Source organism: Rhyacophila brunnea, unplaced genomic scaffold (genome assembly GCF_057557595.1).
Source record: "Rhyacophila brunnea isolate RB1 unplaced genomic scaffold, BYU_Rbru_1.0 scaffold_3, whole genome shotgun sequence".
NCBI lineage: Eukaryota > Metazoa > Arthropoda > Insecta > Trichoptera > Rhyacophilidae > Rhyacophila > Rhyacophila brunnea.
In genome coordinates, this window is record NW_028232965.1 from 8,712,302 (window position 1) to 8,784,390 (window position 72,089).

General features: G+C 30.1%; 5 protein-coding genes across 5 annotated transcripts; 1 reads left to right on the forward strand and 4 right to left on the reverse strand.

Moving 5' to 3' along the window:
* Nucleotides 1-10,793: 10,793 nt before the first annotated feature.
* Nucleotides 10,794-11,890, reverse strand: LOC147067836 (uncharacterized). Its single transcript, XM_085952468.1, has 3 exons — nt 11,630-11,890; nt 11,334-11,500; nt 10,794-10,854 (listed from the first exon to the last, which is right to left on the reverse strand). The coding sequence occupies exons 1-3, from the start codon at nt 11,888-11,890 to the stop codon at nt 10,794-10,796; spliced, it is 489 nt and encodes a 162-aa protein (XP_085808594.1).
* Nucleotides 11,891-32,431: 20,541 nt separating this feature from the next.
* LOC147067837 (uncharacterized) lies at nt 32,432-35,170 on the reverse strand. The gene is made up of 4 exons (XM_085952469.1): nt 35,159-35,170; nt 34,019-34,423; nt 33,069-33,235; nt 32,432-32,486 (listed from the first exon to the last, which is right to left on the reverse strand). The coding sequence occupies exons 1-4, from the start codon at nt 35,168-35,170 to the stop codon at nt 32,432-32,434; spliced, it is 639 nt and encodes a 212-aa protein (XP_085808595.1).
* A 5,531-nt stretch (nt 35,171-40,701) lies between these two features.
* LOC147067838 (uncharacterized) lies at nt 40,702-45,172 on the reverse strand. Its single transcript, XM_085952470.1, has 4 exons — nt 45,104-45,172; nt 42,801-43,124; nt 41,580-41,746; nt 40,702-40,762 (listed from the first exon to the last, which is right to left on the reverse strand). The coding sequence occupies exons 1-4, from the start codon at nt 45,170-45,172 to the stop codon at nt 40,702-40,704; spliced, it is 621 nt and encodes a 206-aa protein (XP_085808596.1).
* A 7,186-nt stretch (nt 45,173-52,358) lies between these two features.
* LOC147067839 (uncharacterized) lies at nt 52,359-63,110 on the forward strand. Its single transcript, XM_085952471.1, has 6 exons — nt 52,359-52,370; nt 52,762-53,094; nt 54,043-54,209; nt 55,345-55,380; nt 62,484-62,712; nt 62,940-63,110. The coding sequence occupies exons 1-6, from the start codon at nt 52,359-52,361 to the stop codon at nt 63,108-63,110; spliced, it is 948 nt and encodes a 315-aa protein (XP_085808597.1).
* A 908-nt stretch (nt 63,111-64,018) lies between these two features.
* Nucleotides 64,019-70,174, reverse strand: LOC147067840 (uncharacterized). The gene is made up of 4 exons (XM_085952861.1): nt 70,118-70,174; nt 68,597-68,761; nt 66,333-66,499; nt 64,019-64,732 (listed from the first exon to the last, which is right to left on the reverse strand). Exons 1-4 carry the CDS (start codon nt 70,127-70,129, stop codon nt 64,672-64,674), a joined length of 405 nt encoding a protein of 134 aa, XP_085808987.1. The 5' UTR covers nt 70,130-70,174; the 3' UTR covers nt 64,019-64,671.
* Nucleotides 70,175-72,089: the final 1,915 nt, after the last annotated feature.

Consider the following 72,089-nt stretch of genomic DNA (forward strand, 5'->3'; position numbering starts at 1 on the left):
ATTTCTATCAAAAATAGTACCCCCAAACTAATTCTGGTATATTTTTCCATACATATTTTATCTCAATACGATTGGTTGATTGAAAAGTATTTTACTACCTATAATAACTACGTCTATTTTGGACAATACACTACTATACTATGAGATTACACACTGAACCAAACTGACATGGAAAGAATTATAGCACTGAAAATATATATTTGAATGTAACCTCCTATTATGACTAAAGCATTAAGTAGTCAAACCAATTAATATGTGCTATCAGTACTGATGTAAAATTTAAGATTACTACATCTGAAGTAGAGCATGCTATAACAGGCATGTAAAGTGGGAAAGCTCCAGGTGTAGATGGGCTAATTCTAAAGAGAGCTGCTAAAACCGCGAATCAAGTGCTTACACGACTGTTCACAGTCTGTCTGCATAAAGAGAATGTCCCAGAGGCCTAAAAATTCCACGATTATTATTATCCATAAAAAGGAGACCCTGAAGACCTGAAATATTATGGGACGATCAGTCTGTTGCCAATTCTATACAAAGCTTTAGCAAAAGTACTCTCCAACCGCCCAGAAACTGTGCTAGACGATAACCAACCAAGAGAACAAGCCGGATTTAGAATAAACTACAGCACAATGGATCATAATATACAGACTGTCAGGGAAGTTATAGAATGACATCAAGAATATAGACTACATAGAAAAGGCATTTTATTCTATCAAAAAATCCTGAATTATAGACGCATTGTACAACCAAGGAATCTCTAGGAGCTATCTGAACACCATGATTAACATATACCTACAGTGGTACAACAGCCAATGTTAAACTTCATAAGTCGTCTTGCAAGTTTTCTATTAGCAGGAGTGTCCGACAAGGCGACACGATCTCGCCCAAATTATTAACCATTACTTTAGAAGATTTATGTAGACGACTTGACTGAGAGAACAGTGGAATCGCCATTAACGGCAAACACCTCAGTCACTTGCGTTTTGAAGACGATACCGGTGTCTTTACAAATAACCCAGAATACCTTCAGAATAGGATACAGGAGCTTGAAAATGAAAGCCGCATGTAGAAAATACATTTCACAAAGACAAAAGTAAAGATAAGCTGCATTGACGAACTACAAGTAATCCTCATCAATGGCACTCAAATCGAGCGAGTCAACAACTACGTCTATCTTGGACGACAACTGTCAAATGACAGTGGCATGTATGATGAGTTTGCTCGCAGAATCAAACTGACATGGAGTGCATTTGGGTGCCTGAAAAGTTCTTCAAAAGTGACCTTCCATTGTGTTTTAAGCATAAAGCGTTCAATCAATGTCTACCAACGCTCACGTATGCATGTGAAACATGAACACTTCTCTAAAATCTAAAAATTACGATTCGGTAAGGTGCACGTTGGGCATAACGCGTAAAGATCACAAAAGAAACCAACGGATAAGAAAGCAGGTAAGAGTACGCGATGTGATAGAGGTCGCTAATCAGATAGCATGGCAATGAGCTGGACATGTCGCTCGGCAAATATACCGCTAGACAAATTCCACTATACAGTGGTACCCAAGGCGCACTAAACGCATACAGGGTTGCCCTAAAACCCGCTGGATAGACGCGCTCATAAAGTTTGGTGGATGTACGTGGTAGCAAAGAACTGGGGACCGATAGTGGATAGAGCTAAGGGAGGCCATCATCCAGCAGTGGTTTGACCACGGCTTATTAATTTTTATACCCAAATAAGATCTTTTCGGTGTTGTTTTTATTTTCCAAGATCACTGATGACGTATTGAACATTCAAATTGGCAGTTGTTGATGATATTGTATTATTTGCATTCAAAATTAAAATAATTAAATACATACACTAAAAAACTACGTTTGAATTTAAAACTTTTAATAAATACATGACTTGTTTTTTTCAATACAAAGAATGCCGCTTTTACTAATAATGCATAGTTAGAGACACGATAATAATTAATCAATATGTATATAGGATATAGTCTATAGAAAAAAAATGTTATGGTTGATTATTGTGACTATTACAATACTTCCAACATTCACATCTACTGTACGGTATGTACTATATATATTTTGTATTAACCAGTTATTAAAATTAAGAAAATTTAAATCTCTAATTATACTATTGCAATCGTAAGTACACACATTCGTCAATAGGTTGTGTACCTTTGTGTATTTAGTAATCAAAATTTTGTTTTAATTATGTGTCAATGGAAAAATTCTTTATCAAATAGATATTATGCAAAAGCTTAAAGCTGTCAAGGCACATGTGGTATAAAAGTTGATCGGATTTGATGTATAATCACAGTTTGTCACAAGACGTACGATAAGCATTATCTAACTATCAAAAAAACTTATAGAAGCTATCAAAATGATCTGCAAGGTAAGAATAAAATTCATTTCTTTAAAATAATTACGAATAGTAAATAAATAATTTGTCTTCCTCCATACATGATACAAATGATACAAATCTATCTACTGTTTCATTCTGTTTATATATCGTCACCTCAATACTACAACTAGGTATCCACGATTTGGTCATTTTTGGGAAAATGAAATTTAAACTTTACTTGATCAACATAAATCTAGGCCATAATTGTTATTTAAAATAAAATCGGAAAATTGTGTAACAATTAAATAATGTTCAAGTGTATGAAAAATATAGTATATATATTATTTTATTTATTTAATTATTACTTACTTATTTATTTATTCCTGACGGGTGTCTTACTTTTTTCAAACATATTTTTTCTATTGGTTATAATATATTTTCTCAGAAGTGTCTTTCAAAATTATGTGTGTTTAATACATTTATTGATTTAAAGTTATCTAATATTTTCAAACACAAAATTAAGACAGTTCCCATTAACTTCTAACTTACATAGTTTTATCATTTTGTAGAGAAGAAAAAATGTAGAATCATATTCAATAGCTATCTCAAAAACAGTGAACATTAAGTTATCTAGTTGTAGTATTGAGGTGACAATATTATAATGTCTATCTCTTCATAGTGTTTTTATCGTATCAACATTCATTTGACGAAAACAACATTTGTTTTTACAGATTTTCCTATTAAGCGCTTTGGCCGTATTCGTGAATGGTGCCGCTATTTCATCCGGGCATGCCGTGACTATCCATCATGAGCACTCCGCTCCATCCCACTCAGGCCATGGATATTCATCAGGATCGTCTCAGCAAGGTTACTCATCCGGTCAATCTTCTCATGGCCATGGTCATGCTGTTTCTTCCCAGAGTATTGTTCTCCACCAGGAGCCTCATCATCAGTCTGGATATCAATCCCAAGGATCACAAGGAGGACACTATGCACCTGCTCAGTATTCTCACCATAAGCAAGAAGAAGAATATGTAAGATATTTTTTATATAAAGTATTATTTCTTTAATATCACTTAAAAATAGTATTCTACAAGAAACATGTATATGAAATTGCTATGCATTTTTCATTTCATTTTGCAATCATCGCCTATTATCAAAAAAAAAAAATAATTGAAAAACTGACCTTTGTTTTCACATAACGTCTAAATGAGGATTTGACCTACTTCAGAACATAAACAACAAAAATCATAAAATAAAAGTTGAATATAAATATGAATTCTTAATTTTTTATGTTATACAAATTGTATCTAGAGATTGATAAATGCTTTTCGGTAAAGAAATTATTGGTAAATTTGTACCCAATGGCATTCAAATTACATTAAATGGTCTTTATCACGTAATATTGATTATTTTTCTCAAATTTTAATACATGTTATTTGTAAAAAAGCAGTGATATAATATATTATAAATATATACTCACATAAAACATGAACTTTCCAAAATACGAAAAATAAGTCAAAGTTTTAATTAATTCCAATTAAAATTATTTTTTCATGACGTGCATATTACCATACCATGGTGTATTTCAATTCCAGTGTTAGATTTATTATGATAATTCTCAATTTATTTTAAAATATTGCAATACGTAGTGAAAATTTATATTTATAACTATCTTCAGTGCTATTTTTCATATTATACTAAATGAGTATGTGGCTCCCACATCCCAGTATTTATGTATCTTCCCGATTAACAGGGTCATCCTGCCTACAAATTCGAGTACCACGTATCTGATAAGCACACCGGAGATGAGAAGAGTCAGTCAGAGACCAGAGACGGAGATGTAGTCAAGGGACAGTACTCTCTCCTTCAACCAGATGGCCATGTCAGGACTGTCGTATATTCTGCTGACAAACATAGCGGGTAAATATATGATTATAATCAAATACTACGAAGATATAAAATATATAGCTTGGCTTAAAAAGGCTGCATAGATTAATAAGTTACACCAAATCCAAAATATTTACATTATAACAAGAATATATTATAATTACACGTAGAAAGCCAAAAACCGTTAATAATAATTGTATAGATATAATAATATCAAAACGTCAAAATGAGTATATCCACTCTGTTTCAGTGCGCCAACATACATAATACCAACTTTTCTATATTATACATAATTTTGATTACTTCGGAAACTTACTCCAGGAAGATTCGACCCTGTACGCACCGCATTAATCACGCGAAACTTCACTATCCACTATGCGTCCGAGTATTATGTCAAATTCTGTTTTTATATATTTTTGATTGGCGGCATCAGTGTCTCTCTAAATTGTAATTTAAACGAATTTACTTGCATTTTAAATTTAAGTAAATTAAATAAAAAATATATAAGATTTAAGAAAGTGGTTTTTCATAATGATTATTTATACATAATTTAGAACAACTCGGAAATATAATATATCCAGTATATTTTTTAAATATGGGTACCATCTGGGACTTAACCCCACCTTCATAATAATTTAATTTACTATAGTTAATACTTTGGACGCGGAAGACGCACACGGCGCGTAATGACCAGGCGGCCGATCGATGTAATTAACGTGCATTTTAAAAGGGGCAATTAAAATCTCATTATCTATTCAGCAGCGAATGCGTTAATAAAGATTATAACGTGTGTCCCTAAATATATGGGTCACTGGCATGAACCCCATGATTGTATCACATATTTAAAGGTCAATTTGTTTGTTTAGATTCAGCGCGTAGAGTGTTCCTCTTAAAAATATAATAAATAATATGTGAAACATTTCCACACTCTAATACCAATACTCGTACAAACCATCTTTGAGAGGAAATGACTTTTACAGTATACAATATTTTTAATACATTTTATTTTACGGGTGTACTTAACAGAATATTTGGCACATTTTTTATTTAATTAAATTGCAATTACAAGTGGAAAAAAATTAAGAAAAAAAAATTATAAGCACATTTAGAATCAATAAAAAAGTTAAACATAATTCAATCATTTCACTGTTTTGTATAGGGGTTATAAACATTTTATTCCAAGTATTCGATTATTTTCTTTTAGCTTACCTTTTTTTCAAACATTATTAATGTTAATAAACCTGATTTTTTTTTAAATATTAATAATTATGTATTTGTTAACAATATTGCATTTACAGAATGCTAGAAAGAAATAGTCACATTCACAATCGCATATTATGTAAATTTACATCAATTAACTCATTTTGGTCACTTGTGTTTATTAACCCTTAGTTTCTCAACAATTTAAAATTAAATAACCACATTACAAACTAGTGATAGGTAATTAAGTGAAATATAATAATATAGTGTACCTGCTTGAATTTTGAAGTATAAAAGTTTTATATAGACTGCTAGTTTAATTAACTTACAATAAGTAAACTAACGTCATAACTATTTGTCTACAGATTCAACGCTCATGTCTCCTATTCTCATGGTGGTCACCAACAACAGCAAGGATATTACCAGTGAAGAATAAATATTGGATTGTGATACCTCCTGAAAACCCGCCAACTTCATTCATTATATCATTTACGTAAAACGATTTCATTTCATTTTGTTTAATAAAAATCTTGTTAGTTATTTGTATTGTTTCATTTTATTGAATTTGTTATATGCATTCTTTCTTCACGAGGTATTCATATACCATATTATACATTATTTGGGATAAAACTTTCAGAAAGTAAACCAGAGTACGTGAAAACAACCAGTTGTATATAAAAAATCTCGGGCGTTGTTACTAAGTAAATACGAATTAATAATTAGAACACCATTAAAAGATTATTAAATGTATAGTTCAACATGATGTTAACCTTATATACAGTATTTGAGTACAGTAAATAATCGTGTCAAATATAAAATAAGCGAAATAGGAAATAAATAAAATACACCTAGATCTAATAATATATTAGGTATATTATACCTGGGGTTGCCAACTATGTTTAAGACAAGATCAATGATTTGAGTTACCCCATCTCTACCCCCCATTTATATACGGCCACGATTTGTATACGACCGCCTTCCGTGCCGATGAAAATGTGTCAGAATGAAAATAATTTATTGCCATACTTCCTTGTCCCGAATGGAAGACGCATGGGACTAATGTAGCAACCATGCTACCTAAAGAAAGAGCTTAGAAAATAAAAAAAATGAATCTTTACTTGCTCTGCCGTCATTTATCTTTAGTGACATACCCGTGTACTGAAACTCTGCTAAAAAAGAGGAGTCATAAGTTGAAAGTGCATCCTCCAAAAGACGCAGCAAACTTTTCAAATGCCTCAAAGTTGGCCTTGGTTGATATCAAGTCGACGTGGCCAATTGGGTCCACGTGTTGACGAACCTTGGCAAACAGCTCCGCTCGGATTTATCCCATCAACGTTTTGATAGTGGTGCCGACATGTGCAATTTGGCCCATGTTCTGTCAGACTAAAACCATGTAGCTTGGCTGCAAAGCTACCATAGCCGGCCAGGAACTGGCTCACTCGGTGTGGTTGTCTTAATTGTATCATCTGAAACCTGCAGGACATATCTGAAAAAAAAAACAGATATATATGTCGCCTTTTGATGGATGGCGATCATATTAAAATACATTTGCTATTTTTTTATACGATATTCTTGGTACATGAAAATCTGTAAAATCAAATACTTAGAGATTTATTGCTTTAGCTCACTTTTTCATAATATGACAACTTTTCCTCTCCTTAACAATTACTAATTTAACTTACAAAAACACATTTCAGAGTTTTTTATATCTTGTTCCGAGAACTATTCACTGGGGAAATTCTTGGATCCAGGAACCAGGATAATAGCCAGCCTTAATTATTATAGCCATTTGGTTTTTAGTAAAAAGAAGTTTTAAAATATTTAGAATATTAATTTACACATATTTTTATTATCTAAATAAAATAAATAATTAATACTATAAAATATAAAAAAAAATCAAAACTTACTAACCTAATTATAATGATAGGCGGCTCTCGTGGTGTAATGAGTAAGGCGCTAGCCTGCCATCCGAGAACTCTAGGTTCGATACCCAGTGAGGACGTACCTATTTGATTTTCTCAAAGCCTCGGTGCTTGTGATTGTTCAAAATTACTAACAACCACCTGTAAAAAAAAACAAGGACCTTAATTATTATAGCTGTATTGGTTATTAGAGAAAAGAGCCTTTACAATATTTAGAATTTTAATTTCTACATATTTTTTTATTTTCTAGATAATTAAAGTTTTTCAAATAAAATAAATACCTATGTAATTACAACTTGAAAATATTAAAACTTACTAACCTAATTATTATAATGATACAAATAATTAATTAATACTGTACCCAACAGTAAACGCATAACATTTTATAGCATTTTTTTAAATGTAAATTTATCATTGTGTTTTTTATATTCGACTTTTTACTATATATTTTTAGATTGGTACGTATCAATTATTTATTAAAATTCTTTGATCGATGAAAATGATCAAAAAAATATATTAAATGACATCTTTCATACTCAATCATTAAATAATGTATCCGTTAAGATTATACTTCCCTTTACTTAATTGACATAAACAAATTATATTGCCAGTTAATTTTTTAAACTCACATTTCTCTGCTTAGCATCACCTATTTACTATAGAGTTTTTTTTATTATTTCTCATTTAATTTAGCATAAACTATCCACATGGTTTGGTACCAAACATAAATTGATATTATTCAATATCTAAATATTCTATGAATATCTATAAAATATATAAAAAATATATAAAATATATTTAGATAATATATGAATATATTATAATACTATGTTAGATAATAATTGAATTAAAGATAATACACTGTACGTAAAAACAAAATAATAATTAAAATTTTGATATAACCACGAAGATATCATCTACCAAAATATGGCTTTCTTCTCAAACAACGATAATAATATAGTAATACTATTTTATGGTATGAATAACTATATTTTAATTTTTAGGATAAAACATGATATTATAATGACATATTTCCTACAAAGTCTAACTTCCAAAAATACCACAAATACCTTGGTATTTTTGATGCGATGATTTGACTTGTATTAATGTGTTCTCACTGTAAATTTTGAGCGTAGTTCATAGATATTGGACCAATCATATTTAAAAAATTGTCAATATTTTTCTAATGTAGAATTAAGTTTTACAAAATTTTGCAACATATTGTCACAAGACATGTACTGTCTCAGAATGTTATAATATTACCATAATAGTCAAAATATCTGAATATTTTTTTATGCATTACAGACAAATATATACATAGATATTTTTTAGATTTGCTAACCGATTCACTGTATTTTAAAATGACAAACTAAACGAATAAAATTAAAACCACCGATTTAATACATAACATGATTATACTAAAATCACTAAAACTGTTATGAAATAAATGAATGTATGCTGTATTTGATTCTTAACTGATTGATGGAGAAATCGAAAAGTAGTGTACTTTTTATTATGTACGTGATTAGGAATATGATTGATCTAAATTATTATTCCTCGTGTCAATCCTATCAGGAACCATTAGCGAGGGGTACAAGATTAGTAAATGCGCTCCCTAAAGACATAGACATTTTCAATTGCATTTTGTTTTTGAAAAACTGTATTTTTCTGTATAAAATTGTATGTTTTTTGTTTTCAAAAATTATATTTTTCTGTATTTCTGTTCGAATTAGATGTCCACAATGTTTTGTATTATTAAATAAATAAATAAATTGTTTTTGTGGTATCATTCGTTCTCCAAAAAAATATAATATTATAATAATGGTTAAAATATCACAAAATTCTTTCAACTCAATAAATTCAAATAAAACAAAATTTTATTGATATTTTTTTTAATAATTAACGAAATGATGAAAACATAATATTCACATGATTAACAGTATCATATTTATGTACATATATATAAACGCAATGAAATGAGCGAAGGGTCGATATTATAGAGATACGAGAATTTCGAAATATCACAAACTATTAAGGGGGGACATGCTCGTCGAAGGTCAAAATTGAGTTTTTATTGTATTTTCAAACCATGATCCTGGACACTCCTTAAACGTTGTAGATAATCTATTTATATAATTTTGAAGCCTTATTATCCTTTATAGTTATTTTACACATTTGATGACTGCATGAAGTATTTTTGTTACATAAAATAGTATTCTTTTAAACCTCTCGCTCTAATGTTTTAGAATATAGTCATATTTCGGTACAGAACTGTGCAGTGGTGTTAAGATTTTTTACATTTATTAATTTTTAAACGCATTTATAAAACCATTAGTATAATTTATTACGAGATAATTTTTGTAAAATATTCACGATAAAAAATTATTTTGATAATCTCTGTGATCCCAAATTTGACAAGAATTAGGCATTTTATTATTCAAAAAATCGGCAAGATTAACACATTTGAAGATAATTCTAAAGATATTTATTATAAGCTATGTCTTTGAACATTCAAGTGTGATAAAAATCTTATGAATAATGATTGCTTTATAATAATTATTGACCTAAGAATAAGGTAGTGTTTTTTTGAAATACGCCATTTCTTTTGTCATTCCCTAGTGGTTAAGCTACAACATACGGCCGTAGCCATAAATTGACAAACTATAATTAAAGTAGGGAGTAAAATTATGTTAACGCGCGTGTTTGAACATGTACCTAACCGAATTTTTTTTTATTTTTTTTTTAAACGGTACATGTTCAAACACGCGCGTCGATATCATTTTACTCCCTACTTCAATTATAGTTTGTCAATTTATGGCTACGGCCGTATGTTGTAGCTTAACCACTGGGGAATGACAAAAGAAATGGCGTATTTCAAAAAAACACTACCTTATTCTTAGGTCAATAATTATTATAAAGCAATCATTATTCATAAGATGTTTATCACACTTGAATGGTCAAAGACATAGCTTATAATAAATATCTTTAGAATCATCTTGAAATGTGTTAATCTTGCCGATTTTTTGAATAATAAAATGCCTAATTCTTGTCAAATTTGGGATCACAGAGATTATCAATATAATTTTTTATCGTGAATATTTTACAAAAATTATCTCGTAATAAATTATGCTAATGGTTTTATAAATGCGTTTAAAAATTAATAAATGTAAAAAATCTTAACACCACTGCGCAGTTATGTACCGAAATATGACTATATTCTAAAACATTAGAGCGAGAGGTTTAAAAGAATACTATTTTATGTAACAAAAATACTTTATGCAGTCATCAAATGTTTAATATAACTATAAAGGATAATAAGGCTTCAAAATTATATAAATAGATTATCTACAACGTTTAAGGAGTGTCCAGGATCATGGTTTGAAAATACAATAAAAACTCAATTTTGACCTTCGACGAGCATGTCCCCCCAGATAATTTAGCCTAATAATGATGTCCTTGCTGGGCATGATGCACTGGAGAGTATGCTACATGAGCGTTGAAACTGTAAAGAAAGAAAATCATTTTATACCCAGTGTTTACCAATAATATTATTTTCATCTATTGAATTGAATATAAAAAAACTAATTAAGATAATTTAATTTGTTTACCAAGTATTGACGCTAGAATAATATTTAATCACTTCAAAATGTAAAAGAACTTTGACAGATATTTTTTAAAGAAAATGATTATTAGTTTTTATAATTTGTAATACAAATTGTTGATTAAGGCCTATCTGAAAAAATGTAACCCTTTCGGTATCTCAAATGTACATACGTTATATGGCTTATGCATATCACAAAATATATCATGGCTTATCTGATATTTTTAATGGTACATAAAAAACCAAGGTTGTAAATATAAAATATCAAATAATAAATATAAAATTTTCAAATTTTAACTAGATAAATATAAATTTAATTAACGACTCTTGTAATTTCTTTTTGGTCTTTGATTTGATTTAAAGACTTTGATGGTTTTTACCCGCTATGTTTATCAGAAGTGTAGTGGACAGTCCTGATGTGACCATCGGGTTGAAGAAGGGAGTATTCTCCTTTCACGACATCTCCATCTCTGCTCTCTGACTGATGCTTCTCATCTCCGGTGTGCTTGTCGGACACGTGGTATTCGAATTTGTAAGCTGGGTGGCTCTATATTTAAAAAAAATGTAAATTATTTTGCATTTATAACATCTGTAAGGAACAATAAAATCTTTTAAAATGTTTACTTAAATTTCAATAAACGATATTTTAATTGGTTCAATAAGTTTAAATTCTTACATGTTCTTCATGCTCATGGTGAGAGTGGTGACCATGGGCTTGGTGTCCGGACTGATGGTGAGATGGAGCTTGATGATGAGATTGAGATTGGTGCAAGACGAAGCTCTGCGAAGATACGGCATGTCCATGACCCTTGGATACGACGGGAGTGTGGCTAGAGTGGCCATGGCTGGAGTGAGATGGAGCCGCAACATGCTCGTGGTGGATGGTCACGCCATGTCCTGATGATGGAAGGACTGCGCAGCTTACGAAAGCAGCCATGGCGCATAACAGGAATATCTGAAAAAAAAAATTAAATAAATTCAATCGCTGATTGGCAATTTGTTACATATTTTGCAACTTGCTATCAAATATATAAACAATGGAATTTAATATTGATTGCCAACTGAATCAAATATTTTTGTAGTCAATTTTGTTGAGCAAAAAATCATAATAATGGTAATCATTTTAGGATTAGTTAGCATTTGTTTTTATTTGAATAATTTTCAATATAAATTAGTGTGACATACAAATTATAAAAAAATAGGGGATGTATATACAACATTTTATTTTTCACTGAAAAAACTTAGAAATATTATTTTCTAAAAAGACACTCGTACTGAATGTCAAGTAATTGCAACAATAAATTATTAAACATACAAAATTTTGAAAAATACTTTCTGCGAAAATATATTATATAACCAATTGAAAAAATATTTTTGAAAAAAGTAAGCCACCCGGCAGGGAATCGAACCCTGCACCTCCCGGGTTTACGCCCCATATGTGCATTACCTCTATGCTACGCAGTGACATACTAATTGCGACAAATTTTAACTATTGGCCACTTTTAATACCCACTCATCAGCGCTCTTCTAAATCAAGCTACTTTGGCAATCTTCTATTATATTCTATTAAAAGTAGTCAATAGTTAAAATTTGCCGCAATTAGTATGTTACTGCATAGCATAGAGGTAATGCTCGGATGGGGCGTAAACCCGGGAGATGCAGGGTTCAATTCCCTGCCGGGTTGGCTTACTTTTTTCAAAAAGATTTTTTCTATTGGTTATAATATATTTTCTCAGAAAATGTTTTTCAAAATAATGTATGTTCAATAATTAGAATGGTACATTCTTAAATCTTGTGAATTATGCGTTGAATAAAAGAAATAGTTAATTATAAATAAATTATTATTTTAATAACTACAAGTATTTTCGACAGGTTTTAGCTTCATAATACATAGCTAATCTATGAGCAAGAAAGAATTTTTCACTTGCAATAAAAAATAATTTATTTTTATAGTATAAAACTATTGTCCCTTAAGTAGAGTTATACATTTTTTAAATGGAGAAAATATTATTGGTCTTACCTTGCTAATCATTTTGTTTGATTTAGTATGTACTGCTTGTAGTGATACTTGTAATGAACTGTGACTATTAGTCTAATTTTGCCAACTTTTATACCATAAGATCTCGATATGTGACATTATTATTCTGTTTGCATAACATTTTCTTCACAAGTAAGTTTCATAGATTAGATTTTTTTATGATAATATTTGAAACAAATTTAAGATGTGTAAATAAACATAACTATTATATAAAAAGTGGTTGAAGTTATTTACCCCCATTTTTTTCAAATGTGTTTGTATACCATATTAACAAGATAGTTTCACGGATTAGATTTTTTATGAAAATAAATAATATAAAACAAATTTAAGATATGTAGATCAACATAACTATTATACATATAAAAAGTTGTTGAAGTTATTTACCCCCATTTTTAAAATAATACAAAATTATTTATGCATCGTGTGTTTTATGGTTATTTTCAATACGTGTTTTAATGTATATAGGTTTATATTGTAATTAATATACGTACCTATAAATACACTGAAAAATTATATTTTTCTAATACAATATTATCTGTTTTTTTGACTCAGTAAATAAACCCAATGTGCTGATAAAACGATTATTAACAGTTCCAAATATATTTCTTCTTTAAGCGGAAATGATAAAGGTTATTTTTACAGTATATAATATTTGTATACATTTTATTTTATGGGTGTACTTAATGGAAACGGCAGATTTTTCATTTAACGATGGCAAACAGCTCCGTTTGGTCAAATTCTATCAGTTGCTGGTCCCAGAAGACGTGTTCGGTATCATGATGGTCATGTCGACGTGTACATTCCGGCCCATGTTCTATCATACTAAAACCGTGTAGCTGAGAAGTCACCATGGCCTGTCAGGAACTGGCTCGATTAGTGTGTTGGTCTTAATACTCTTAATTGTCTCATCTGAAGCCTGCAAGACACATCTGTAAAATCCAGTGCTCGAAATGGAAAATTTCACGAACAGGAACGCTCTATAATTTTCCGAAAAAACGGTATGCTTATTTTTTTCTTTACATACGTGGATGTATAAATGCAACAATAAACTTTGAACTTCTTACGTGGATGTATATTGAGCAAGTGGGCAAGGATTGTCAGCGCCGCAGGCGAAAGAACCTAGTCTCAACAAAGTATACCGTCAAGAATTGTATTATTCTTTACTCTTACTTTATCTACCACCCACAATCAGCAGGCATGTTACTTCTACCACCACTCGTCACTGCTTATAACTTATATTACTGTCTCATTTGGGATAGTTCAGTTTGTTAATTAATTAAACTTAAAAAACAACATATCCACATACCTACCATAAAGATTCAAATTAAAAATTAGTTTACATATGACAAATTTTACAGATTATAGATTCAAGACGAGCACAGAATATTTTTAAAAAAATCAAAGAAATAGTATTAAAATAGTGTTTAAAAATAAAGAAATAGATGCAGCAACTATTAGAAAAAATAGTAAGTACCTATACAGAGACGAGTAAATACAAAATTTATACAGTACATATCTGTACACCGATAGAGCTAACTACGCCATTTAATTATTTAAGAAGTTATAAAACAAAGAATTATAATTATTATAATTATAATAAATCGTTCACATAAACTCGTTCTCACGCAAGAGGAATATACCAATATCCGAAGCAATTTGGTTGAACACCGTGTGTAAGCGTTCTTAAGATAAATCAATCGGATAAAGCCATGGATGGCATCCACACAGCTTCAAACAAAGGATCCTCAAAGATTTCTTTTGAACCTTCTCCACCATAAGGGCCATTAGGCCATACCTACTTCTAAGAAAAGGTTCAAGCCATCATCACCAAACTACGTAATTATAGCATTTTAAATTACCAATGGTGTATCATTAATTATCGGCTTTTGAGCTTTGAGAATCGATGTCTCCGCCGAATCTTAGGGATACATTGGTACGACCGCGTTACAAATACCCGAGTTCGTGAGCACAGCAGCCTTCGGTGATTAAAGTTATCACGAAGAGACGATTTACGTGGCTGGGACACGTATTCCGGATGCCGCCAAAGAGTGCGGCACTTCGTACCCTTGTGGCACAGCCTCAAGGGTTCCATCGCCGTGGCCGCCTCTCCCTCACCCTGCAGCGGTGCTACAAAAGCGACCTATTTGCTGCAGGTCTGACATGGCGGGAGGCGCATGGCGATGGACCGAGGGAAGTGGCGCCAATGCTTGCTTTATGCCCCAATATTAGGACATGACAGGGTATAAGAAGAAGTAGCATTAATTATATAAGATAAAACATGACGGAAGGTGCAACTCGAGTTGCTAAACACAATTCCTATAGAATAATATAAAATTGTCATTAATCAGTAGGTACCTACCTATATTCAACATTATAAGGACTAATATTGTAGTGTATGTATATACCTATACCATAGGCCCCCTTCTTATCGCTAAGAATAAAGGCAGTATGTACGGGGTAACAATAATCTGTATATTTAGTGTTTTATTGTATATTTTAAAACATTCATACGAATTATGGAGATGTCCAGTATTGATAAACAATTAAGAATTGTTTCGTATAACCACATAACTATAAATAATAGTATTGTAAGAAAATTCTTTTTTTTACTATTAAAGCAAATTTGTGATGTGTGTTTATCTCACTTATCTGGTCGATTCGCCTCGCCGGGCTCCTCCTGAGCACGGACTCCCAGGCTAGAGCCCTCTCAGCCCCTCGTTGTGGAGACCATGACCTATATGTTACAATGATGATGCTTTGGTTACCATTATTGTAATATACGTACACTTACCACCTCAGATTAAAGAACTTACCACCGTATTTATTTAATCTATGACTACCATCTAAAATTATTTGTTGTCCGCACTGAACACGTACCTACCTAATTTGTGAGTGTATTTTAAACTAAACGATTCAATTTGTGATGTTTGTCCTTACCTAGTCTCATTATAGTCATTATTATTGCCACGGTGATGAATAATGATAATACAGAACAATAATTTATTATTATGATAGTAATAAAATTTTATTGGCGGATATTCCTTTTTTTTTAAAACAAATTTACAACAAAAATTAACTAAAAGTTCTCTACATAGTAGGTATCTATTATTTCTATTATTTTTAAAGTAGCAAGTTACAACGTATGTAATTATAACACAATAGAAACGTCCCTTAAAAATAAACTAATTACGGTAGGCTATTCAATAGTTTCATACCAAAAACATTTTTGTAGGAAAATGACATAATGGTGCATTTATTTATTATTCACTGTAAAAATAAGGGTTTACGACACGTCATAAATATTTTTTAACACGTCGAGTCAATTGTCGAAATGACATTGAATCAGAAAACCCTGTTTCAACTGTATTGTCGATCTTAAATGCTTATCGGAGTGAATTCTTAATGTTTTAGCAGATTTACACGAAGTACCTACTACTTAATTAAACCTTCAAAAAATTTATAAATATCCACTCATATTTATCATTTTCAAAACGAAAAAATTCTGCTTGTGGCCACTGGTCAATAGCATTATATGTTAAATCAGTTTGGATACCAACGACAAAAAATATACTTATATGTAACATATAGAAAGGTATCGCCTGCTGAGATGTTTAACCAAATTTTAAGAGAACAAAATTAAACAATACAAAATGTTTTAAAAAACAAGCGATTATCACTAATAAGTAGATTTTAGCGGAATTGTACGATTTAAATCACCAAACTTTATCATATTAATTTTACCACCGAAAATTTTGCCCGCAAAAATAGACGTGGGTATAAAATTAACACGGCGATTAGATGGCGATGAAAATAAATAAGTTTTATCACTCACAATAAAATATAAGTAATAAATTAGTAGGTAAGTAAATTCGCAATGCATACCAGTCAAAGGTAAAAGCGAGACTGTACTGAGATGTTTCATACTTTAGAAATTATTATACAAATATGTAGGTGCCAACTTTATTTTTTATTGAATTTAAGTTATTTAAGTACAAAAGGTTTTCAAACAATGTCAGTAAAGGCACAATTCTTTTGTAACTTGCAGTTGTAGTTACTTTTTTTATGTAAGTATGCAATTATTTGGAGTGCTTAGACAATGCATTTAGACACGGATGTATCGACACAAAAAAGAAAATTGAAAGAAATTTAGGGATGTCATAAATTTTATTTTTAACCCTTGCACGCCCGGCATGACATAACTTCGTTAATTTTTAATTTTGAGAAAAACTTTAAAAGATACATTCACACATAAATATCTCAATCTAACGAACCGCAACGCAATTTTAAATGAATCCACGAGCCGGAACGGTATATTTTGGAATTCCACGAACCACAACGGCGCTCCGGTGCGTTCCTGTCCATTTCGAGCGCTGGTAAAATCAGATGCGTACGTCGTCCTCAGGTGGATGTCGGCTATACAATAAAAAAAAATTGGTAAATTTACAAACAAAATATTTGTACTACCTACATATCACATCGACCAATCAATAAAAATTACCATCTTTTGTATGTGTTATATTGGTCAGTGGTAGGGATTGCAATACCGAATGAAAATGTCAATATCGGTTTTTCGGTATTTTTATTGAATACCGGTATTTCTTAAACATTATAAAAACAGAAGTAGGTGCTTATCAATAAATATAGCTATTATTTTTTTTTTTAAATATTATTTTATAGCAAAAACCTTATAAAAGACATTTAAAAATATGTATTGATCATAATTGTATAACTACTAGTGATTATTTTACAAATAATTTGAATATATTGATAATTTTAACTAAAGCCCTCAAAAGTTCATCAAGTGCAAATAAATCCCGGCTGCAGGAAGAGCTTCTTAAATTCAACGCTTGTACAGTCATCAATAATTATAGAATAATTTAACATTTTTGTCACGGATGTTTTCTATTTCGAAATAATATTATGATAATTCATTAGACTTATGGTAAAATTTTCATTTCGAGAATTATTTATTCGGGAAATTCCTACCAAGCCAGGATAATTGTCGACCTTGATTATTATGGCTGTTTTTGTTTTTTAGTGAAAAGATCCTTTAAAATATTTAGAATTTTAATTTCTACATATGTTTATTCTCTAGAAAATTACTATTTTTCAAATAATGTAAACTATAAAATTTAAAAAAAATCGAAACTTAGGTAGGTACTAACCTAATTATTATAATGATACACATAACTTTTATGGTTAAACCAAACAGCAAACGCATATTTTATAGCAATTTTTTAATTTTTTAGTACCCATCAATTATTTATAAAAAAAAAAATTTTAATTATTGATAAATTGTATTAAATCACATCTTTCGTATTCTATCATTTATTAGATGTATCAGGTAGCATTATTCTTCCCTTTACTTATATTTCACATAAGAATATATTGCCAGTTATAACATATTAGCACGATCTATTAACAATGGAGTTTTCTTTAATGTTTTTCATTTAATTTAGTATAAACCATACACATCGTTCGCTACCAAATAGAAAATTATATTCTTTAATATCTATAGATTTAATTAAACCAACCACAACGGGAAGATTTAATGTAAATAGCCGTAAAACCATCAAAAATCACCGATCGTATGGTAATAAGTAAAGTCTACTGATATTACTCTAATGCTAATGCATATTATATATAACAAAATAGTTTACTAAATATTTTTAGGTAAAAATTTACTTAATTAAATTTAATATATTTTACTGTACGTGGAAACAACATAATAAATTTAAAAAATGGTATAACCACGGAGATATCATTCATCAAAATATGACTTTATTCTCAAACGTCGACATTTATAATAAATTTCTTTTATGGTATAAATACTTAAATATTTTATAAAATCATGATAATTGTTAATTTTTAGGATAACAGTGGGCATTATAATGACATATAAATTTTTCCTACAAAGTTTAGCTTCCAAAAATATTATACAGCACGTGTGACGGTAACAAAAATCAATAATTACGTCATTAATCGTCGGGAATCACTATCACGACGCCGTCAATTTGGCAACGGAACAACCGAATGACAGATATCTGGGCACAGTTGCAAGTGAATGGTCATAAAATCTAATATATCTTTAAACATTTAATAAAATCGCTTGGTATATAATATATACATATGTAGATTTCGAATTAAACAATTATTATGCCTAATGCAGTTAATAAAATTATTAAATTGAAAATATCATTTCTATTACTAATATTTATTTATATAATATGTATATAGCTTGACAATATACAGTACTTAATATTAAGTTAATTGATGACTTTTTTTAACAATACAATAAAATATAATAGTCACGTGCCTTAATAATTTTTAACACTATCTTGTTACTCTACTGTACTGTCACTGTAAATTTTGAACTTAGCTAAATAAATATTGCGTATAAATATTTTAAAGAAATTATTTCAATAATGTATAAATCCTGCAATTAATGTTAACAAATTTTTGATTGGCAGAATATATTGTCAAATGACGTATACTTTTTTCAGAATCTTATAATATTATGTTAGTGGTCGAAAAATCTGAATATTTTTTGAATGCACTACATACGAATCTATGTGTATTTTTTTAGATTTACTAACCTATTCACTGTATTTTAAAATGACGTATCAAGGGAATACAATTAAAACCACTAATTTAATGCATAATAATATGATCCAATTGAAATTATCAAAGCTGATAACTCTTTATTGCATAGTGTTGTCTTTTAGTAACAAACTGTATTATTCTTTATATTTTTTCGTGTAAATGAAATTTTATTAGAAAATTTGCAGTTTTATATAGTTTAAGAAGTGTGCTAATAAAGTAGTTATAGTGTTTATTCACGGGTTCCATTGTTAATTTATAATAATATTAATCATTAAATATGATCGATTAGAGAAATAATAATGTAAATAAAAGGATTGCCATCATGTATTATTTAAGGGTCAAGATATTTTGAATGTATGATGTTTTTGATTTTTGACCATTTTATGGACAAAAAACTATGTGGTAGGTACTATTCATTATGTACGCGATTAGGAATATCGAAAATGTGAATTATAATTATTTTCGTGGTATCATTAGTTCCCAGTCATATTTTGTCAAGCAAATTATAATAGGTAGTATATAATAATGGTTAGAATATCACATTATTTTTAAGTGGAATAAATTCAAATAAAACAAAACAATAATTTTATTGTAACTTTTTTTAATAATAAACGAAATGATAAACATATGTTCATACGATCAACAGTATCATATTTATGTACATATAGATAAACAAAATGGAATGAGCGAAGGGTCGATATAGAGACATGAGAGTTTCGATATATCACAAACTATGAAATAATATAAGATAATTTAGCCTAATAATGATGTCCTTGCTGGGCATGATGCACTGGAGAGTATGCCACATGAGCGTTGAAGCTGTAAAGAAAAAAAAGCATTTTATTTCTAGTGTTTAGCAATACTATTATTTTCATCTGTAGATTTGAATAAAAAACTAATTAAGATAATTTAATTGGTTTACTAAGTATTTACGCTGCAGTAATATTTTTTGCAATATCAAATTGAGATCAATATCACTCAAAATGTAGAAGAATCTTGAAAGATATCTTTTTTAAAGAAAATGATTATTAGTTTATAATTTGAAATAATACAAATTATTGATTAGAGCCTATCTAGAAAAAAATGAAACCCTTTAGAAGCTCAGATATGTACATATGTTATTAAGCCTATGGATATTACAACGTTTATTATGGTTTATTTGATATTTTTAATGACACTATCAAATTATAAAATAATAATTTTCAAATTTTTAGCTAGGTAAATATAAATTTATTATTGACTCTTTTACTTGGTTTTTGGTTTTTGATTTGATTTAGAGAATGTGATAATTTTTACCCGCTATGTTTATCAGAAGTGTAGTGGACAGTCCTGATGTGACCATCGGGTTGAAGAAGGGAGTATTCTCCTTTCACGACGTCTCCGTCTCTGCTCTCTGACTGATGTTTCTCATCTCCGGTGTGCTTGTCGGATACGTGGTATTCGAATTTGTAAGCTGGGTGGCTCTGTATTTAAAAAAAAATATTAAATTATTTAGCATTTAGAACGCTTGTAAGAAACGATAAAATATATTAAAAGGTTTTCTTAAATTATCTTTTATTTGGTTCAATAAGTTTAAATTCTTACATGTTCTTCATGCTGTTCATGGTGAGAATGGTGACCATGGGCCTGATGTCCGGACTGGTGGTGAGATGGAGCTTGATGATGCGATTGAGACTGGTGCAAGACGAAGCTCTGCGAAGATACGGCGTGTCCATGACCCTTGGATACGACGGGAGTGTGGCTAGAGTGGCCATGGCTGGAGTGCGAAGGAGCCGCGACATGCTCGTGATGGATGGTTACGCCATGTCCAGATGATGGAAGAACTGCGCAGCTTGCGAAAGCAGCCATGGCGCATAAGAGGAAAATCTGTAAATAATTAGATTAATATAATCGCTGATGGGTAATTTATTACCTGTTTTCCAGCTTGCTATAAAAAAAAGAATTTGACGACTGATTGACTACATACCTAGAATTTTGTAGAATTTTTTTTTGACCATGTCCGATCCCATAGGGTCATATGGGCCTCCACAGAGTAGAGGTTTGTATTAACAGATTTTGTTTTTTACGAGAAATGGATGTCAGCCATTTGCTCAACCTATTAGGTCCATACCCTGACACAAATTGATCATAATAATATATATACATAAAAATAACAAAATCATAACAATAATAACGATTTTACAATTATTTTGAGAATGAAAATTTTTCAATAATAACGTAAAAGTTCGAAAGTGTGGCTTAAAAATTATGAAATAATTTTGATTTAAGTGGACGGGTGAACAAAACATCCCTTTTGACTTTATACATATTTTTTTTCTAAAAAGATAATTATACTAAAAGTGAAGTAATCGTAATATTAAATTATTATTTTAATAATTACAAATATGTTCGACAGATTTTAGTTTTGATAATTTATAACTAGTAATCTATGAACAAGTAATAATTTGTCACTTAATATTTTTCTTAAGCAATAAAAAATAATTTATTTTTATAGTATAAAACTATTGTCCCTAAAGTGGAGTTATTAATTTTTTAAACGGAGAAAGTATTATTGGTCTTGCCTTGCAAATCATTTTGTTTGATTTAGTAGGTACTGCTTGTAGTAATACTTGTAATGAACTGTGACTATTAGTCTAATTTTGCCAACTTTTATACCATAAGATCTCGATATGTGACATTATTATTCGGTTTGCATAACAATTTCTTCAAATGTATTTGTATACTATATAAAGAAGTAAGTTTTATGGATTTGATTTTTTTATGAAAATATATAAAACAAACATTATATAAAAAGTGGTTGAAGTTACATTTTTAATATATGAAATAATTATTGATCACGTATTTTATAGTTGTTTTAAGTATTTTGATGTAATTTTATATGAAATTAATTTACCTACCCATAAATATCCACATCGAAAAATATTATATAAATTATTTTTTCTTATTCAATACAATTTATTTTTTAACTCAGTAAATAAACCCAGTGGTCTCATAAAATGATTGTCAACCTATAATCATAAAAAGTCTGTTATAATAAATACTCCACATGACGAAATTATATACTTCCCTTTTAAAATGAATATATATATATACTTAATACATAGTTGATTGTAAGATAAATAGGTATATTTTTAACATACTTTTTTCAAAAATCCTCATATATACTACTTATACGATAATAATTCAAGATTTTTTTTATGAAATAAGACATTTTAGATATAAATTATACATTCTTTAAATAGTAATGATAATACAATACTTCATTCATTTAATACAGCTTTCTTCTGCTTTAGCTTAAAATAACTTTTATTACTTTTATCACAAATTTATATTTATAATATACTTACATAGGTACTTAATTTTTTTTTATCATAGCTATAATTCTATCGTCACAAAATATCAAGTTATTTCGTTTAAAAGGACAGTATTTATGCGTACAGTAATTTATTTTGGAACAAAAATATTGATTTAGGTATATAAAAATTTCCATTTCATTATAAATTCTAGGTTTTAACAGAACTTAAATAATACCTTGAATATTGCTTCTAGTTAGTGATTAAAGATTGGATCGATTGCTTATTTTGTAAGTCTCAGCACCCGGATTACAATGGTTTTAGTTACATTTACCATTCGATAAAAATATTTTTCTGATTTTACTTACTTACTTACTTACTTAGGGTAATGTGCTTATATATTTGGGCCACCTAGACGGTTTTTAGCGTCTATCCCCTTTATATGTAGTGCCTATCGGGAGTGAAGCATGATTGAGAGTGAAAGGACCCGGCTTCGGCGGCTTCGCGACCGACCGAGGCCAGGTTTGAGGTCTGGGTGAAGGGATCTCTAGTAAGTATATTTAAAAAGTGTTTCTAATGAACAAACATAACAATAAGGACCATCGCCGTCACAGGCCTCCGTCGTCTTCCCACCACACATCTCGCTTCAGTCCGGTTCTGCGGAGTCCAGCGTTCAGTCCGTGGAGTCTAGCGTTGGTCCGTTTCGAATCCAGTGCTGGGGTCATCTTCTTCCATTCCAGACGAGTGCTCCCAGGAAGACCGAGAAAAAGGCCAAAAAACAAAAATCGGCATCCAATCGCATCTTTATCGTCTGATACTTTCGGGTCTTAGCCCGATTGCTCATCAAAATTTGAGCCGCAGAGGGAGGAAAAAATCCGGAGGTGAGCAAGCCCACCTCCGGCCAAAAACCCCTCCGCTGTGGTTTTAATCTGTAGGGATAAAAGTTATTGGTTATCTGGTCGTCTTGGATGATCGGTCTTGACAGCGTAGTAGAGGATCTGTAATGAGAAGAAAAGATACAAGAAAGAAAAATAATGTGTTATGTAGGGGGGTATCAGTAGGAGTAACCTCCTTGGCCGGTCAAATTGATAGTGAGCGTGTATGTCATATTGTAGTAGGTCATTGATTGTCGTGTTGGGATGGTTGTTGATGGAGCTGTAGAATTGCTTCGTGAGCTTGAGAATGTGGGTTTGGAGGGATTCCAAGTTAAGATCGCTGTGGAGTGTGGAGTTCCTGACGAACCAGGGAGCATTTGTGATTGCTATGAGAGTTTTGTTCTATACGATTTGTAGTCTGTTGATATACTTTAGGCCTGCAAATGCCCAGACGGGGCACGCGTAGGTCATAATGGGGCGAACTATAGCTGTGTATAATAGCAGCTTGCTGCGATAGGCAAGCTTGCTCCTGTGCCCTATCATGGGTTTGAGCTTTGCTAAGACTATATCGGCTTGGCGTCTCTTATCGATAATGTTTTGATTTTGATTTCTAATGTTTATTTTATATGATTTCTGATGCAGCGCTTCCAATGGACGATAAAACGTCCAATATATTGAACAAATTGTATTTATTCTTTATTGCGGACACAGCAGCCTTCGTTGATTGAGAGAATAACGAAGATATTATGCTTTACGTGGCTGGGACATGTGTTCCGGATGCCGCCAAAGAATGCAACACTTCTTACCCTTGTGGCACAGCCTCAAGGATTCCGTCGCCGTGGCCGGCCCGCCTTCACCCTGCAGCGGTGCTACAAAAGGACCTACGCGCTGCAGGCCTGATATGGCGGGAGGCGCAAGAGTTGACGATGGACCGAGGGAAGTGGCGTGAACTTGTGCTTGCCCTATGCCCCAATACAGGTCATGACAAGGTGAAAGAAGAATACTTATTTATTGGATAAATATAGTTTAATTAAAGATATTTTTATTGATATTGTGACATTTTTCAATATTTTTTAGAAGACACTTATTGATTGCCAAATAATTTTATAATTTATTGAAACTGTTAATCTATCATATTTTGTGACAGTAATACATATGAATTGATTTCATGAATTTATAGTAATGCAATACGTAAGTAATTTTGATGAAATAAATAAATGATTAACATATTAATAAACCACTTTAATTCGAATGATATTTAGGAACAAAAAATCATGACCAAATATCGACGCCCGAGTTATGTTTTATCTGTTGAATGAGTGGTGTAATCTAATCTTTTTAAGTAAGCTTTCTTTATGCTTAATACTAGCATGAACTTATTTTTTTAAGCAAAAGTTATGCAAACAGAATATGTCACATATCGAGGTCTTATGGTATAAAAGTTGGCAAAATTGGACCAATAGTCACAGTTCATTACAACTATCATAAACAAGCAGTACCTACAAACCCAAACAACATGTTCTGCAAGGTACGACTAAAAATACTTTCCCTATTATAAAGTTATAATTCAACCTAGCAAAAGGAATAGTATTTTAATAATCATAAAAAATACAGATTTGTTTTTAGTCGATCGATTTAACGGATTTTAATCCACAATCAATACTATTAAAATAAACGATTTGCCATTACTTTACTAGAAAATTAATAGTAGATAATAAAAATATTGTTTATCATTAATATTAAAACATAAAATCTCGTACTGGTAATTAGGTAAGTACTAAAATATATTTTTTAAATTGAGTTTGAAAATGAAAGACACGATTAATATTAAATGTAATATTTTTTTGTCTAACGAATAATTCAAAATATTTTATATTTTAAAATAGGTATAACATTATTTTTATAATATTGAACATACAAAATTTGAAAATAATTCAGATAAATAATATATTCCTACTAAAAAAAATCTTTGAATACAATGCCTGACGGGACTTGAACCTATTTCCACTGAATTTACCAATTGAGCACGGGTATTTTATCTAACTTTGATAAAATTAACTTCGAGTGTTTATATCTTGAACTGCGTTAATTTAATTAATTAATTTTTGGAAATTGACTTTTATGTTTTATATCAATGTATAAATTACTTAATTAATAATAACTGACGTCAGAATCCCTTCAAATTTTGTTATATTGTTCTTGCACTTACTAATGGTTGAATAAAACTATTTTGTTTTATTCAAGGAATAAATCATAAGAATTTAGAATGTAATATTATTTATATTGAATGATAGATACGGAGGTGTTTTCAAATTATGTTTGTTAAATAGTATCAATATACGCATATCTATAAACAATTCATTTATAAAAGGCTTTTTGTATAGCAAATTTGCAAATAAAGTGACTTTCGTTAACTTGCGATTGTTTTTATCTATATTTTTCCAGATATTCCTATTGTGCGCTATGGCTGCTATCGCAAGCTGCGCAGTCCTTCCATCATCAGGACATGGCGTAACCATCCACCATGAGCATGTCGCGGCTCCTTCTCACTCCAGCCATGGTCACTCCAGCCACACTCCCGTCGTATCCAAGGGCCATGGACATGCCGTGTCTTCGCAGAGCTTCGTCTTGCACCAATCTCATCATCAAGCTCCATCTCACCACCAGTCCGGACAACAATCCCATGGTCACCACTATCACCATGAAGAGCATGAAGAGCATGTAAGAATATAGAGTTTTTGAACAAAAAAATGTTATTCACTTACATTAATATTACATGACGAAAATAATTTTTATTCCGTGGTTGATTATTTAGATTTAATTTTAGCATTCTAAAATTTCCATTTGAAAAGGGTTATTCTTTGACGGACTTACAACTATTTGGATAAAGTATTAGTGAAAAATATTTCGACTATATCAATAAAATTATAATGCCATTTTGGCAAGTTCTTTTTTTTTTTTAATTCAAAAAAATTACTAAAATGAACCTATTACCGTATAGTGATTTAATAAAACAATAAAATAAAGCCTATAAATACAAAGCTTGGGTCATTAACTAATATAAAATTAAATATCAGAAAAACTAAACATATTACTTGCATTTACTAAATTATTATTCGAATTGAAATTATATATAATATAGTTTATTAAAAGATTTAAAACATGAAATGATTTCCTTTTTATGAATAATTTAATATTTTTTTAAAATACAGGGACACCCAGCTTACAAATTCGAATACCACGTATCCGACAAGCACACCGGAGATGAGAAACACCAGTCAGAGAGCAGAGACGGAGATGTCGTGAAAGGAGAATACTCCCTTCTTCAACCCGATGGTCACATCAGGACTGTCCACTACACTTCTGATAAACATAGCGGGTAAAAATCATTGAAAATATTTATATACTGAAACAAATGTTTTATTTCGTGTATTAAGACTGCGAACAGTGCAAATTTACACGTAAAAATTTTTTCATATAAGTCAAGAATCAACTTTAAATATTTCTCAGACATGAAAGGAATGTTTAATTATTTATGATTTTAATTCAGCTCAGATTAACTAATATAATCTAATTTATTTAGGCCATAACATTAACAATCTTGAATATAAAAAATGTCTCTAACATTTATTTATATCGTGAAAAGAAATGCTCCGCCTAGACTAGTGTGGAACGTCACATTAAAAATATTTTTTTTATAAATAATGATATTGTTTTTTTCTCTCCACAGATTCAACGCCCATGTTGCATACTCTCCAGTGCATCATGCCCAGCAAGGACATCATTATTAGATTAAAATAATATATTTCCTAGTTTGTGATATTTTAAATTTCTCGTGTTTCTCTATCGACCCTTCGCTCATTTCATTATGTTTATAATATATATGTACATAAATAATATGACATTGTCAATCATGTGAATATGTTTCATCATTTCGTTTATTATTAAAAAAAAATAACATGTATTGTTTCGTTTTATTTGTCATTTAAAAAACAATGAATGGGTAGATAAATCTAATAAATGTGCAATTTTATTTTTATTTATTGCATTAATAAAGTAAAGTGATATAATAAGAGTATAATTTTGAAAACCTCAGAAACATACATATTAGAAAAAAATCTGTATAACACAATTCTAGCAAATTATTTCTAATAAGTACGATTTAACTGAGGTAATTCAAATTACATCAATTAGAAGGAATGCTGCTTTCATTAATAATATTTTATGATTTAATCAAATATATAAATATAACTGAAAACTTAACACACCACAACAGAAATATATAAATAATATATAAAATATATTTACGATTTTCCCAATCGAGTTATAGGTTTTACCAATCTTTTACCGTTGAAAATTATTTATTGTCAATATATTTTAATTATGAGAATTATTGTCATCATCGACTTATTCACTGCTAGATAAAGGCATTTTAAAATTATTATTATGGAGTCATTGTTCTTCACTGCCACGGAATTCCACCAAACCTTAATATTCATTCGATCCAACGTACCATCAGGCCACTTTTCGATATACTTATATCGGTCATGTCATCATCATCACCAAGGGCGCGACAACCTGGTGTGAGTCCTGGCCTCCTCCAACAGCTCCTTCCAATTGTCCCTATCCAGTGTGGCCGCTTTCCAATTCGGTACCCCCAGAATACGGCAGTCACTGGCAGCTCCATCCAACCAGCGAATCTTTGGCCTGCCTCTTCTTCTACGCCCTATTGGATTGCTGGACATCACTTTCTTTGTCATTCATATATATATCGTATATCGGTCATGTGCTACTAAATAATTATCGTATGTATTCAGCGGCCATTCCATCTGCATGCTATATTTGTTAGAAATTTTATCTGGCATACATTTTTGAATCAAGTACCTATTAATAAATAATTTTAAAAAGTTTTTAATATCAATGGTCAGAACTTTAATCAGATGATAAGTATTAATTTTAAAGTATCGGTATAAGACTGCTAGTTTTAATGTTTAACGTAAATTATTGTTTCAGCAAGTAATAATATAATAAAATCAGTCGTAAAAATAAATAATCATTTTTTAAATAACATGTGCCAATGATAAAATATATATCCATTATTATTTTAGTAGTATGAGAAGTAAAAAACATTCAAAAGGCCACACAGCATTTTAGGGTTACCATTGTCGTAAATAAAGTATATTACTCTATGCTCGTATGCAACATTCATGAATATTCGGTTCGAACAAACTATTTGTGTTTAGATACTTTTATTAAAAGAAGACCAACTAATTGGTCGGAAAAGGTGCGGGAAAAAGAGATAGACGAATATTTCGTTCAGAAAAGGCGAATAACCTCAATAGTATAGTCTTTGAACTTAAAGATTAAAATAATAATTGACCAAAATGTATCTTGACTTTTTAAATATATTATCACTTTAGGAGCAACGAAGAGATACTAGAGCGCACCAAGTAGCCTCTCATCACGCTGAGAGTGAAGAGGCGACGTTGGACCTGGCTCGGCCACGTGCTGTGGATGCCAGAAGAGAATATCAACCTGGCTTGCCTAATCTTCAAGCCAACCGGTTTCCAGCGCCATGGAAGACCGCTAAATACTATCTATATAGTGTATATGGCGGAGTTATGGGATGCTGGTTTGACATGAAACGATGCAAGAAGACTGGCGAGCATGGTGTCCATATGCTCTAACTAAGGGTCGGATATGGCCGAAGAAAAAGAAGTATCCTTCCACAAATATTACGAAAATCGTATGAAAAAAAATCATTTTAACCACGTACCTACTGTCTACTATTCAAAAAAAAAAATCTATTAAAGTTTCTTAAATGAATCTTAGCGTACTGTGCCATCTATCTCAATTGAAACATTTTTTTTACATCTTTTAAAAAATATTGTAATCCATCGGAATCACGATCATTTCAAAATAAATGGTATTTAATAAAAATCTCTAAGGAATTTATCATTTCAATTTGTTATAATAATATAATATGTATAACTATTTTCATAAAATATAAATATTTTTTAGTTGTATGAAAGTACTAATATTATAAGGATTAAATTATTAATAGTAGGATTAGATTTAAATGGTATTATTGAACCATGATTGAACAAACCAATTTAATAATTTTACAAAGATTTCATTACAAATATATATAATTTATGTGAAACGATTATATTATTATAATATTCACGTAATTCCACGGAAACCTCAACCAAATTGAGTATTTAAATAATTCCTTATGGTCATGTAAATATTTTCATATTGATTATTATAATACTACCGATAATCTTTTTTTACTTGCTGTTAACAATAAATAATTGCCAGAAATCACTACTATTAATACTATTATTAATAAAATACTTGCAGTACTTACATATAGTTACTTCATAATTTGAAGCCATTTTATTCGATATGAAATATTCTAATAAAATAATATTCATCATAAAGTTCAATTAGTAGTAATTAAACTTTTCATGAAAACTATTTACAGTTTTTTTTATCACGCCTTATAATACCTATTAATGGAATAAGAAAACTTATTATTCTTCATGCAGTTTATGAAATATTGAAATCAAACTGTGTAAATACAGATATCCTCATTTAGTAGCTTTGAAAAAAAACAATAAGTATTGTATTGATTTTTATGTATAATTACTATTATTAATGTGTAGGAAAAAGAATTTTTAAATAAAATTTTAAATATTAATATTATGTATTTTTTTTTGTTTTCAGGTAAAATATATATTATGGAGTATTTTTAAACTCAAGAAGTACACGATTGAATGGATATTTAATTTTGAATTTAATAGATCATTATTTTTATTGGTTTGCAATTCACCATATTTGGGCAACGACTGGTAAGTGGGTAGAAAACGTAGTATCGGAGTAATTAAACTCGTCGAAAGAGAAATGCAAAGAATGTAGTTTTTTCCACATGTTGTCTTTATTAATAAATATCTAGTTAATATAACTTTTGAAAACCAGTATCCATGTGAAGTGTAAAAATAATGACATAGATATATAAAATCGATGAAAAGCTTCAACACTATTGGATAGTGAGGGAATAAAAATTATGATTCCCAAGTATTTCGAACTAAATGATTTTTTTTCTGATGTTAATGATTAGAGCACAGATTCCCAACATTCAAGCAGAAAGTTGACAATAAGCACATTACTATTTTAGTCTTAAAAGTGATCTAAAATTATTATCTCCTGGAATTTTTGTATTAATATCTTAAACAGATATAATATATATTATCTACATAGAATTAAAAAAATATTATGATTAACACCTCTAAAAAAATTCACCGGAGTTTATCTCCGCTGGCGTAAATTATGTATTATTTCCGTAATCTAAGTTATATTATTCGTCTTCCTTACTCAATCTGCCACCATATTGGAATGTATTACTCCAATTAACGCACGACATGTCTACGGGTATGGCATGTCACTACTGCTAGGGTTAGTAAATAATAATTAGTATATATATATGTATTAAAAATATATATTATAACAGACAACTGAATTCCTCACGCCCACGATGGCCGAGCGGCTGAAGCGTCGGCCTATAATGTTGTGGGTGCCAAGTTGAAATCTTGGGTCTGGAAAATAAACTTATTGTTTTTCAATTTATGTTTAGAGTCAGAGTATGGACCTAATAGGTTGAGCAAGTGGTTAACATCTATTTCTCATAAAAACAAAAATTTGTTAATTCAAACCTCCGCCATGTAGATGCCCATATGATCCTATTAGGGTCGAGAATGATCAAAAGATAATTTTTATCTGCTTCGTATAAGATTAGCTCTAGTTTAATAAACTCTATGATGCGATATCTATACTAAACTTTTAAATACTCAATTTTCAATATTGATTATTTTTTCTATATTAGCAGAAAGGTTTCAAGACGTACATACTATTTTGGTGAACTTTTTTGAATTCTCCCAGACATACTTTGGGGAGCCCTGGCGTTCCGCGGAATCCGTTTGGAATCAGTGTATTAAGAGTGACAATCCATTCGATTTTTAGTTAAAAAATACTAACATTGAAAATGTTGAAAATCCACGATTTTGAAATTGGTCATATTATTTTTGTATCAATAATTCCAGAGTTATTTGAAAGATGTGGTTAAAAATAATATCTTTCAAAAATTTTTTTTTTTGAATTATCAGATCAGCAATAAATTTTTGACTATTAGAGTACTGACATACTAAATCAACATCAAAACAGTGCCCAAGTATAGAACGGCCGTCTTTGAAGCCACATATTGCAAACTCGAGCAATCGGCTAGCTTTTGGATGTTGTCTTTTTCAATATCTGCTTAATACAGTACACTAATCTATAATGATATATGACTTGACAATTATTGTGTTTATTAACTCATTTTGAAATCGTATTCTCAGCATAGACACAACAATTGTAGTTTACTTATTGTATATTAAATATATATATATATATATATATATATATATATTAACTTAATTTTACATATATCCCATAATTTAATTCACTATTTATGCACTATAAAGATAGAAAACACTGTTTTTGAAATAATCAAATTTATTTTAATCAATTATTACATAATAAAAGGTACAAGGATAGAAAAGATATTGAGATACACATAGGGGATGAACAATGAAAATTATGATGGCATTATTAAAATTAAACTAAAACATTTAATGATGATAATGTCCGTGAGATGGTGCTGAGTAGCTTACATGGGCGTTGAATCTGAAAGAAGAAAATACGTTATTATTAAAAAAATATATATTACATTATGGTAACTTTTATTTTTATGATTGATATTATGAGTAAAAAATAAGCGATTTGGAATAAATGCTGTTTTTAAAAGCTTCTTTAATTTTGGTTGAGTTTGCATACTTCCAAATTTGATTAAAAGTATTAGACTAAAAAGACATATTAGAATTAATAACAATAGTTTTATAAAAAAAATATTTAAAGATTATGATGACTCTGTAAATACCCCAATTTACTAGTTATATTATATTAAGTTTTCTTCATAAACTTTTGCATTTAAAAATAATTGTGAAAGTATATTACATCCTCACGATACATAGTACAATAGAATGGCCTAACATTTTCATATAATATTTATTAAAAAACTATATTTTGCAACAATTAAATAATATATCAATCCTGATGAATTTTACTGACTATCAATTCTATTCGAATTTTACTAACAGAAATAACTTGGTTTGATAATTATTATAAACTTTTATATTTAAACATAGGTATTATAGAAATATGTTAAGAGGCAATTAACTTTGAAAATAATATTTTAAAATTAATTACCCGCTATGTTTATCAGAAGTGTAGTCGACGGTTCTGATGTGACCATCAGGTTGAAGAAGAGAGTATTGTCCCTTGACGACATCTCCGTCTCTGCTCTCTGACTGGTGCTTCTCATCTCCGGTGTGCTTATCAGATACGTGGTATTCGAATTTGTAAGCGGGGTGACCCTATTTCAAAACAAGAAATGGTAAGTAACTAAATATTTTTTACTCATTTTTTTTAATGAATTTATAAAAAAGTACGTGCTGATTTTTTATCCGCATCAGTTAAATATAAAAAAAAATCTCGGATACCATACGGATTATAATATAATATGGACATTATGTGAACATAATAATATAATGCTATCAAATATTGTACCGAATATTGTATTTTAAATGGATATGGCTTTTATGATAAACTTTAAGTTTAATTATATTTTTTATTCTATAAATCTGATAGACGCCCTTTTAGAAGACATTAGCATAATGTACTTATCAATATTGATGTACAGTCCACGTATATATGTATTTTAAATATAGGTACTCGACGAAGCATACTACATGATCCAGTGCAAAATGCAATAATGGTTCGATTCCCGGCAAGGTCACAATATAGTTAATTATGTGGTTTTCTCAAAGTCTGACTATTTATGTAATCGTTACTAGATTGCACTGTTTCACTACACTACTGTCATTGGGCCTTATGGCGTATTGTAGTATTAAAAATAATATGAATGTTTATATTTAAACACGTGCCGTAAAATATTTTGATGTACGATGATGTTGAATAGGTAATACAAAAACAATGATTAAAATATTCGTCGACATTCCATAATAGATATAGTGCAGAAAAAAGAAGAAGAGGTGAAAACCATATGATATTATATTATAGGTACACTGAATAACACTTTTCACTATAATTAAATACCACGAATAAAATTAATATTGTAGGTAACTATTGATCCTTACGTATTCCTCATGTTCCTTGTGATAAGCTACTGGGTGAACTGCGGCCACATGGTGAACTGGGGCAACATGATGAACTGCAGCAACATGGTGAACTGGGGCAACATGGTGAACTGCGGCAACGTGGTGAACTGGGGCGATATGGTGAACTGCGGCAACATGGTGTACAGGGGCAGCGTGGTGAACTGGGACTACATGGTGAACTGGAGCTTGGTGTTGCACAATGGATTGAGATGATACGGCATGACCGTGGCCATGACTGTAGCCACCATAACCACCTGATGAAGATCCGTGGTGAGAGTTATGGCTTGGAGAAGATCCTAGTACAAAACTTTGGGATGAAACGGCGTGGCCTTTATGCTGAGGAGCGGCTTGGCATATAGCCACCACCAGGAAGACAGAAACGAACTGGAAAGAAATAAAACAATTTATTATTATATCTATTTCAATAAATATATTTTAATTAGCACTCGTATTATCCAGTGGGAGAATGTAAAGCCATTTTGACACTTCGGAACTAGTGGCTAATTAGTTAGAATTATAAGTTAGACGTTGATTTTTCCATATGTTATTGAAACATGGACTATGGAATATTTTGAGAGGATGACTACCAAGCATTAATTGTAAAAATTGTTTAAAAAAATGGGGTAGGAACGGATCAAATCCATACTGGATTATAGAACCAAATAAGAATCTCCGCAATAAAAATTATGAGGGATGAAAATATATTTTGATGTACTTACTTGTAAAATGTTATTATTTATGTATTATTTATGTAGAAATGATAAATGAAACACCATGTGTATTTTACAAAAAAGATTGGTCAAACTCAAAGTTGTTTTTCACGTGTTATAAATTTACAATTTTGAGGGAAAATAAATAATTTGTATAATAATATTGTCAAATTTTTTTGAATGGTTAGGTTTTATTATTTAAATCATTACTTTTTATTTAATATTGAAAAAATATTTTTAAATTATGTATTTTTATTGACTAGCTTTAAGGGTTGTAGTCGAAATTTATAATACTTTAATTGATTGAAATTGGGGTAAATGTGACTTAATATTAAATCCAAATATATATTTATTAGTTAATTTTTATAACGTGATATTATTAGAAAAATATTTGTAATGAAATATTTACCTTTGAAATCATTTTGGGTTGTGTATATGTTTGTAGTTTTCAGAACTAAAAGGCACTGTGCTTTCTCAGGTTTTACCCACCACTTATATACCTCAATTTTTAGCTTCGATATAGTTTTGCGTAACTCATTAGGCTGTATCGATTCGCAAAAATGTCACTTTGTTCTAATTGACATACTTATTATCTAATTCAAAATCGCACTTGTATTATTCAATACCTGACATATTGAGAATAACTAGTTTTTGTCAATCAATATTGACAAATAATTTGAGCGAATGACATTTTTTAGGTCCAATACAACACCACCGCTAAATGCAAGCTTATTTTTTATGTTCAGATACACCGACTACCATAAAAATACTTAGCAAAAAATAATAAAATTGATTGGATAGATTAAATTAAATAATGGCTTCACTCATTAACGATATCATATTTTTTTAATGGTTTGCTATAAAACATATAACACTGACAAAAAGATAGTTACTGAGCTTATTTTTAAAGAGAAGATACACAAAAAAATAACTTGAGTAGTTTTGTATTCAAAAATGAAACCAAGACTCTCAAAAATAACACTTTTGTGAAGACATCATTTAAGAATTTTAATGTCCTTAGTGTTAACGTACTTATGGTTTTATTATTTTAAGAATTTTCAATTTTGATGGGTATGATTGAATCATGAATTGCTCTCCCCAGCTAATGTAATACGTATTAATTAAGTATAAAATATGTATTTAATTCGTCAAAATTTGAATTAAAATATTCTGGCTCTATTGTTATAATAATCTATTATATAATGATAACAATATTATTTGTTTTTTGTACGATCGCGGGGGTTGTAGAATATATTGACACCTTATCACGGGTCACAAGCCCACATAGCCCATAAGCACTTATCATATAACGATTTACTACCAAACTGAAAGACATACCACAATGACTTAAATCAGCCATCGATATTACCAATTGAAAACCGTATGGGTAGCACACATATATTTCTAAAAATTACAATGAGGTCGAAGTAAATAAATGTACGTAAATTTGATTGGAACAATAGTTTGTGGGATATTGTATTTCTCTGAAATATCAAAGATGCTCTAGGTCATGAGAAATATTCAAAAAATCAGTAGTAGGTATATCACAAAATAAAATCTTGTAAATATTTATCGGGTATTCTTTACCTAATATTATTATCATTGTCACTGGCATAATAACCCAGGGCTACTTTCAGTCTCCTCCAAGAATTTCCTTTATATCCTTTTATCTTTCGCCAGTATATAAGTTCTATCTCATACGTATCTGTATTGGCCATATTAAAACAATGTTTTGACACTGTCTAACCACCGAAGTGTGCGACTGCTAGTCGATCTACAACCACTCAGCTTGCTATTCATAATGCCCCATGGTGGTCGTCTATTCTTATCATGTGTTCGTTGAAGTCAATGGTCCCACTAAACCACACTACCCCACACTAAGCCTGGTATCAATTGATTTAATATGAAGCATCAGTATTTTTAATGAGTGTGGGAACGTCTCAGCGGTAGTTACCCAATATTTAGGTCATCACGCAATTAAGTAAACTTAAAACGCATTTTTATTCTTTTTCAATCCATTGAATAAACACACATTGAAAAAAAATGGATTTAAACTAGCACCCAAAGCTTGCAAGAAGGATACTCATGCACTACACAACGATGAGGGAAAACAGTACTTCTTCTTCGGCCATATCCGCCTCTTAGTTGAAGAATATGTATACCACGCGGTGTCTCCAAGAATCTCTGTCGCTTGATAGTCTTCTTGCTTCGGTTCAGGCCACATCCCATAGATCCGCCGTATACACTTTATAGATAATATTTAGTGGCCTTCCGGCACGCCGGAATCTGGTTGGATTAAAGAACAGGCAAGCCATAATATCTATAAGTGCTATTATTATAATAAAGTATAATATATATGAACGATGAACATAAGTATTGTATATTTTTTAAGTGATATTTTATGGCAGATATTATAAATTGCAACAGGTGGTAGAGTCAATAAAAACTTCGTAATCATAGCGATCTTTGCAACTGTAATAGGTCCATACTACGGCAGGTAGTAACAATGAGTTACTAAGTACATAGTAAAAAAAAAATGATTATAGACTTAACTTGTATTTATCTATTGCAAAAAAATCAATGAAATATTAACTATCATTTATATTAAGTAAGATTTAGACCAATAGTATATTTTTTGAACTTTTACATTGTTATGCATTTATGTGATACCAAATAATAACGGCAGGAGACAGACATAATAATGACTATTTTTAAGTAGGTAGTAAATTCAAATAATCACAAAATACGTGAAATGATTTTGTTATAATCACGCACTTTTGTTGGGTGTCAGACACATAAATATTATGATGGGAAAATCTATGACATATCGCAATATTATTTTTAATTCATATTGACAGTAAAAAAACATTTTATTTGTTGATAATTTCCATTTATTTGTAAAGTTAAAATTATATTGTTAATGTTGTTTTTCTAAGCCCTATATAACTTGAAATTGTAAAAAATAACACAGTAAATTAACTTCTACTATTTTTTTTTATTTGAAAGATCAACACTTGGCATTAATATAATTTCGGGTATATGGTCACTGCGGCTATTCTTGATGAAACTCAATCTGGAGATCCAATTCTGGGCTACTTTTTTAAGCACTGCTGGCCATATATTATGAATAACAACCATGGAGGTCAATTGACAGGTTCATTTCTCGAAATCAACTTAGCGCCTTATTCTTAAAACCACATCTTATCCAGAGCAATGTCATCTATATTTAAAAAAAATGATCTAAGTCTGTTAGCGATCTCCATTGACTGTAACCCGGTAACTCGAGTTCCGGCTTCATTTTCAAGAAATAAGGTCCGATGATGTAATTGTGTCCTCACTGTATAAACTTCACCAGACCGTGCATTTTAGTACACTTACTGGAGTCTGTAGGTTGGTTTCCTTTCATATGTAGCAATTTTGCTTATTAACAAACCCGTTAAGCCAAAAATGATGCTCACCGCTGAACGCAATTTTGCGATAAAACAACGCATTAGTTTCCAACTATTCTAGAACCCAATCGGCGAAAAAACAAAGTATATATTATTTTCGTGGCATCAATTCTTATACAAATGGATCTTATACGGGGGGGTGCCGGACGAAATCCCGAATGGCAAAATCCCGAATGGCAAAATCCCGAATGCTGAAATCCCGAATGGCCGGAATCCCGAAAAATACAAACAGTAATAATTGCGCAATCTTGAATTGCGCAATTTTTACAAGAGATAGAAACCCATTTTCCACAAAAAATGGTTTTTGTCTCTCTTGTAAAATTGTTGCAATTCAAGATAAGTGTTAAGATTGCGCAATTATTTATGTTTGTATTTTTTTATTTTTCGGGATTTTGGCCTTCAGGATTCCGGCCATTCGGGGTTTCGGCCATTTGAGATTTCAGCGATCGGAATTTCGGTATTCGGGATTTCGGCTTTCGGGATTTAGGCTTTCGGGATTTCGGGCATTCGTGATTTCAGCATTCGGGATTTCGGCCTTCGGAATTTCGACCCAAACCCCTTATACTGGTGTAGGCTAAGATCTTTTTGCAAAAATTTCCACATAATAGAGAGACAGAGCCCCAATTGCTGCGACCGAGGAATCGATAAATTTGGCGACACACTTTCCATCGTACGCACATTCCTTCGAAGTGTTGGTGTTATTGAATCATTTAGAGATTATGTGGTATAAACTACATTTACACATTTATGGACGGCTTGCTCAGATAAACGATTATATGTGCCATACAAATCACGAAGTCGTCTATAAGTTGCGCGAAGCGATGACTGATTTTCTATGTTAATTTGGGTAATTTAGTAGCATTTTTCTGGCATTCAGTCGTTTCGTGAAAATTTGCCAGACTACATTTATCATAAATATTTAAAAGTGAGCGCCGTTTCATAACTCGGTTTGACAGTTAACCCTTTCGTAAGTGTCGATGCACCAAAAAACACCTATCAGAATAAATAACGAAAATAATTTTTGATTATGGTATCTTCCTACAATCTACAATCTACATATGTTTAAAAAATATAGTTATATTATAGTTATATACCGTCATATATATAAATATATATATTTCTATAACAGAAGCTTTTGTTATGAGAATATTAACTTTTAGTTGTTGTTAGTTGTTTTTAGTAGGTAATTATAAAATAAGCTATTAGATGTAGGTATTTGTAATACGAAGACCGTTTATATAGTGATCCATTAAGCGCCCGAAATTTAAAAAAATATGAACCGGAGCGCTCGATAATTTTTCAAAAATATTGACAAATTTATCTAATTATTTGATGTAACATAAAAATAAGTGTAATAGTTTTTTTTTGTTAGATACCTGAAAAGCTCAGAAAGTCAAATAGAATAACAATTATTAAAATTGTGGTACATATGCAAGATTAGGGCACAAAATTGTCGGTGCCACAGAAGAAAATTGAGGCTTATTATGATTCCTATAGATTTAAAAAAAGTATATAAAATAAAATAATTTTATTACTTTTTAATAATTCACGAACCGGAAAGCTATTCAACTATTCCACGAGAAGAAGCGATCATCTCTGAGATTTAATGAACAGAAACTGTGCTCTGGTGCGTTCCAGTCCATTTCGAGCGCTGGATCCATGTAGGTTTTAGTAAAAGTAAAGATATTTGAAAAGTCATTTTCCCGACGATTCCGGAATGCTTAAGGTGAATAGTCCTACCACCAGAGATACCAAGCGAAAAAAAAATATAAATCTCGCAATTTAAGATATTTTCTTGATAATTTACATTTACAGGTGTTTAAATTAATACATAGGTACCTACATAAATTCTACAACGATAACCTTCTGATTTAAAAAAAACGTTATAAAATTTGAATTTGTTATAAGATCCCATATTATTATTAAAAATGGTTTATTATCATTTTTATTTACTATTATTGTTAATTATTAACTGATTTAGTTATGTCTATTATATTGAAAATATTTTTGACTACCTAAATGTTCTAATTTATAGTTTTAATGTTTTTTATGTTTATTTTAAAAAATCATTCACTTTTATAAAAAAAAAATGAAATGTGTATAACTTGAACTTTTTAATTATAATAAATATAGCTTATTATTCTGAAAATATTGACTGTTAGTCACGAATTAACAATAATAGAAAATTGAAATGATCAATATTCTGTTAGCATATAAAGAATGGCTAAAGTGCATATTCTTTTATATCTCTGAAATCTCTCACAAATCTGGGTAAAAATGTGTAAGTAGTAAATAACTATAAAGATGTATAGTCACAAATAGAATATATTTAGTTTTTTTATTTTATTTATTAAAAAAACAATAAAACGTTTATGGCACAAAAATAATACAAAAAAATCATAAGCATAAAAAACAACATAAAAAAAACACACACTCAATCACAAATAATATTGCACAATGGGTTTCAATTGGTTTCAATAGTTTTATTTAATTTAAATATTTTTTAGTAGTGTCCCTGTTGTTGATGGTGGGGGGCTCCTGAGTAAATGACTTCGGCGTTGAAGCTGCAATAAAAATGATAATTAACATTTAAACTATGTCATTGATAAAGTCGATCTATAGTGCACATGTCAAGTCCAAGACTTGGAGCTAAAACTGTGTGCCGTACTATGTATTCATTGCTGTCAAACTTCAATTGTATCTAATGTTTATCGGAAATATATAATTATAATAAATGTTTTATAAAATTATTAAAAATCAAATGGCTTAAACCGCAAATAGGTATAGACTATCATAAAAAGTACCTTGTGAATTCATGAAAATATATTTAAAATAAATTGCGAGGTATTTATATTCTATTTAATAAAAAATATTTTTGTGAAGTTTTTGAATTTAGCAGACGATTTTTTTCAAAAGTGTAGGTTGCTACGATGATAGTAAACCCGCTACAAAAGAGAGAACGCAGATGAAAAAAATATCACTTCATGGATTTCTAGCATAAATTTAACAATCAATAAAGACTGCGTATATGGAATGAAACAAAAAATATGTTTTATTTGCTCAGAATTTTTACTACATGGGGATTGACAGATTAATGATAACTTGTCTTTTGATGTTTTAATTTTTAAGTAATTTTGAGTTATGATTGTTTTTTTTAATTGACTTAAATGTTAGTCAGATGTTCAACCTATTAGGTCCGTAATTTGTGTCTAAACACACATTGAAAAATAATATGTGATTCTTTCCAGACCCGGAATTTGAATATGGAACCCATGGCGTTATAAACCTGACGCATAACCGCTCGACCATCGTGGGTTTTTAATTTTATATTTTTGTTTTCCCCTAAAATTATTAAATATTGATTTATATAAATTTATTTACCCAGAGTGGTCATCAGCAGAATAGTTGACAGTTCTGATGTGTCCATCAGGTTGTACCAAAGAATATTGTCCCTTAACGACGTCTCCATCTCTGTGCTCTGATTGGCTCTTTTGGTCTCCGGTTTTATGGTCAGACACGCTGTACTCAAATTTGTAAGCTGGGTGTTCCTGGAATTTTCAAATATATGTCTAATAAAATATGTAGATATTTAAACGTTATACTGAAGAGCAGCAGTTCTTAACCAGAGGTATCCAAGAGATCACTGTTGGTAAGTGGACGACTCTATCAAATTCTATCAAAAAATAGTGTTAATTTTTACTGGCGATAGATACTACCATTTTATTTTAGATAATATTAAGAATCGCCGTTATAGAGATATGATTGTTTTTAATATATAATATTATAACTCAGCCGTCAACAATTCATTTAACATAAAAAAGGTAAATAATAAAACCAAATTATGTAGTAGAGCATTTAATATTGGTAATGCACCATGCACATTGTATTACAACACTCAATGGTTATTCTAAAACATTTTAACATGATTGAATTGGTGTTCATAGAAAAATGATTAGGTGTGTTAAAGATTGATACATTCTAAAAAGGCAACATAAATAATATGTCAGCCCATTTTGACGGTGTAAGAAAAAATAAAAAATTAAGAAAAACATGGCATGGAAAGATGCATGTTAGGAACAACGCGGAAAATCTGCAAAGACAAACAACGGTGGCAGACAATATAATTACGCGATTTAACAGAGGTAACCAAAGAATGGGCATCGTTTGGACAGATGCAGTCAAGTAACTGTTTATACCCAAGGAGCACTGGACGAACACAAACCCTCTTTAAAATCCACTCGATTGACGAATTAATAAAATTTGGTAGAGTTATGCGACAGTGAGTGGAACATGTTAAGGGTGAAAAGGGGTTCTTCATTCAACTGTCAATTTAGCGCAGTTGGTGATATTTTAATGTTTTTTTTTTAAATTTATTTAATACGTTTGCACGAATTGTCTATGGTCTATGAATCGATAGTTTGAAGGCACTCATCTGTAAAGTGAAAGATCTGAGTTCGAGTCCGACATGCTTATTTTTTTATAGGATTGTTTTAATAATTATGTCTCTTTCTGAAGTCTTTGAAAATTGTTTTCAAGAGTTCAAACTCCCAAATGTACAATAATATCAATTCAGTACATAGTATTGTTAAATAGTATACTTACATATTCTTCTTGTTCCTTATGGTAGGCCACTGGGTAAGATTTTACTACTGGAACGACGGCTTTGTGAACATAAATGGGAGCAGCGTGCAAAACTGGAGCCACATGATGGATAGGAGCAGACTGGTGTTGTACGATAGACTGCGATGATACAGCATGGCCTCCGTGGTAACCTCCATATCCTCCGGAAGAGGATGATGATCCTTGGTATCCTTTGTGGCTAGGAGATGAACCAAGGACAATGCTCTGGGATGATACTGCATGAGCTTTTTCTACGTATGCTGGAGCGGCTTGGCACGCGGCCATAACCAGGCAGAGAGTGAAGAACTGAAACATTAATTAGATTATTATTATATTATATTATTATTAACATAAGTATAATTAGGTCAATATTAATTTTATACCAGGTGAATTATTTGTATACTTATTAAATTATGCAGACGTATTTCATCACATTAACCTTTCTCTTACTGTGATTACTTTTCGTCATGTGCCGTCATATTGCATTACCATGTTAGTATTGACGATATGACAGTATTTTAAAATAAATTAGCCAGTTTTTGCCACGTAATATTATATTAGTTTATAATAATTAATTTATTGTTATTTAATTTGTCAATATATACAGTGCATATCGTTAAAATATAAAATATTTAAGAATTTGTAACGTAACTTTACATCACAGAAAGGATACAATTAGAGGAGTAAGTTGTCAATTCTTGGTAAAAAGATATTACTTAAATTAGGTACTTAATTAAAATAAAATATATAATAAGTTTTTTGTTTCTTTTGATCATGTCCGATCCTAATAAAATCATATGGGCCTCCACAGAGTGGAGGTTTGCATTAACAGATTTTTGTTTTTAACAATTACATGATTTTTTATCACTCAAAAAAATATTTTCTTGAAAAAGTAAAATAAATTTAATTATTTAAATAATTCTGTCACCTATTGTTTTTAATTTCATATTTTACAGCGAAAATGGAAATAAATCTTAACATTTACTAAATAAAGTAAATGAAATTTTTAAATGAAAAAAAAAACTATAAAAATTCGTCTATATTTGGTATACCGATGTAGGTACTAAAGATATAATTTTATAACTTATTAAAAGTTATTACAAGTTGAAAATTTATTGTTTGAAAAAAAAACACTATAAGTAGTTATATCAAAAATCATTACCCTGACTCTAGTTGACAACATTATAAAATTGTCAACGCAGCTCGAGTCATTTAGTACTTACACTAACAGCAAAAGTGGCCAACTTGGCTCGATAACGTATTTGAATTATTATTTATGGTATAATCGATTATGGCACATTATTTTATTACGCTGGAAACCTTTTTCACAGTTTCAAGGCTTTCGGGCCATAATATTCATATTCATTGACTAATACATCTTCATTGAAAAGCAGGTATAGTATATTTGATTAAATTTAAAACAAAACTCTGTCGTAAATTAATATTTTTTGTTATAAATTATTTACAATACTATGACTTTTATTAGTCCCCTATTGTAAAATTAATACAGTCACGATTAATCGGAACCAGATCAATCACGACCGTATAATGTGTGTAATAATATTACATGGCGACATCACATTTGGGTATACTTTTTTCTGATAGGTTTGTACACATGATGTTTTTAAGTCGATATTGAAAAAAAATGTACCTTGCTGAACATTTTTGTTTCTTTTTTTTAACGACACGAACGCTTTGATACGATAATTTCAACTGTGAGTACAGACTTAATTGGCAAGACTTTTATACTGTTATTATCGCATAGAGCACATATTTGTCAAACATTTTTTTACTACGCACTCGATAGCCAAATAATTGCAAATTGTTTTATTGATATGTCCACCGAGCAACAGAAGTTGTTTGACAAGATTTTTTTTGCACGCATATGTTACCGATACCTTCCAGCCTATTTTTTTTTCTAATAGGTAAAAAATAGGTTATTTTAATATTTTATGTTAGAATTCGTCTTCGCAGTGATATAATTGTTGCAGTTTCATTACTCATGATGATCTTTTGCTATTCACTGATGTGATCCATAGCCTTTCGGGCCATTATTATATAAAAAAAATCTGATCATTCCAGCTTCTATAAAATTTGGATTCTTACTAGTATTTTTTGTCCTTCGACTCTTCTTGTCTGTACCAGCGTCTCTGCAGGCATTATTGCCATAAAATCAAGTATTTGTTTTACGTATAACTTTAAGAACCTATCCTAAATATGCAGTTCCTTTGGCATAAATGGGTTTGTGTACTAGTCACGTTCATGGATTTTTTTCCCAGTATCACATTGCAAGAGAGTTCAGTTGTCTTCTTCTTCTTGCCTTCATTTTCAATGTTTCCAGGTAGTAAAGACATATCGGGGGGATGACAATGATGTTTTCTTACCCCTGATGTTAAGTTTAATGTTATGACGGTTGTTTGAGTGTGTGTGACATGGTATGTTTGGGCATGACGAATAATACACGAGTTGGTATTTTCTTGGTTATATTTTATAGTAATAATTTTCGGATAAACACGGCGCTAAGAAATGACTGTCACATTGATTTTAGTTTGAGTTGAAAGATTTATATTAATATGGAATTTAGATATAGTGAGAGACGGGGAACAGTGGCGTGTTTCGACTACATTATATGAATGCCGAAATAAAACTGTATCATTTCCATTGCGTTGTTGTGTATGTTCTATAAATCACCACATACAACAGCATGATAGTTGTAGGGTTATATACAAAACCTCTAGAGGCATCGGGGGGAAACTGGTGATCGCAATACATATATTTTAATGTGCGTAATTATATGTTTGGTCTTATAACTTCTGTATCATTAGCCTGATGACTTCAGGCTTACAATTATAATCTTTAGTTATTATACATGGGCCAGATAAATAAAATCGCGAACAATTTGCAGACCATTCGGTGCCATATTTACGTAATTACAGATTGAATATATACCTAATGTCTTGGTACCTGTTGTTAGTTTTTATTCCACACGATGTTTTCAAGGTAATAGAGAGTAAACAGAAAGGATACCTTTGTATACGTATAAAAAATATTAGAATGGAAATATATGGGTATTTAGATGCTTTCAGATTTTGATATTTTTTGTCCCTACTAATCTAAAGTTCTAATAAACTAAACAGGGCGCACGATGAATTCTTAAAAAAAATACTTGATTATAGAATAATAAATTATCTTATATTTTAAAAACAATACTCATTATTAATCATGCTAATATCAATACTATCGACCGAAGGTACTTGATGGATTTTGAATTTAAATTATAATGAATTTAAGTTTTGTACTATTCTATTTGAGTCGTTTTTGCGACCCGGGCTTCGCCTTTTGGCATCTTCAGGCACTATGTGCACGCACTTGATTATAAATTATTCTATCAAGAAAGAAGAAAAAGATGCACTTATAATAATACTAAACACAGAGTAACAAGCTTTATTGTGGTTTTTAAGTTTATAGCGATTTTGTTGTCACGAGAAAATTAACACGCTATGTGCTTGATTTACAAATATACAAAGTACCTATAATATAAATAATCAAAAGATCTTCGTAAATAAAATAGGCCATATAAATTTATAAACAGATCAGTGTAGGTGATTTTGGTTAAAAAATTAACTTTATTTACATTCTAATAAGGATGTTATTTGAATATTTTAACTGTTCAGTAAAGAAAAAAACTTAGGTAATTGTAAATAAATGTATCTGGGATACTAGACATTACATCGTCTAATTATTGAGTTATAATAATATATATTAGGAGAGGTCTTTATCCTTCAGTAGATGAATCTTGACCAACGTCTTAGTAATTACATGCAATTGGAGAGTTTTTTTTCATTTTAGAAATATTTAAAAGCAATCATTAGGCTATTATTATTATTAGTATAATATAAACCAATGAATAATAATATTATATTGAAGCTATACGATCCTAAGCGTAATACCCTGTTTACACGTGCATAGATTTACTGTTGACAGTAAGAAAATGTATGGGTAAATATGTATTATCCTGCAGTTAGCAAGATTGCATGCGTGAATCAAAAAAGTTTGGAAGAATTGAATTTCTGAATTTTCATGCAACAGTAGGTTTTTTTCGATCTGTGCCTGCGCAGTCGAACAATAGTGGCAAACTTGCCGCTAAAAAAACGAACTACGAACGAATTTTCAGGTTGACCGATTTTCACAACCTGTCAAATAGTACGAAATAGTACCATAAAATGACAACATCGCATCTCGCTCACTCTTAAAGTATATTATGATTGGAGGGATAGTTAACACTTTTACGTATAAACAGTTATTGTCACGATAGCACACATCGCAATAATACGCACAATACGCACTATTACTGCCAGTAACTCATGAACGTATACAGGCGCTATTATAATTATGTAAATATAATACAAAAGTATTAATTTATTAAAATAATTTAAGTAAAAACATCTTATATCATAAAAAGTTATATACATTCTCATTAATATTCTAAATATTAAATAATTAGGAATTAAAATTAAAATCCGAAAGAAACCACTACAAAAATATTAACTGGCTAACTTAACTTTAACTGTATTTAAATGGCGAACACCATTATAACAGTTGTTGTTTTCCTTTTCATTTCCGAAATACCATGATTCAAAATTAAATACGGTTACAGTATCCCGGGATAGTAAACCCTAATATGGCTATGAATTGAAATACCGTCCAAAAAGTATCAACAAAATCACTTATAAAAAAATAATTATATACCATAGATCAATTTAGGGCGCAATGATTGAGTGTTAAAAGTCACGTTAAATTGAATGTCAGTTATTGTTGAGGTGTTCATGTATCAATATCGCAATTAAACTTTCATAGACACATTAATCGAAATCTAAGCGACTTAGTTGTCAATTTACACCAGTCTAAATCTAAATTAATATAATTCATTAAACGTGAGTTGCGCAACATTTTTTTTGCAAATTGATTACTCACTGTGGCTATATGTTAAAAAAATACTTCTCTTTGACACTGTTAAATGGGGAAAAAACATGTGCGGTATTGTGTCGTTTGGTATGGTATCGTTTAACTTTACAAAAAATGACAACATATTATAATTCGATGAAAAAGTACTTAGTAACAAAATGTAATTGTAATTATTATTCAATATATATACAATAATATAAAAAAGACATGTAGTTTTTGCGTTCTATGCAATGTTTTATGTAAATCGTTATTTACGATGTAAAATAAAAAAAAACTGAATTAAAAAATATTTAAATAAGCTATTAAGTAAAGCATATTTATCCAATCTTTTAGCTGCTGAAAGCTGTAAGCATCGATTAAAGAGTTGTTTTGGGCAAAACATAAAATATGTAATGTATATAAGTAATAAAATATCATATAAATAGTTCAAATCAAAATTGGAGCATAATATCGACTGCAAAATTGAATAAATTAACACATTATTTCAAAATAATTGGGTAGCCAATTCATTGAATCTAAACTACATAATATTTAAGATGTGAATTTATCTCAGGCGCTAGATAAGAGCCAGTAGCTTATGGGATAGCATGGAGTAAGTATGCTATCCTCTTCCCCAGGGTAAGTGAAAGTATTCTTAGTGAGATATATTAAAATACACTTAACCACGTATACCATTAATGTCCAAATGTTCCACGCCCAGATGATTATTAAATTACGTGGAATAAGGCAAGTGCAACATATTGTGTGTATTTTTTAATACAGTGTCTTTTTCTGCCATTCACTCATATGATTTGTAGCTCTGACGGATATTGATCAAGAAACCTATTTGGTGTCTAATGAGTCGAAATATATTTATATAATATGTCCTCATCATCTTTAGACTCTTTCGGTGATTTTACACCAATATGCATACTAAATTAAGAGTATTACCATAATAATAACAATTTTTCCCGGCAATGAATTTAGTATAGATTTGTATCTAAATTACTATACCTTTCAGGATCAATAACAGACACCATAAATTCTTCAAAACATAATACTATATTGATATTGTTGATTTAAAATTTATTCTTTATAACCCTGCAGTAAATATGGCTATATTTAGATTGTTGGCATTTAAATTATCAGCAGAACAAAGGCAGGCAAAAAAAAAACAAATAAATACTTTGCGCGATTTCAGATCACACTTTTCAATTTGTGAGTTTGGGTGCAGGGGATGATATAATGTATCGATGGAGTAACCAAGAAATGATCTAAAAAATATAATAAAAACTCAATTTTCAGTTTTTATTGTATTTTCAAACCATGATCCTGGACACTCCTTAAACGTTGTAGATAATCTATTTATATAATTTTGAAGCCTTATTATCCTTTATAGTTATTTTAAACATTTGATGACTGCATAAAGTATTTTTGTTTCATAAAATAGTATTCTTTTAAACCTCTCACTCTAATGTTTTAGAATATAGTCATATTTCGGTACATAACTGTGCAGTGGTGTTAAGATTTTTTACGTTTATTAATTTTTAAACGCATTTATGAAACTATTCAAACATGTTCAAACACGCGCGTTAATATCATTTTACTCCCTACTTCAATTACAGTTTGTCAATTTATGGCTACGGCCGTATGTTGTAGCTTAACCACTGGGGAATGACAAAAGAAATGGCGTATTTCAAAAAAACACTACCTTATTCTTAGGTCAATAATTATTATAAAGCAATCATTATTCATAAGATGTTTATCACACTTGAATGGTCAAAAACATAGCTTATAATAAGTATCTTTAAAACCATCTTCAAATGTGTTAATCTTGCCGATTTTTTGAATAATAAAATGCCTAATTCTTGTAAAATTTGGGATCACAGAGATTATCAATATAATTTTTTATCGTGAATATTTTACAAAAATTATCTCGTAATAAATTATACTAATGGTTTCATATATGCGTTTAAAAATTAATAAACGTAAAAAATCTTTACACCACTGCACAGTTATGTACCGAAATATGACTATATTCTAAAACATTAGAGCGAGAGGTTTAAAAGAATACTATTTTATGTAACAAAAATACTTTATGCAGTTATCAAATGTTTAAAATAACTATAAAGAATAATAAGGCTTCAAAATTATATAAATAGATTATCTACAACGTTTAAGGAATATCCAGGATCATGGTTTGAAAATACAATAAAAAACTAAATTTTGTCCTTCGACGAGCATGTACCCCCTTAAGATACTTGTATTGTCAATTTTGGAATGGTCAAGATGATGAAATTTTCAAAAATAAATATTATTATGACGTAAGATTTTGCACTATAAATAGAGGGATTCATATTAACTTTTTATATTAAAACAATTGATTAAAATTACGGAATGAGTTTAGTATGGTTGAATTGGCAGCCGCAGAAAAAAACAAATAACCAAAAAATTGCGGTCTGTTCTGATACGTTTTTTAAAACGGTATTTGCATTTTTTTTTCTGTTTATCTAAATATTATAAATAATTATAGGGATTAAAATTTTTTTTTCGTTGTACTTACCTACACTAATTTATAGTATTCTCTCAGTACAGCCTGGAAAATAATTCTTAGAGAATAAAAGTAGACAAACTTGTTACAATTAATCTGAATCCGAAAAGTAATGTACCGTAATAATTGAGAAATATATTTTTTTCAGTCACGTCAAAATTGAAAATGTTAAAGCAGTTGCCATTATCTGATACATATATATATTTATATACATTTATATATCGTGATAATCTTTGTGTATTGTCATATTGATTTATCGCCATTTAAATGATTGTCAAATGAAAACAGTGACAATAATTAAGGGGGGACATGCTCAGCGTAGGTCAAAATGGAGCTTTTGTTCTATTTTCAAAGCATGATCCTGGACATTTAAACGTTGTAGATGATCTATTTATACAACTTTGAAGCCTTTTTATCCTTTATATTTATTTTAAACATTTGATGACTGCATAAAGTATTTTTATTACATACTTATATTAGTATTCTTTTAAACCTCTCGCTCTAATGTTTTAGAATATAGTCATATTTCAGTACATGAATGTGCAGTGGTGTTAGGATTTTTTACATTTATTAATTTTTAAACGCATTTATAAAACCATTAGTATAATTTATGATGAGATAATTTTTGAAAAATATTTACGATAAAAAATTATATTGATAAAATCTGTGATCCCAAATTTGACAAGAATTAGGCATTTTATTATTCAAAAATCGGCAAGATTAACACATTTGAAGATAATTATAAAGATACTAATTATAAGCTATGTTTTTGACCATTCAAGTGTCATAAACATCCTACGAATAATGATAGCTTTATAATAATTATTGACCTAAGAATTAGGTAGTGTTTTTTAAAATACGCCATTTTTTTTGTCATCCCCCAGTGGTTAAGCTACAACATACGGCCGTAGCCATAAATTGAAAAACTATAATTGAAGTAGGGAGTAAAATGATGTTAACGCACGTGTTTGAACATGTACCGTTTAAAAAAAAAAGATTTTTTTTCGGTTAGGTTGCAGTCACCAAATGTTTAAAATAATTAATATAAAGGATAAAAAGGCTTCAAAATTATACAAATAGATTATCTACAACGTTTAAGGTATGTCCAGGATCATGCTTTGAAAATAGAAAAAAAGCTCAATTTTGACCCACGCTGAGCACGTCCGCCCTTAATTTACAGTCGCGACCAAAAATTGGATTTTACTTTAGGGTACATGACATCTAGGTAACCTTTTTATATGTGCTCGATACTGCTGTATATGGAAGCAAATGTGGTACGGTGCTGTACTTTATATTTGGTACTAAAATTAATATAGCATCATCATCATAATCATCTGAGGTTTATCCACTGCCGGATGGAAGCCTCCTCTGGCTCCCTCCACTCTTCTTGGGCCTTAGTTCTACGCTACGACATACATCTACCAAGTGACTATTAGCCATTTCTCGTAAATACAAAAATCTGTTAATACAAATCTCTACTCTGTGGAGGCCTATTTAATCTAATTAGCATTGGTTGTGGTAAAAAAATATCTAAAATAATAGAATTTATGCATCGTTTTTATAGAATAAGGTTTTTTTTCGACGTCTTTGATTATAACGCAAATACGATTTTATAAAATTTTGGCGTTATGTAATTATTATTGATAATGACCGAAAAGTTAAACTTTGGCAGTGTAATAAATCTTCATAATCTGATTATTGAGTGACTAATAGTAAAATACTTATGTAAATGATGTTATACAACGTGTAGCAAACGTTTGAAAAAAAATATTCTAGACCATTGTTTTTAATTATGGGTCCAAAAGAAAAAGTTTTTTATGTCTCGGCACGAAAGTAATGTAATTTTAAAACAACGTATGCCAATTATTATTGTTATTATTTATAGCAATAACGTCATTTTTCTATCATATGAACATTGTCGAATATTATCTGTGTTATGCAAAAGTGTGCCGATGCTCTAAAAATGGGGTATATAAACGGTAACGTAATTCGATATGTCACAGTCAGTCTTTTCCATTGAAACCAATCACAGAAACTAATCAATCATGTGCTCTAAGGTAATAAAAATATCAGTTATTACCATTCCCAGTATAAAATTTCAATTGTAAAATTTAAAGTTGATTTTATTTAGAACAGCATTCGCGAAACAAGTTAAAACAATATACGGATATTATTAGTATTACTTAACGTCTGCAATAGAAATTTAATTAAAATATATTTTTAAGTGAATTAAGTGTAAAAGTGTATCTGCCAGTGGAAAAAAGTTTCATTTAGAAGAAGGTTATTTAAATAATTATTCATTTGGTTAATTCTTTTCAGTTGACCGTTCTCTTCTTGTTGGTTGCTGTGGCGTATGCAGAAATTTACGAAGACGACAGCGACGAATCATCCCAAAGTTATTCTCAAGGATCGTCTTCTGGTCATCAATACCAAGCTCCTTCTTCACAGAGTGGTTACGGAGGCCACAGCCAAGGCCATGCCGTATCATCTCAGTCAATAGTTCAACACCAATCAGCCCCCATTTATCAAAAAGCACCTGTACGTTACGCGGTTCCAGTTCAGCATGCAGCTCCGGTTCACTACGCTGCTCCTGTTTACAAGGCTCCAGTTCAATATGTTGCCCCAGTTCACCACGTCGCGCCAGTTCATCATGTGGCCCCAGTTCACTACGTAGCCCCAGTTCACCACGTCGCTCCAGTTCATCATGTAGCCCCAGTTCACTATGCCGCACCTGTCTACAAATCACACCCAGTTGCTTATCACAAGGAACAAGAAGAATATGTAAGTGAAACAACCTTTTTAATAAAATTATTTAATCGTAATTTTATTTATATGTATCTATCTATTGATTTTTTTTATAATAAAACATCTCAACTTAAAAAAATAGTTGTAGTAATTAATATAAGTATCACTGCGATATACTTGATTATTTTTTTGTTGTTCAATACTATTGACTTGAATATTCTAGTATAATATTAATAATTTATATTGCACAGGTAAACACATTAACACATATTATACTTAACTATTTCTTTAACTCAACGAATAATTCACAAGATTTAAGAATGTACCATTCTAATTATTGAACATACATAATTTCGAAAAACACTTTCTGAGAAAATATATTAAGTATAACCAATAGAAAAAATCTTTTTGAAAAAAGTAAGCCACCCCGGCAGGGAATCGAACCATGCATCTCCCGGGTTTACGTCCCATCCGCGCATTACCTCTATGCTACGCAGTGACATACTAATTGCGATAAATTTTAACTATTGGCCACTTTTAATACCCATTCATCAGCGGTCTTCTAAATCAAGCTACTTTGGCAATCGATTTTTGTTTATTAAATTAAAGTAGATAGGTACCTATTACTTCAATTACTAACCGACGTCGTGGATTTCTCCAATATTTTTTATGATGTAACTTACTTGAACTTGCTGATATTTATAATTAACGATTTCTATTATTCAAGGAATAATTCACAAGATTTAAGAATGTACCATTCTAATTATTGAACATACATAATTTTGAAAAACACTTTTTTTTGCTTGATTGATCACAGATGCAGGGTTCGATACCCTGCTGGGGTGGCTTACTTTTTTCAAAAAGATTTTTTCTCTTGGTTATAATATATTTTCTCAGAAAGTGTTTTTCAAAATTATGTATGTTACATATTATACAATATGATATGTTATTAATTTTATCATCTATTTTTATTTTAAATTTCAGGGTCACCCCGCTTATAAATTCGAATACAGCGTGTATGACCACAAAACCGGAGACCAGAAAAGCCAATCAGAGCACAGAGACGGAGATGTAGTCAAGGGACAATACTCTTTGGTTCAGCCTGATGGACACATCAGGACTGTCAAATACTCCGCCGATGATCACTCCGGGTAAATATAATTCTGTTTTATTTACATGAATATACATTGTTTTTTATCACTGTAGTAAAAACACCAAGCTAGGCTATGTTTTATTAATAATTAATAATATGATAACAAATATGAACTATATAAAAAAAGGTTTCATCAATGTAGTAATATGCTATAATATATATTATATGTATTGTTATATTACACGCATCTATAATAACAATAGAGAATTGCATGTTTATAAGTTTTCATTTATCTTAAAAACTTTCAAAAAAATTGACAGAAAACTAATATTACTAAATTTTGCATTAAAGATTCTTTTTAATATCATTATCATCAGCAGCTGGGGTCGATCGACTGTTAGATGAAGGTCTCTCTTAGCATTCTCCACTCTTCTCGGTTCCTAGTTTTTTGCTGTCACGTACATCTACTGAACGTTATGAGCTCGTTTATCCAGCGGGTTTTAGGGCATTCCCATGGGCCTTTAATACCTCTTGAATACCGCTGTATGACGGCATTTTTCCAGCGGTTTTCCATTCACCTAGTGACATGCTCAGCCCATTGCCATTTCATCTGCTTAGTAACCTTTATCATATCATGTACTCTTGTCTGCTTCCTTATCCATTGGCTTATTTTGTGATATTTACGCGTCTTGCCCAACATGTTCCTTTCCATGCCACGTTGCGCTGAATTTTAATTGAAAATTATAAGGTTGATTGAAAAACACGAGACATTGTGTCAATTGTGTGCCGCCGGAATAAAAAAAAACATACTTCGTTATATTTGTATTAGACATTATCCTCAAGAATACCACTTGGGTTGATAGCTTAACACATTGACTACTGACTAGATAATTACTTTTTAATTACCACATTTAAATAGCATGGTAATTATATCAAATGGCTACCTAATCGTTACACGCTAGGCGCGTCTTTAGCGTCCAATATTATAGTACTCGTCTTATATTGAATGATATTTATTCAATTTACACGTCATGTTTGAAGATTTTCTCTTGATTTTTTTTAAATGTGAGTTTTTGAGGCTTTCCCATATAATGTAGGTAAAAATTAGAGCGAAAATGATAAAACATGATTATCTTTAGATATACAATAAAAAATATTTTTAAAGAGTCTAACAATACTATTTTTATTTTCAGATTCAACGCTGAGGTTGTTTATACCGCTGCTCCCCAGCATCATGGACATTATTAAACTAAATCTTATTTCGTTACGTGGTTTCCCTACTTGATGATTTTGTATATAATATACGTATAGTATTGTCAATATTGGACAGACTTATATGTTAGATTAAGCCAAACACTGTACCTTATGTTAGTTATAATATTATAAAATAAAAAATAATTAAAAAAAAATATTAATATATTATTTGTTTGTTTTTCAAGAAAAATGTACATATTTTATTCAACTTAAATTGAATACACATATTAGATACAAACATTATTGAAGAGTGATTTAAGATGGTATTTAGTTATTTAAGTTTTAAATTAAAGTCTTTAAATCGATACAACAAGTACCTAAGTAATAAGATAATGACAATGAAAGTAATATAAAGTTGTGAGAATTTAAAATATTTTCAAAAATATAGTGATGAAAATTATAAAACAGTTACCTACATTAATTTCAATCAAAATATTACAAAAAAATGCCAATACATAGAAATAACTTCAAATTTTAAACTGTACTATCATAGTTAGAAAATTAAGAAGTGATATGTTGCGTAATTTTTTTATTGACAGGCATAGTTAGTAAACATTTAAATACAAACTATATTGCTAGCTACCTACCTTAGTATTATTATTAATATTTTGGTTTTTTTTATTTTTATTTTTATTTTTCATCAGTCAGTAAGTAGTCACTGATGTTACGTTTAAGCTAAGTTTAACTTATGTATTGTTATGTGTATCCTCAAAAATATGGTTTCAAAATGTGGGTGCTGATCAAAGCTACTGAGAAATTTGGCCTGATTTGAATAAAAAATATTAAATTTGTAGTGGTTCCGCTGTTTATGTCCAATGAATGAACTTTTATTGACCATCCTGCAATCTGTTAGATGCCAAGAAAGATTTGTATTTCGAAAGAAAAAACGTGTTGGATGAGGATAGCCCATGCTGAAATGATGATTTGAAAAGACCAGGTTCCATTATAAACTATTGCATCAAGAATAGTGAGATACTATGAACGTATGGTGATATTGGCAGATTTTTATATATATTTTATTGGATACGGTTAAGATTATTGGTTTGACGAATGCAAAATCATGAAAAGGTGAGTATGGGTCACGAAAATCTTTAGGTAATATAATAATCTACATAGACAATGATATGTCAAAAGACCTAAAGTTTTGTTTAGTTGATTAGATCAGTATAGGGCCACACCCAAAATTTAGATTTGACAGTTGTCAAATATAAAGCAGAATTTTTTAATAAGCTTTGCAGCCTCAGCTAAAGGTTGTTTAGCTGTACATTTATATACTGTTGTTATATTTCATTGACACAAGATTAATGGCCATATTATATTGTAATATCATCATCATCATCATCATCAGCCTGAATCTATCCACTGCTGGATGAAGGCCTTTTCAAGCTGCTTCCACTTCTTTCGGTCCTGTGCGTTGTGTTGCCACGTATTTCCGCAGAACTCTATCATTTCATCGATCCAGCGGCCTCTAGGTCTACCTTGCGGATGTTTTGTACTTCTTGGATACCACTGGATAACTAGATTTGTCCAACGATTGTCTCTTCTTCGAGCTATGTATCCAGCCCATCTCCATTTAAGGCTTTTTAATAAACTCTATTACATCGCAAACCCTTATCTGCTTCCTTATCCACTCATTCCTCTTTTTGTCCTTTCGCGTTATGCCCAGCATGCACCTCTCTATACCACGTTGTGCTACTCTAAGTTTTTGGATCTCTCTTTTACTTAGGGTCCATGGTCCTGGTTGAACACTTTGCGGTTTAGGCACAGTGGAAGGTCACTTTTGAAGACATTATTCAAGCGGCCAAAAGCACTCCAGCCTAGCTTTATTCTGCGAACAATTTCATCAAATATACATCTATCTATAGACACTTGTTGTCCCAGATAGATGTAGCTTTTCACCTGTTCGAGCTGAGTGCCATTGACGAAGATCTCTTTTTGGCTCGCAAAGTAGTTGAACATGACTTTCGTCTTTGTTACATTTATTTTCAAACCTACTTTGTTGCTTACTTTAGCGAGTTCCTGCATTCTGCTTTGGAGGTCTTCTGAGTCTTCAAGAAAATTACGATGTCATCGGAAAAGCGCAGATGACTCAGGTATTCTCCATTTATGGGGATCCCTTTGTCATTCCAGTCAAGTTGCCTGAATACGTCTTCAAGGGTAGCTGTAAATAGTTTAAGTGAGATTGTATCGCTTTGTCGGACTCTTTTGCTGATAGGAAATCTGCGCGATGGTTTATGGAGATTGACAGCTGCTGTTGCGCTTTTGTATATATTATTGAAAATATTTATATAGCGCCCAGGGATTCCTTGGTTTCTGAGTGCGTCGAGTATTGAACATTTCTTTATCGAATTAAACGCCTTCTCATAGTCTATAAAACCCATGCATAGTAGCAGTTTGTATTCCTGGCACCGCTCTATGATTTTGTCCAATAAGTCTACTCCGTATTCTCTACCAGACGTTCACAAAAATTTTCTCAAGCCATCTGCAAAATGTACTAGACGAGAACCAACTGAGAGAACAAGCCGGATTTAGAGGAGGATACAGCACTATGGGCCATATCCAAGTCGTAATATTATAATATACATAAATTTATGTAAGTAAGTAATATGAAAATATTAATTTTATTTAAGGGTGTTAAGCTCGCCCGTGCACCGATACATCCAATAATTATGATACACCGCGATACTAATATCAGAAAAGTGACGCATCGTGATTTTATGCAGTACCATTTTCGATGCAATATGCTCGATGGGAGAAGAAAGGGCGTGGGAAGTGGGGCTCGCAGCTAGGAGCTAGTCTGAAACTGCCGTTCTAAGAGTATTTTTTCGTGTTACGAACGTTCTCGGTTATAGCGGCTCTGACCGCGACAGCTGTAGAGAGCAACTAAAATGTGATAGACCTTCTTTCAAGGAAAAAAGACAGAAGAATTAATTTTATAATGAAATATAAACAGATATAATGTTTAATTTTAATAATTATGATATTAATAGTAAAATATAATCCAAATAAACATTTATTTTTAGTCAACCGCAGCACCCCCAGATATAATATCCACGAGCCGCGACTGGTGGTAATATATGACATTGATAACAATTGGCATTTTGCGGATATAGAACTTACGTGATTGGTACGAATGCAGCTCCACTGAATTGTTCTGGGTAGCAGATGATAAGGCTAAGATCTCCATGATGGTGGCCGACCTCGAAAATGTTAATGATATTGCACTTTTATGTCATACTAATTTCAATACCAAATGGCTAATATCGAACTGCACCGTTTTTGCTCCCTTAAACAGTATGGACAGTACAGTCACAAAGAGAATTATTAAGAGATCTGTGATCCGGTGATTAATGGATTTTTAATTTCAGGATTTTTCGATCAAAAATAGAACTGGATTAAAAAAGTAGTGTTAATATTATATACATACAAAAAGCGTTACAAAATTAGCATAGTATTTACCTGACATAAAAACTGGTGCAGTATGAGCACTGTCGCTATGTCAAGAGTTCTATTTAAATGTGGTTATTAATTGATCTTGTCATAAAAAGCTGTCAATTATTTTTACCTAATATCGAATGTCAAATCCCTCGGTACGACGATTTGTCAATATTTTGCTGCGGCTGGTCAAAAAATGTACCAAAATTATTATAAATGTAGGTGTTTTGATGCTAACGAATATGTATGTTGGATATGGAGATATATTTTTTTTGATTGACAAAAACTTGTTAGTTTCAATCTGTCAGTAATGAAATTTTAACGTGTGATATTGAATATAATTATTATATTAAGTTTGCCAAATTCAGTAATGTCTCATTATAAAACATTATGAAATCGAAGCATAGTGATTGCTGTCAAAAATATTGTACAACTTTTGTAATATTAATAGATATTCAAACAGATTTAATCAATAAATGAGCGTATATACATATAGTTTTTGGGAGCGTATTTAATATTCGGTAAGATACAAGATATGTACATACAAAGTTTGATAATAGGTTGGACTGACTGGATAAAATCGGCAAATGAAGCAAAAAGTATATTCTTGTAATTTTTTAGGCAACGCGTGACTTCACCTATACCGCCGTAGAAAAAGAAAAACTAGCAATTTATGTTGTTTATTTTTTTATAGTTTAACACGTTGCTATGTGGTTCATTTAACAATTATTGATTATCGAGTACTTATGTGTTTTTTGACATTTTTTTTAATATCCATTGTCTATTGAGATGGTCACATAAATATCATGAAGTCTACGTCTAGTCTACCATCTACGATAACGTATTGTTATGGGTGCAGATCGATAGATTAAGATTTATAACATACTTTTACCCAAAAAAATAAAAAAGAAGCCAGAAATGTCGTTTGGTGAGTTGACAACCGCAGGATATTAATTAGTGAAATCACTGGTCATCAATCATTTAATCAGACACTGTTTCTCAAGGAATACTAAACAACTAGAGGGTCATCCCAAAACCAAGTTCGGCAGATGTACGTGGCAGTGGAAAATTAAAGATATAAAAACGTGAAAGAGGAGACTTTCATTCAACAGTAAATCAAGCCTGGACTGGTGATTATGAAGAGAAAAAAACATTCTAAGATATCTAAAACATTTTTATTTGTTCCAAAGATACAATTTTTATATTACTAAATAAATTAATGAATAATTAGAGTTTTTAAAATTCATGTGTAATATTATTTTACAACTGTATTTATTATCTTATTTTCCTCATAGCATCCCCTATGAAATATCGGCCATCATCAGGTAGATTCAACAGTCACAATCACTGCTGACCTTTTAATTACGACATTTAGATAACACGTTAATTATATATAATGGCCAACGACTCCAAACGCGCCAGTCGCGGTGTTTTTTTTTTTTTTTTTAGAATTATTAATAACCATGTCCTTGCTTTTTCGTACAAGGTGGTTGTTAGTAATTTTGAACAGTCACAAACACCCAGGCTTTGAGAAAAACACATAAATGTTTTTGTCATGACCGGGAATCGAACCCAGGAACTCTCGGGTGGAAGGCAAGCGCCTTACCAACTGCACCACGAGAGCCGCCCTAACCCCCAGTCGCGGTGTTAGCACTAAATGAGTTAAGCCACAAAATGTAGAATATTCCTCTACCATGTTTACCGTTGACTTTTCTTAGATATTGAGTTAGGGAATGCCGTAATACTTTTCTCAAGTCATAATGTGGCCGAGTTACTGTAGTTGTAATATGTACCTACTATTATTTACATATATTTCTATTTTTGTTTTTTTTTTTAATCTATTTATAGAAAATTGGCTAAAAACTGTGTATAATATTTTACGAAATAGAATATTACCATTTTAGAGCTTCATTTCGTAAGAAGCTTGATATAATATGATTTTGATCTAAAACATGTTATGTTATAAAATTTTTCCACCAAATGATACGGTGATATATTCAGCAAAAGAAATTTTACTCAACCGGAAATTAAGCAATCTACTATACTTCCAAGTATTGGTGGTTAAATAGGCAACCGCATTTTTATTAATTTGTTAAAATTGAATACATGTTAGTCATTCAATATAAAACCCGTCAATCATAGTGCTTGCACCGGGAAAGTATTTGTTTTAATTTGCAATGCATATTAAATTTGCGCAATAATTAATTGACTGGACCTCTCTACTTTATTATAATAACACTAGGATATATTATTTTAAAAGATACTGTGGCTAAAAATGACTGCTTGGAACTATTAGATTAATTTTCTGTATCGGAAGCTATTTGTCATGGTAAATATTCCAATAATGTTCATCATACAGGAGTTAATATATTAAACCATCAGGGATTTGTATATTTGTATTAAGTAGGTACATATTTTCTTCGTAGCTATGCCTTGGAATCATCCACCAAAAACATAGACCATAACACTAGATTATCTATCGTTATTTGTAATAAATATTTTTTTTAGAAATACTCACAGTATTTTAATTATTTAATTAATCAGCGTTCAGCTTGTGTTGATTATCTCGTTCATTATTGTCAACTGACTTATGCAAATGTCAATTGATATTCTCAAAATAAAGGTATATAAGCTGTCCTGGATTTCAACAGGTCACAGTACTCTCTTAACTCTGAATTACTACAATCATCAAAATGTTCACTAAGGTAAGTAAGATAACGTTATATTATTTATAATATTACTCTTTAAAAATATTATTTAAAAAAATGACCATATATTAATTGATAATTTCAAAAAATTTCAATCTTAGTTTATTGTCAATAATCTATTATACTAATTTATAAAAAAGGAGAAGTTCAAAGTTTATTTTCGGTGTCATATACTCAGAAACAGTATCATTAAAGTTGTCAAAAATATTTAACTTCTTTCACCACAAAACGTTTGAAGAGTTTTCAGAACCCAATATAAATATTAAAGATTGCTTACTTTGTCTACCTGTTTTAATTTTTTCATAAAAAAATAATATGATTATATGCATGCTTTATTAAAGATACTGTGATGAATCAGATTTGTGGCTTTTCTATATATATATTTATTTATTAAAAACAAAAACTTCGTGTATATCATGTTTGAGATTGAATAAAATTTAATATTGAAACTGTGGTATATTATATACGTTAACGTTGATTTACTTTGGAAAGATTATATTGTATACTTAAGAATAAATGACTTATAAAGTACCTAGTGCAATTAATGAAACTGTCAATTACATTTATATTATGATAAATGTAATAAAATATTGACAAAAAACATATAGCGTAACTAAATATGAACATAAAAAACTTTTTTTGGTTGCGGCCATAATCTTTTCACTTATCGGTGCTGTCAGTTTAACACCTACAACTTACACGTATATGTTTTTCTCTAATGGATAAATTATAAAATATTATAACATTAAATATATGCGATTGTCTAAGATACAACAAGTTGCGATGTGTAAAACTCTCAAAAAATATTAAACATACAACTTACCCTAATACGTTGATTGATAACATTTTCAGATCCTTGCTCTGGTCATGGTAGTGGCTGCATGCCAAGCAGTCCCAGTTTACGTAGAAAAGGGCCATGCTGTCTCATCACAAAGCTTCGTCATGGGATCTTCTCCTAGCCACAATTCTTATCAAGGATCATCATCTTCTTCTTCCGGAGGTGGGTATGGTGGTTACCAAGGAGGACATGCCGTGTCATCTCAGTCTATCATCAAACACCAGTCCGCACCTATCCACCATGCTGCCCCCGTTTATGCTGTGAAAGCTGTTGTCCCAGTAGTTAAAGCCTACCCCATTGCATACCATAAGGAACAGGAAGAATATGTAAGATATTATATTTAATATGATAAATCGGTAATAAAAACATCCCTAAATTAATGTATATAAAATTTTGTTACAGATACATTTTGAAAAATATTGCTTTTAGTTAATTAAGTGGGTTTTTAAAATGCATCTAAGTTATCTAAATATTGAAAAAATATATCTTTTTTAAATGATATTGTTTTTAAAATGTATTCAAATGTTATTCATGATTTATTTTAATATTAAAGGGTCACCCTGTCTACAAATTCGAGTACAGCGTGCATGATAAGGAAACCGGTGACCAAAAGAGCCAATCAGAGCACAGAGACGGAGACGTAGTCAAGGGGCAATACTCTTTGGTGCAACCTGATGGACATATCAGGACTGTCAACTACTCTGCTGATGACCACTCTGGGTAAAGAAATAGTTATACTTTTTTACATGAGGGTAAGAATGTCTTATCTCCAAAAATGGTATTGTGGGAAAACGGTAATTAACATTTTTCATTCTCTTAATAATAAAGTTCTTACTGCCGGAAAAATATAATAAATTAAATACATAATTTATACTTAATTTATTTTTCAAACAATTGGAGTAAAGGCTTTTTGCATCGAAGTAAAGATTTGGGTGCAAAAATAAACGAAATATTTGGAAAAAAATAACTTTGGCTTATATTTAATACTATACTATCAATTCTCATATAGTAAACTAAATGCCTTATTATTTCATGTATAATTAAGTAAACATTCAATGTCTATGTTTTAATTATTCGAATAATTTTCAAGATAATATTACAATGGTACAGGGTTCTAAGACATATTGTATTTTCGATTTGTAGATTTGTAACCAAAATATGAAGCCAAATTTTTAATTGTTAAAATGGCATTATACTACGAAAATTATGCTGCCCCTTAGCTTAAATTGTGATAATTTCTTTTTTGATTATTGCATTCAGAACATTTGAAAAATTTGATTAATTGAATAAAAAATATTTTCCTTCATTGTATAGTATAATATATATCATGTTCAGCTATAATAATATATTTTTTTAATTTATGTTATAAAATGTTTTCAGATTCAACGCTGAGGTTGTATATACTGGCGCTCATCACCAACAGCAACAAGGACACTATTAACTTAACGAAACGCAATGAAAAAATGTCTTATGAATCATCGTTGGCTGCATCTCTAATTGTGTGCTTATAAAAATGTATATTATTTATCAAAAAGTATATATTTTGAATGTGTCATGAATGTATATGATAATGTAGATCATATAATTTTAGTTTATTATAATATAATATAATATATTTTATTTATTGTTTTTACGTGCTGTTTTATTTATTTTATTATCGATTGTTTTAACGTGTTGAAAAGGAATCGTTTTTTATAAAATTTTGATTTTAAAATTATAAAATCAATGCCAAAATGACTTTTCAGAAAGCCAATATATCCAACAACTAAATTATATTAGTAGATTAATAGATGATACCTCCTGCGAACTTTAAAGTGAGTTATACTAAGCAATGATTTTTTATCCTTCTAGAGTTAGGTATCATGCTTGTTAGTTTTATCATGATATAAAACTTCGATTGATATAAATGAAAATGATTTAAAGTTAATGATGACAGTTTGTTTTATTAAAATTATATCAAAAAACGGTCGTTTATCAAATTTAAAAAATTATAATATTGTTTTGTCATAATTTAGGAATGATAAATAAAAAATAATAATTGTGCATTAACGTTTATTAACGTAAACAAAAATATTTCATAAAATATATAAACATATATAACAGGGAAGGAGCAAAACAATATAACGTAGGGGATGAAACTATTTGAGTGCTGAAGCACTCAAAAAGATATCAATACATTGAGCAGTGTCACTGATATAAAGATTTGCTTTAGGATTTAACACCCATTATCATTTTATAGGTGCCTGGTAGATAGTGTAGTTGCCTGAGATTCAGTGTTTTGGGGCTTAACGACGGTAATGTTGGTGGTCTTGGTTTCCTCCGGTTGTTTCAACGACGGCGTTGAATCTGAGGAAGAAAGCGCATTTATATTATTTAATAGTTTCAACATGATATCTACATGATATTGTGTTTTAAATTTAAAACTGATCTAAAAATATATAGATAAACATAATTCGTTCCCAAAATAAAACTATCAATATCAAACTACTATAGCAAGAGATAACAACTTTATATTCTGTCCTAATATACGCGTAGGCATAGTCAATATAATGATATGCTATAGTAAGTTAATTTTTATAGTAATGTTCATCGCTACAAAGACGTAGTGTGTACCTATCAAAACTATTATACATAATAAATATAAGTAGATAATTTATTGTCTGTAAAATATTACAATAAAAAAAAAGATTGCTACTTTTTAAATGCGATTGTAATAACCCATAATAACGATAGATATTTAGTTAACTCTATATTATAGACTGTAAATAATTTCATTCGATATAATTATAATCCATGGTTTTATATTGTTATGGAACAACTTATAAGAGTAGATATGTGGGAGTTATGTTTTTACTAAATATTAAAAAACGACAAATTTGCAGAAAGTTACAAACAAATAGAAAGGAAACACTTGCATATTTGATGCTTTAAAATTATGAAGCTTGCATAATGAGATTTTAATTAACTGTTTATTAGACTAAGACTTTTTATTCAGTCGCATTATTCATGATATGGTAACACTCATGACTATTTTTAATTAACACTGTGTTTTTTAAACAATTCATTTCATTTAATAGTTTACGCAATCAATTTTAAATTTATTTCATACAAGCAGGAATCTAAATAATGCAAATAGTGGACATTTAAACCGGACCGTTCAAAAACGAAAGTTGAATGAATTATAATCTTGCAAAATAATAATTGCTTCTGGTAATTGGTGGTCATACAATGTTCCTATTATAATACGTCGGTACCTAGTTCATGCTAATATAATTTTGATGTTAATAACAAAATCCTTTTAAAATTATAATATCAAATAAGTACAAACTTTTGCTTTATGTTATAATTACCTACATATTACATTTGTACACTCTCTTCTTATACTTTAATATTCACTTCGTATAAATAAATAAATCTGAGTTTTAATATAATAAATTAAGAAAAAAATGGACTACATCTGAAAGGATTTCACATTTTAGTGTAATAGAATTAGCTGAAATATATTATTTAATATCTGGGAGTATACAAACATAGAAGCATAAAAATTTTGGAAACTGTTTTGATATTTTATTATACTCTTTGTTTCTCAAAATGATATTTTATTATATAGACACTTGTTCTGATCATGTAACAGTAATGAAAGATATTTCGATGAATTAATAGATATATATCTCAGACCTCAGCTGTATAAACAAATTAATCTGCAATTTAAAGTGACTTGCAACCAATTTATCATTACCTTTAGAGTTTTTTAGCAATAATACAAACTATATAACCGGAAACATTTGTCGCATATATTTGTATATTCAATATTATATGAAATAAAATAACAGTTAATGTTGTTTATATATTTTGTAATCTATCGGTTACCAATATTTTTGCGATTAGGCATAAAAATATCGTCGATGGAACTATGTTATGGGTTATTAAGATGGTGTTGGCATACCCCTTGTGGCCATCAGCGGTGTAGGTGACAGTCCTGGTGGAACCATCTGGCTGCAAAAGCTTGTACTGTCCTTCGACGGAATCTCCGTCTCTGGTTTCCCAGTGGCTCTTGTCATCATCGGTCTTGCTGTCTTGCACGGAGTATTCGAACTTGTATTTTGGATACGACTGAAAATTTAGTTAATAACATATTTAATTTAAATAACTACTTAATTATTGGGGTGAATCAAGGATAATAAGAGAAAAAACGTTATAATAAATAATGCGAAATGTAGGCGATTATTGCTGATGGCCATATTAACCGTAATAATACAAGGGCTTACAAAGTTCTGTGATTACAAACACTTTAATTAAGTTTATGTTACAGTGATTAAGTACATTTTTTAATTAAAATACAGTTGTTCAATTTATACCTACCTAATATTATTTAAAATTAAATCGTAGAATATTTATGCCTTATGCTAGTTAAATCTGCCGCCACAACAAATATATGTAACTCAAGTTTATTTAAAAATAGAGATATGGTTCGAAAGTCAATCTTTTTCTATAGTTTTCTATTACTATTTACCAATAATATTAATATGAGACTCTTTATATAAATAACTGTTGTCACAATATATGAATAAAATTAATCTTAGTCATTACTAAATTATATGATAAATTATTTTTTTCTTCTTTTTTTGATCATGTCAGATCAATAAGATCATATGACCTCCACAAAATGATTGTTTATTTTAACAGAATTTTAGTTTTTACGAGAAATGGATGTTAGCCACTTGCTCAACCTATTAGTTCCAAACAATAATTGAAAAACAGTATACCTATGTACTTACCAGACTCAGGATTTGAACCTGGTTTTAATGACATTGTAACCAGCTCGTCTATCGTGGGCGTCATTTTTTTATTCAAATAATAATTTACAAGATTTGAGGATGTAACATTGTTTATTGATTGACATATATTGTTTTTCAAAAATAATATTATTTATATTTTTCTTAAGTATTTTCAAATAATGCATGTTATATGAATTAAGTTCATTATTGTATTGTATTTTATTTGAATTAATACAATTTTCATTAAGTATATTGTATGTTATCATTATACTGAATTTACTTAATGTTATTGTGGGTGTATACGTTCATTCAATATTTTCTTAATCAATGGTGAAGATACACAAAATTTAAGATTACTAAATTCTTATATATGGAAAAATTATTATTTTGAAAAACCTAATAAAGATATTTAAAAAAAATACAAAAATACAAAATACACCTGCAACTGTCTGATTTTGTTTGTATATACACTTCAATAAATTATGGTGTAATCATAAGATCACGATTAACAATACAAAAAGAGAGCGTTAGAGTGTTCTATAATTTATTTTAAGATAAAATATTGCAAACAAAAATTACTAGATTGAGTGAAGTTATCGCAACTAACTATCAAAATAATAGATATTATCAAGCATGGTAATTTATATCTGTTCTAAATGGTAATTGTATAAGATGATGGTAGAATGGATTAATTTTTTCAACGAAAATTATCATATAAGAATGCATATTGACTTGACACAATATTATTAATATATATATTAAAAGGATAATTAAAACGAATGAGAGATATCATAACATACATATAAAAAGATAAATTACCATTTTATTCGTAAGGAAAAACATCATTATTTGGTTCTACAATCCGGTATGGATCTAAGCTACCTTACGCAGAGGTTTCGTAACAGATTTGTTAACTTGCTCAACCTACTGGATCTATATGTTAGGTCCAAATACGCACTGAAAAACAACATGCGAATTTAGTCAGACCCGGAATTTGATTCCGAGACTCTCGACTTACCAAGCAGATTCGTTACCATTCGTAATCAAAACATGATATGTCTTAATACGTTGAATGTTATTATTATTGTTATTATGTTGCGATAATTGTTTTCTAATAAGGTATGGTTATTAGCTTTCTGCTAACTTAGATGAGCGCAATTATTATAATGTACCTACCGTAAGTGGAATGTGTCGCGCCGGGATTCTTGAGATGTTATGGCCATGGCTACTCTATAAAATTGCTAAGGTAATAACAACTCAATAGTCCCGATGTGATATATTCCACTCGCGGTGGGTAAAATGAAATGAAGGCGCTGGTAAATTTGTCAGACGCAAGATTTAAGCTCGCGACCTACAGCTGTAGAAGTGAACTCTCTGTCATTATTCCACAGTACCGTTTACCGGGTACCATCAGTATTTTATTAATACATACGTTTTCTTCTTCGTGTTGGTGCTCATGCTCATGGCCGTATACGTCTGGAGTATGGTGCTGCACCAAACTCTGGGAGGAAACTGCCTGTCCATAACCCTGGTCATGGCCGTAGTTGCCAATGTGCCCCGCACTGCTCACTGCCATCAAACCGCACAGTACCAACACCTGGGAAAGGAAGTGTTGTTTTTAAATCTAATTGTTTCAAAAAACTCGTGTATCTAAAAATTAATATATAAATGTTTTTTAAACTCGATGATATGCAAGATGTACTTATATTTTAACATAAAAAATAGTATATTAGTTCACCCAGTATACGTTGAATTGTACTATTAAACTCACATTTGTATCATAAATAGCTCAAAATCAAAATTTATTATATTTAAAAAATATTTGTTTACCAAATGATGATCGTAAATATTATTTATCTATTTTTATAATACGTACTTATTTTAAGTGTCTAGGTACTTACTGATAGCAAAATAAATAAATAATTTTTATATAATATCATAATTAACACACGATCAATTAAAAGAGTCTTAAGATGGTTGAATATTGCACATCTAATATTATTATAAAACACATTTAATATCATCGTTTACAAAAATAAAATATTTATTGACTTGTGTTTTGGTATACAGCGATACAGTTATTAAGTAGTGGCCTCACTTCAATTCACAACATCCTAAAATAAGCAACATAAGTCAAATTCGTTATTATTTCTCGAGAAAAGCAGTCTTAATGAAGTTAAAGACATTTTTACCGTTGTGTGAATGGAGATGGTAACAGAAAAGTAGTCTACTTAGCTACTAATAACGGTTAAAATAATTTATGGTATAATAAATTAGTTGGTGGCATTTTTTTTGTATCTACAAGCCTTCACATTATTCACGATATTATATATTGTTTCAGTTTTTTTGATTTTCATCACAATAAAAAGATTACTTTATTTTTATATGAAATAAATTTTAATAATATTTTTTTATACCTAATATTAATTAATATTCTGTGATTGTAAGGTAAAAGTTGCGTTTTTACGAAATTAAGATTTTAATGCCAAATTGTGTAAAGAATTGTGCTCTTTTTTATGTAAGTATCATAGATTTTGTTACATCTTAGCAAAATAAATAGATATTTTAATTTGTAGAAATAACTTAAGTTGAGAAAATCATTGAATATAACACAATATCAAAAAATTAAATATGCATAAATAAAGTAAAATAAATTAAAAAGATAAACCAATTAATTATTAACTTCAAAGCAAGAGTATTTTAAAAACTGTGATTTATTTCAAAACCGATTTTCTCAACAGCAACTAAACTGACAAGCACTTTTACTTTAAAACCACAGTTTATTTTTGTTACAGTTATTTATTTTAATTCACTTAATTTTTCAAGTAAAAAATCATATAAGTATTTGTTATATCAGCTATTGTTACACAATGATATTTTATAAATTTTATTATTATTACTTTATGAAAATTTCGAGTAAAAAATACGATAAATAAAAACGAAATAGGCTTACTTTAGAGAACATGGTTGCGATGGTTTGTTATACTTTGCAAATCCTAATGGACACTGTACTCACTGGATGACTACTTAGTCTTTTTATATGATTATTTATCCATACGCAATCTTCATTAATTCACCAAATTAAATGAAGTCAGTTTCTGCAAAGACCTGTATCCACAGTCCGTGTCGAAGACGCTCACTTTGATTACTTAATACATTAATATTCTTTAGTTACCGAAATCTCAGTTTGGGTGGTGATAGAATACATATTAAATATATTGCATTGCTGTTCCTGTCAGTTACCACTGTACTCTTAAAGCAATTAGAACTGCACCAATAAATTTGATAGGCGAGATAAATTATGACAACACACAATACTATTAACTGTATGTTCATTACAATGTAGGTCTTTGCCACCTTTAAAAATCGTCTCCATTATTTTCTGTCTGCTACAATATATCTGTAACAAGTTGAAGATGCTGTGTCTCATTCTAAATAGGTAAAACACTATAGTCTATGTCTATGTCAAAAAAGAATATCCCATATTATTCAACATCCAACACACTATGTCTAAAATCGGTGCCAATATTTTTTTTTTTTTATAATTTCTATATACACATAATTTCAATGCAGTGATTTTAATATTTTTTTTATTGGCAGAACTTTTAGAGCATTTTGTAAAATCTATAGAAATCCCTACTTTCCTGATACATAATTATATATAATACATTATAATGTCTAGATGAATTATAAATAATAACCTCGCATATAATCGCTTTCCATCTGCTCTGCTCCCTTAGAATATCGGTAACAATAGAGTTTATAAAAAGGTAATAATTTACTAATACTTGTAATATAAATAGTACAAATATTGTCTACACGTATAATAGTCGTCTTCAGATAATAATATGGTAGGCACTTTTTTCAAAAGTTTTTCTAGATTCTCGCGGATATGACTAGTGGAACTTTGGTTTGGAGCCACAATCCTATGGTGCTCAGAATTATTATGTTTGCATTTTCAGTATTTTACTTTATGTAGCATTTTATAGTTTGTTGACATTAATTTAATCTTCATATTATTGACTACCCACGATGGTCAAATGACTTACGAGTCGGCTTATAATTTCGTGGGTCCCAGGTTTGAATCCGAGATCGGGCAAAAATACACATATTGTTTTTAAATTTGTGTTTGAAGTCAGAGTATGTACCTAATGGATTGATCATGTGGCTAACATAAATTTATCGTAAAAACACAAATCTGTTGATACAAACCCCTACTCTCTGGAGGCCCATATTATGATCTTATTTTGATCGAACATAGTCAAAAAATTATCGGATTTTAAATTACGAAATGATTTACTTCCTAGTTTATTTTGCTTGCTAGGTTTGCTAGCATGGTTTTTAAAAACCATGCATATTTATCATTTTGTAGTTAAAGAATTTTAGTTGTTCATTTTTCTATAATTATAAAATTCCTACGCTATTTATACCTAATATTTAAAGTCTTCACAATACCATATTCCTATTTTTATGATATCCTACATTTTTTTTCGATAAACCCACATCTTGTAAGCCTTTATACATAATCATCACTTGACTGATACCATAATTTTGTGAGAAACTATAGACTAATAATGACATAAAAATCATCAACCCATATATTGAAATCATGATATATGAGTATATTCAACTTGGTAAGCGCATTTTTTACCTGTTTAATTCGGCATCGTATTTCCGTTCAGTAGTACTCGGCAACTAAAATTTAGGGGGAAAATGCGTACTGGTATATTCTCATATGCTATTTTCTTACAATAATTATGATAATATATATAAATTAGGATAAATAAAAAAATATATTATTATAAACCAGTTGGTTTTATGTATTGTAATTTAAAAATAAAGTGGTTAACAGCTATGGAAGTTAGTCTGAAAATTTTTCAACATCTATTGCGCCTATTCCGTTTACATAGGAACCTATACTTTGA

Excerpts from the sequence above, each read along its gene's own strand:
- LOC147067836 (XM_085952468.1), bottom strand. The coding sequence starts at position 11,890 with ATGGCTGCTTTCGTAAGCTGCGCAGTCCTTCCATCATCAGGACATGGC. Across the intron at positions 11,501-11,629 it reads ACCATGAGCATGAAGAACAT|AGCCACCCAGCTTACAAATT; the intron begins GTAAGAATTTAA and ends TTTTAAATATAG. Across the intron at positions 10,855-11,333 it reads ACTTCTGATAAACATAGCGG|TTTCAACGCTCATGTAGCAT; the intron begins GTAAAAACCATC and ends CTTTCTTTACAG.
- LOC147067837 (XM_085952469.1), bottom strand. Across the intron at positions 33,236-34,018 it reads ACAAGGAACATGAGGAATAC|GGTCACCCCGCTTACAAATT; the intron begins GTAAGGATCAAT and ends GTTTTGAAATAG. Across the intron at positions 32,487-33,068 it reads ACTTCTGATAAACATAGCGG|ATTCAACGCCCATGTAAGCT; the intron begins GTAATTAATTTT and ends TTCTTCTTTCAG.
- LOC147067838 (XM_085952470.1), bottom strand. The coding sequence starts at position 45,172 with ATGTCTTTACTACCTGGAAACATTGAAAATGAAGGCAAGAAGAAGAAG. Across the intron at positions 43,125-45,103 it reads CAACTGAACTCTCTTGCAAT|TTCTTCACTCTCTGCCTGGT; the intron begins GTGATACTGGGA and ends TTAATGTTTCAG. Across the intron at positions 40,763-41,579 it reads TCTGCTGATGACCACTCTGG|CTTCAACGCCGAAGTCATTT; the intron begins GTAAATAAATTT and ends TTTTTATTGCAG.
- LOC147067839 (XM_085952471.1), top strand. Across the intron at positions 53,095-54,042 it reads ACAAGGAACAAGAAGAATAT|GGTCACCCCGCTTATAAATT; the intron begins GTAAGTGAAACA and ends TTTAAATTTCAG. Across the intron at positions 55,381-62,483 it reads GTTTATACCGCTGCTCCCCA|CTTCGTCATGGGATCTTCTC; the intron begins GCATCATGGACA and ends CTCATCACAAAG.
- LOC147067840 (XM_085952861.1), bottom strand. Across the intron at positions 66,500-68,596 it reads ACCAACACGAAGAAGAAAAC|TCGTATCCAAAATACAAGTT; the intron begins GTATGTATTAAT and ends CTAAATTTTCAG. Across the intron at positions 64,733-66,332 it reads ACCGCTGATGGCCACAAGGG|ATTCAACGCCGTCGTTGAAA; the intron begins GTATGCCAACAC and ends TTTCTTCCTCAG.